The sequence below is a fragment of the Corapipo altera genome, unplaced genomic scaffold (assembly GCF_003945725.1).
Source record: "Corapipo altera isolate COAL_440 unplaced genomic scaffold, ASM394572v1 0, whole genome shotgun sequence".
NCBI lineage: Eukaryota > Metazoa > Chordata > Aves > Passeriformes > Pipridae > Corapipo > Corapipo altera.
The window spans coordinates 28,557,246-28,629,334 of NW_020884872.1; the positions used below are offsets into that span (position 1 = coordinate 28,557,246).

The 72,089-nt window shown below is 37.6% G+C and overlaps 1 long non-coding RNA gene across 1 annotated transcript; it reads right to left on the reverse strand.

Annotated features, from left to right (window-relative positions):
* Positions 1-9,775: 9,775 nt before the first annotated feature.
* LOC113948482 lies at positions 9,776-40,990 on the reverse strand. Its single transcript, XR_003528167.1, has 3 exons — positions 40,835-40,990; positions 11,648-11,777; positions 9,776-10,009 (listed from the first exon to the last, which is right to left on the reverse strand). It is a non-coding gene; the product is annotated as an uncharacterized LOC113948482 (long non-coding RNA).
* Positions 40,991-72,089: the final 31,099 nt, after the last annotated feature.

Consider the following 72,089-nt stretch of genomic DNA (forward strand, 5'->3'; position numbering starts at 1 on the left):
CTGTAAAGGTCAGACGGAAAATAATTTTGGTGTTTCTTATCTTTTAAAATAATGTCACTTTTTATCATTACGGTAACATTTTTGGACAACAAAGAAAAGAGAAAACAGTAGATGTGATGTCCCAGAACACCAGGTACACTATTTCTTAAAAGACATTAGGTTAAAAAAACTGTTAGCCAATTATACCAAAGACTGGAAATGTCACAAAAGCCAATGAAATCTCCCTGGTAACATTCAGAAATAATATGCTTTGGATCATACTGTATATTAAATGACAACTGTCAATTTAAAAAAGAAGTCCTCTAAAATCTTTGATGTATGACAATTCAGAAGTTGAAACACAATGTTCTTACCATTTAATATCTTTGAGATAAAAAGCTTTTGACATGTTAACTAATGTGAAGGAATAAGTGCTCCTCTCATTTCCCTAGTACAGTACTGGACTGCACTGAGTAGCTTTTTGTGATAAATGTCATAAGAAGAAAGGTGGTATATAACAATTTTATTTAGTTAGGTATATGCATTTATGGCTATTACATTACATAAGGATAGAGACAAGTGAGATTTTCTATACTAAATATTGTTCTTTGGTACATGTAGCATTTATTTCAGTTGAAATGGGCATTTAAATAGACACTGATTGTCAATATTATCTAATCCACTTTTCTGTCTGGGGCTGTAGTACAGCATAATTCAGAGGAAGATGTCAGTGTCTGAATATGCAGCCATTCCAGGATAAAAAGTCTTTGAACTCTATGTTAGTTCTCTATTTATTGTTTTGTTTATTAGTTTCCCCCACAAAACAGAAACCATTCACAATCTCTACCTTCAGGGACCTGGGCTGGGTGGCTCCCAGGTAGCTGAGAAAATCTCCACTGGGCAGTGCTCGGTGGTGGTGCAGGGCTCATCACTTCAGCTGGGCTCCCAGAGTCACTGACTATGGAGGATGCTTCCTCCTACTCTGGGAGAGCATCTCAGCAGTTAATGCAGTGGCTCAAATCTGTGCACCTTCAACTGGGGTCCAGCTGGAAGCCTCCCATTTTAAGGATAATCTGAAGCTGAATCCCATCAGGTTTCTCTGTATTAAGACTTCTCCTGCCACTGAAATGGAGCTCAGTAATGACATTGAGACAAAAGCCTTACCGTAGGTAAAAGGGAATGTTAAAGAATCCAAGTCATAGGTCATCAAATAATATGAAGGTGGTTCAGTAGAGGCATTTAAGGTATGAATTTTGAGTTGCCTAAATTAACACCCTGTAAAAAAGGAGGTTAGATAGCTAAATAAATAGTAAGCTTTTAGTTATTGTATGTGTGTGCTAATAGTTAGGTCCAGTGTGGATGGGGTTTTGTGGTCAAGAAAATGTCATACTGAAGGTCTACACTGCTCAGTTGTTGGTAGAATATGTATGAAGGTGATTCAAAGAAAAATCTGTCCCCCCAGAAAAGCAAAAGTCATAAACAGCGTAGACCTCACCAACTGGTACCATTAGACTCTGGGAAAAAGAATGGTTCCTGAACCTCTTCTAATTAATGGTATAGACATAGGCTAGAAACAGTGCTGTATATTGCCTCAGATCAGCTGCAGACATTTTGCAGCTATTTTGCTGAAGAGCAAACCACAAGTTAACCATACCAAGACTGGGGAGCTTTATGAACTCAATTAGTAAATCTTTAAACTTATGCTGCATTCACTAGACTAAAATTAAGTAGCAGGTGAAATTATGGTAAAATGGTTGTGAAGAAGGTAACAAATATGACCTTCTGGGAAATCTTTATGATCCCAAAAGCAAGAGCAAGAGATAGAAAACACTCTTCTTGAAACCTTGGTTGCACAACATATTTGAAGATGAAAGTTTTACTGTTATGGAACAACACTGAGGGTGCACTGGAACCTTATTCTATTAGACCAATGAGCTGCAGAAACAGACAGGGCTCTGTCTCATGGGTAGGATAGGTACTGTCTTTGGTTGAAGAGTAGATGGATCATTCAAAATGACATTACTAATTAAAGACTTTGTGTTGTAATGTAATGTAATATGGACCTAAGCTATATCTATCTCAGTGGAACCTATAAAGTGCTGAAAATTAATATAAGCAGCTGGAGGAAACAAGCAAAAACATATGACAAACAGTGATAAACAGGATAGTATTTCTTAATTTCTACACAAAGAAAATAATCTACATATACTTTCAGAAAATTGAGGTGGCAAAACTGTTCACTATGATGTTGAAAATATAAACTTCTTAATAAATATTTCTGGTTTGAATCTGAAAAATTTAAATTATGTATTTAGGTGTGTGTTGTATGATTGATTTTTTTTTTTGTTCTTTATTAAATGATATATTTCATTTCAGGTAAATATGAACAAATTTCTTTTTCTTTATATTTTCAGCACATAGAAAAATAACATTTTAAAAAGCATTTAGATTTCATCTTAATAGCCAAATACATATTTAGGTTCTTAGAAAATGTGGTGGAACTTCAGAAGTTATTCTGTTCAGGATTCATTTATCTCAGTGCTTACACCATTTTCTGTGAGACAAGACAACAGGACTCTTATTCCAAGAGAAGAGAGATATTTGAACTTTCCCACTTCATGGGTGACTGATATATATGAAAGTAAAGTGTAAGAAAGCATACTCCTTTCTGGTTTTGGCATGATATTTAATTCCTGCCATACCCCTTTGCCTTACAACTGTTGATCCAGTTCATCCTGAATTCTGCAATACTTTTAGATGCATCAAAACTAATGTCGTCAGATGACTTAGCCATTCCAAGGTGAATAAAGTTCAACCCTACCGGTATTGCATAAGGATAGTGAAGAGGATTCCCCATTAGTAATCAAAGAGGGTGCTGAACAATAAAAACTAGTGATTAACATTCTGAAATCAGCAGTACTGGATAACCAGCATGTAAGAATTCTTAAGAGCAGCTGGAGAAATGCACAGTACATTGATGATAATTCTGAACAAGTCCTGACATATAAGGAATGCCATAGAAGATAATCAGACAGTGTTACTTGTCAGACCCCTTCCCCTGCTGCTACTCTTATGCAAAACAACGCAAAGCTGAAATGGGACGTTTCTCCTCTGATTTCACAAAAACTGGTAGTAGAGGAATAATTGCAAGTGTTTTGTTAACAGTCCAGGAGTCAGGATAACATTACTCCTTGAAGAATTTGTGGATAATTCAGTGGTAAAACAACAAAGAGAACACTGTGGAAGTGGAAAAGATTGCTTAATAAACTAGACTATTAGAAACAGGATGCTTTAATAACAGCCCAATCCTTACTTACCTTTCTAGAAATGAGGATGAAAACCACAGAACTGAATAACCGAAAAGAGTGCCTTAAAATACAGAGAATTCATACTAGATAAGCAATCAAGCAATAGCTCAGAATGGGATGATATAGAAAAACCCTGACATGGTTGCTGAAAGGTCACTGAGGGAGCAGAAGAGCTGATCTTCTGCTGGACAGTGGAGGACAATGCTGGAACATTGCATCAACTCTGCAGTCCTCATTTTCAGAAAGACCCAGTGAAGCTACTGGAAAGAGTAGAGAACAAATACAGAAATGTTTTAAAAATGGGAAAAAATGCCTTCTGGTGAGAGATTTGGATCTTTCTGTTTATGAGGCAGAAGATTGAGAGGTGACTTGCTTATGGCATATATACCTTCTCAGGCAGAAAATAACGGATATGAAAGGACTCTGTAATCTAGTGGAGGAAGGTATAATAAGAACCAAAGGCTGGAGCCTGAAGCCAGATGAATTCAAATTGGAAATAAGGCACACACTTTTAATGCTGATAGCTATTAGCTATCAGAACACATTATAGAGGGAAGTGGTGGATTTTCCATCTCCTGAGATCTTCAAATCAAGATTAGATGACTCTCAGGAAGATATACTTTAGCTGCAGAGAAAATATTTGGCTCAAGGTAGGGATAACTGTGTGAAAGATAAGTGCCTGTGATCAAGAAGAAAGTAGATTGGATGATCTAAGAGTTCCTCTTTGCTTCTTACACTATGAAAATTTGAAAACCTGCAGTATGTAACTGGGAGTTAATCTGAGTCTTCCACCCCAGATTTAGCTCAATCAGATTACTGGTGCATTGAAGTGAAATTCATACCCCATCCCTAACTCTTTGTATCCCTTTGCAGGATTTATCCGGAGGGAAGTCAGATTTATTGCTGTTTGCTTTCTTTGAGGATGTTGTTAAGGCAATGCTCCATGTTGGAGAAATAAATGGAAATGGTCTGCAACCACTGTTTAGACTTTCTTTCACACCTCATTTCTAGAAGAGTTTGAAAGAGATATCACTGTCCCTGGCATGTACTTTTAGCACTGTGGCACAGCAAAATGCAGAAAGATTGTGTTGACTGTACCACCTACTAGCTTCATTATTTATATGAGTTTGTATTTGCAGTCTTCACTCTCAAGCCACTGCAATTACTTAAAAATCCTTGGTTCATATGTGAGCAAAGGCGTCAAAGAGAACAGTTTTGTAATTCATGGCATCCACAGATATGTACAGAGAAATTGGACATTTTTTATTATTGTAAATGACATCCTTTATTAAAGGGTGATGTGTAGTCCACATAGGGAAAAAAACCACGAGAATATATTTTATCTGATCCTGGCCTCCCATATTAGACAACTGGTATAATTTGGTTACAGGGCTTGTATTTCAGAAGACCACAGATTAGTGGTGAGACTAACAAGAAATGTAGGCACTACTGCAGAATCTCAGTTTTGGTGATATGGCATGCATTTATTTATCTCAGATACTGGCTTAAAATTGCTGTTTTAAAGCCTGATTTTATGATGATGAGAGGAATAGAAAAAGGATATGCAAGGTAATGTAGGTTGGAAAAAATAAAAGTTAGAAAGATTGCTTTAACAGGAAGGAAAAGAAAAACTCATTGCATGTTTGGAAACAAATAAAATGAACAGGTGAAATTATGGAGCAAAAGGACAAGTCTATGCACAACAATTCTATGGACTCTTAAGACATAAGTAATTTTATTTAACTTGAGCTGTCGGTGTCTGAAGTTGTCACCATAGATTCCCTCTAATGCCAATGGAGAATAAGAGGTGCTTTTAAAACATGATTCAGCTGACCTGTTTTAGCCATCTACTTCAGGATAAGATGAATCGCACCCTGAAGTGCCTATTTTTCTCCATTGATTATGAAAAGAGTCCAGAGTGACAACCTCAGATGTAGATGTCTCGGTTATAGATTTTTGTAGTTTGTGGATGAATCCCACTATTAGAGCCTATAGATTCTGACACATCTTCACTTTTTTCCATAATTTCTCATTGAAAAAAACAGCTAGTATGGAGAAATAGAGATACACATACATTTGTATCTGGTCCAATTTACTGTAGAATGGCTGGAAAATTGACATTATACGTGTCAAATGTTGACGTTTTGATTAAAAGAAATCAACCCTCAAAATACTTCAGTTGAGAAAGAAAATAATTCCCTGTAGAAATACTGACATAAGGCTTCATGGTAATGACAGGTCAGTACTTCAGGCTTGCAATCTTCACTGTAGGATAGTCTCTGCCTGGACTACATACTCCAGGATTCATTCTTGTCCCTGCCATTGGTGATCCTGGTGGTGCTGCTTGGGATCCTTATGGTAATGACAAATCATAAGAGATGAACCCAGTTAAGCAGCCAGAACCAGTCAGGGGAGATTGGGAGCATGAAGTAGTGAAATTACATGTTCTGCAAGGTGTCAAAGTGGCACAATTTTAACAGAAGTATATACAGTTTACATGCAATGATAGCAAGTTAATGTTTCAAAAAAGCACATGACATTTTTAAAAATAAAGTTAGTTTGGAATCAATAACCTGACATCTCGACATCCAGACTGATTACACGGTCTTCAAGGAAAGCTGAATTATGGTGTATGCTTATTCTTTATTTTGCTACTGTATTTTACAGCTCTTTGTAATCTAAGACCCCACACACTTTCATAGGCTTATGATCATATTTTCATCCCTTCCCTTCCCTTCCCTTCCCTTCCCTTCCCTTCCCTTCCCTTTCCTTCCCTTCCCTTCCCTTCCCTTCCCTTCCCTTCCCTTCCCTTCCCTTCCCTTCCCTTCCCTTCCCTTCCCTTCCCTTCCCTTCCCTTCCCTTCCCTTCCCTTCCCTTCCCTTCCCTTCCCTTCCCTTTCCCTTTCCCTTTCCCTTTCCCTTTCCCTTTCCCTTTCCCTCCCCTCCCCTTCCCTTCCCAAACCTTCCCAAACCTTCCCAAATCTTCCCTTCCCAAACCTCCCCAAACTATCCCTTCCCTTTCTTTTCTCTTACTTCCTCTCTCAGCCTTTTGTTTTCTCTCTTGTCACAGAACTGTGGATGGTGCTAATAAACTTAATACTCGTTTTACCAATGTCAAGTTAGTAAAAAGTACTTCCCAATATGAAGAAGAGAACAGAAAAACACAAACAAATTGGATATGTTTGACAAGTTATCAAATCAAATTTAAGTGCAAAGATATGCATAAGTTAAGTTCAGACACATCTTTGAAGATAAATCTTATGCATAACATTTCTAGACATAACATCACATTCAACTTACAGAGGTTGCATTACTCATGTGCATAAAATAGTAACCTTTGTGAATGGTCTAAACAAATTTTGCTCTTCAAGAAGCCGGAGCATATGACTCCTGATTCCAGGAGGAGGGAATTGAAAGGTAAGAAACTTAATTTCCTTCAAAAGAAAATCTCAGTTTTAAAAAGAAGGCCAAAGGCTGAACAGCCTTTGAGATTTTGAGTTTCCGTCAGAGAGCTCTGCTGATATTGCATTATTTTTCAATAAAACTAAGGTGAAGAAATAGGCTACTCTTAGTATTATTTGGAATTTAAAATCATCCACTTAGTATATGATAAGATGCAAATAAAAAATGGACTTTAATGATACACATTAGGCACAACCAAAAGCTGTAATGACATAGCCAAGAACTCAGAAAAAATTGCCTATTAAATATGAATAATGTTTTGTATTTGATTATGTATTCACATATTATTTGTTTTTATGGATGTCACCTGGCATTTTCCCATACCTTTATCCCCTCTCTCTCTAACTTCCAAGCTGCCATAGCCTTCTCAGTTCAATGTCTTCCTCACAAGTGGTCCTTTAACTTGACTCCATTTTCACTCAGTTACGAAATCCTCTGTCAATTCCCTGTTCACAGTAACAATCTCAGAATTTTTATTTGGGCTTAGACACCCTTAAACTGTCCTGATCTCTCTTCTGCCCATGAAGATCTCCATCTGATTGATTTGTGTGCCTTTTCTGTGCTGGTTTTACTGGCTATGCCCTTTGCCTGGCTCCCTATCTCAGAGGGTAAAGGCTTCCTGCTTGCTTCCTAAATACCCACCCCAGTTCACTGTTCAGTGGGATAGGTGTGCATGTGTGTGTGTGGGCTAACTCCCTGCAGGTTTGGGACTGACTGTCTGGAGAGCAGTTTTTTTAAGGATCTGGGCGGAAGTAGCCTAAACATGAACCAACAGTTCATGTGCCCTGGTAGTTATGAAACCTAATGGTGTTTTGGGCTCTTTAACAAAATGAAAGGTTGGACCCTTCCAGACAGGGTTCTTCTGTGGTTCTGTATTAATTGTGTTAGTGGTATTTTGAGGCAATGATTATTCTCCTATACTTGGTCAGATCCAGATATTGTGTTTGACTTTGGGAATCCAATGCACGCAAGACAAAAATAAGTATAATCCAGGGGCTACAGCACATTTCCTGTAAAGAATATCTTTAGCAGTTGGGTTTCTTTCAGTCTGAAGAGGTTACTGCAGGGGGACCTCAGAGCCACTTATGAATAGGCTACTAAGATGGCAGAGGTAAGTCTATCACAGAGGTGCATGGCAAGAGATCAAGAGATAATAGATTTAACCAGAATGGTGGAGATTCTGACTCTATATAAGGAAAAACTTTTTAAGTGTGAGGAAAATAAAGCACTAGCGTAGGTTGCCCAGAGACGCTGTGGAATCTGCCCCTGGAGGTTTTCAAGACCTGACAACCTGGCTTGTGAATTCAATGTTGACCTTGTTCTTAGCAGAAGGTTGGACTAGACACACGTCCTGAAGACCCTTTCAACCTACATGAGTCTGTGATACTGTGAAACCTCTGTTGAAAATGTTTTCCCAAAAGTTCCTTACTTGTCCAAGTTAAAATGGGTTTGGATTTATATCAATGTTATGAGTCCTTTTAAAATTTCAAGCCTTTGCTCTCAGGCACAGAAGACTTGGAGCGCTTCAAAGGAAAGACTGCCAGAATTTTTTCAGTGTATACAAAACAAGATTATCTCCCTGGAATCATTGTTGGATACTACTGAGTAGATTTGTCTGAAGTGTTTGAAGAAAGTAAAATGAAGTCCAAGGTAAAGTGAATGTAAAAAAATAGTCTGATTCTCAGACTCTTGGTGGTCTACCACTAGTGCTACCAAAGTTGCTGCTAATCCTTCACAACAACAGTGAAAGCTCAGCTCCCCATACCACCAGCTAGACATCACACGTTGATAACCAGGCAATTTGCCAGACATTAGTCCGTTTTTAGTGGGAAGTCTTGGTTTGGCAAATAAAGAGGTAAACCAGAATATAGCCTGTTTTATCATCTGCTCTTATTGGTTTTAAGAGGCTTTGCATGGGATTAATAATTCAATGTACTGACCAGTTGTAAAAATTATGCCTGGTATCAGCTGTAATCTTATAACTGTATTTCTCCTCTCTCTCCATGTCCCTCACACATCTAAAAAATTTATTGCTGACCAGCTGTAAGATTTTCCTCTGAGATTCCTATAGTATTTTCAAATATGTATGACTATCTAAGAGATGAGTGCTAACATCTAGCAAAGTTAATAAAAAATGAAAACAAGGCTACATCTATAAGTAAAGACAGAGGATAGCCACCAACAGAAAGAGAAAATAGAGTGCATTTTGTCATTTTTTATGACGCATAAGGTGAAAGATAGAGCAATGTTGATTAGACTTGGAAGCTGGGGGTTTCTTATAGAAAAATGCCTAATTAAAAAAATGAATTGCAGAATAAATTAAACTGTAACATGATGGGAAGTATCTAGAAAATGAAATAAACGAAGAAAAGCTGAAATATAACACCTTCAGAAAGTATTTTCCTAAATGAAATCAGTATAGAAGAGAAAGGGAAAACAGAAAGATACTTGCCTGCATGTGTTTGAATGGTTATCAGAGACAAGAGTGTTGATTAAACTCATAAATGGTGTTATAAGTGAACTTTATATTTGGAATGTCCTTTGGGAGTTAAGGACCTGTATGTACTCTAAACCTTACAGCTGATGTCAACAGTTTCAGTCCATATTTTCTGAAGAAGCCAAGAAAAAGCTAATCAGCTTGTAAGGTGTTCGGAATGGGCAGAATTACAGCAGAAGAACCCAGACAGAGCTACAGATTTATGTGCAAGGAAATGGACTTCCTGGTCTTAGAAGGGGCAAGTGAAAAACACCTTTAAAGTCCTGAAAACAGGAGTGAAAATTCATAAAACTACTTTCAGAAAATCTGCCAGATTTTTCCTAACTTCAAGATGCCACACTGCTTCTGTTGTAAGTATTCACCTGAAAAGCACAAAGACTCCATCAGACAACTCTATGTTCCTTGTGACTTTAGTCCATTTATATAAGTGAGGTGTGTGATGGCCTCTTATTGAATATTGGTTTGAAATTTAACTCAGTAGGGTTCTCCTTATCCATACCAATGCTTTGCACATTTCTGACTCACCTCGCTTGAGTCTGAAGGATTGTTTCAGGGTAGTAGCTTCCACAGTCCTTCCTTACTAGGAATTTCCAGGTGGATATTGACATTAGTTCTTGTAGTCCAGGAGTTTAGGGGCAGATAAGTGATGGCACGCTTTGCCCTGAGTGAATACTGTGCATGTAACTGTCCGCAGCACTGCAGTCACTAGCCAGACCACCGTTTCCTGAGGCCTAGATAAAAATATTTCCTTCACCACAATGACCCTAGGGGAATGAAAAAAAAAATCAAAACCAAAACAAAACTGAACTTTCCATACAGACCTTTTATTTTAAACAGCCAATGTTATATTTCTGCCAAACTTAGAAGGTGTTTTTGATTATGTAGCTTTCAACTACCATGGAATTAATATAGAAAAACTTGTGTTCTTCAGGGAGCCCTGTCATACATCTGCAAAATAAGGTTCTTTTTATGTACCTACACATTAACATTGACATCCACTCTCTCATTTAATTAACAACATTTGAATGTTGTTTCCTTTCATGTAGTAATTGTATTTTTTTCCTAAAATGATCTCTCGTTTTGTACAGATATACAATTGGAAAATGTCAAGATTTGTCCAGAAAAAAAACTATAAGGGGTTCCTTTTTGCCTCATGGTTTTTGAATCTGGCCTTTCCTAGAGAGTTTTGAGAAAAAATCTGATGTACGAAATGAACCTCTAGATTTTGACATGAGGGGAGAACTTTCTAAATTTTTTTGTTTCTTTCTTTCCGTGAGTGCAAAGCTAACATGCTGGGTCTGGAAACTTTCATGTCTTTAGGACCCTGGTAGCAACTATAAATAGTTGTGGTTGTTAATGTAGGTACACATGCTGGAGAATCTAGAGCATGTATTACATGTTTACCAAGAAGTTCAATTCCAAAGAAGGAGCAGCTAAAACTGCATTAGTAATGCTTCACTTTAGCAAGCAGATAAAGGATATATCGTGGAGGAATGCAATCCAGTGTTCACTACCTACTTGAATTTCTTTAATAAAGCCAGCGACCTCATGAATATTAAAATGAGTCCTGGGTTATGTGTCCTTATGTAAGGTATTCCTCTTGTATCTGATAAATGGTGTCCCTGTAGTTATTAAAAAGAAGAAAAGAGAGAAAAGTAAGGTTAGATCACAGGGGAAAGGTCAACCTGTTGGGAGGGTTCTTAGTACTTTTTGTTCAGTACTTTATCTAAAGAACAAGGAGATAATGTGTAAATAGTTTGTGTTTTTTAAATTAGAATTTAAGTATATGAAAGGTAATCCTTCCATTTATGAAAGATATATGTGTGTACAGTAAGAGAACACTGTAGTGATTTTTGTGGTTTTTTACTTAACTGAAAAATTTCTTCAAATTAAATACTTTTACAGATAGGTGATAATTATTCTCTTATGATAAGCCTAGGCTTTTCTAGTAATTTGTCTGGTGATTAAAATATGTATATAATTATCATAGTAAGAGAGTAGACGAACTTTACAGCTGGAACAAAAATAAACTTTTTGAGTAGCTCTGGGATAAGATATCTGGACATTTCTCCAAAATTCCTTAATAAAAAAAATAATTTATTCTGAACATTTTTCTATTGAATTTGTGAAATTATTTAATTAATAACCTTATTTTTGTGTGAGGTTTCCTAGAAGTGGAAATTTCTAAAGTTCAATCATAGACAATTTTGAAGAATATCCTTTCCAAGAAATTCGGAAAACAAATAGGAAGAAAAGACTTGTAACAGACATTTTTAACTAGCTGTATGCATCCAAATGAAGAAATAAAAGCTCTGAATGATTGTATGAGCAATATCAAAAAGTATGTTATGCTGAAGGTTTATTTCCAGCTCAAATTCTGGCACTTTTTTAGCATATATTACCTTTCTTTGTCTCTCTCACTAGTCCCCACAGTCATTTGCCTTGAAAAGAAGACATTTTGCACTGTTTCCAGAAGAAAAGCATTTTTGATCAATTAGGTCAGAAACAGCTTCTGTATTTTTGAAACAAGACCTGTGAAAAAAAATTAAAAGCATCTTACAGGTAGTAGTTTATCCCCTTTAATACCTCCATTAATATTAAATAAATCCTGCAAATATGATGTCTTGGTTTTGGAAAATATATTAATTGGGTGTGTGTCAGGAATAAAATCCAGGAACTCACTTTTAATATTTCCTAAATCAAAAGCTTCTTGTTCTTAACAGCTAGCCCATTTAGATTTTCCTTCCAATTGCCTCTTCCAAAAATCAGCTCCTTCAGCTGACTGCTGCACTCCAGTGCTGTCTGTATAGGTTACAAGCAGTGAAATACATTACAGCCATCCTCATTTATACTTGTCCTGGTGTCAATGTTACTTCCATAGATGGTTGAAAAAATACACAATTTTTCTTAATGCTCAGAGTCAAATTTACTACCAAGCAGCTCGGTAAACTGCAATGAAGGGCTGAGGTTTTTTTGGGAGTCAGACCCAAAGTACCTTTCAAAAGCAAAAGAAGACTCTGAACATGTTAGTCTTTTTCTGATTTCATATATTTCAATTTAAATCACACACATGTATTTGAAAATAATTATATAAATGCATGCAAAGTTGGTTAATTTTATTAAAGATTTTTATTATCGATAACTCTTAGGTCCTTTGATTAGTAGTCTATGTTTTGGACATTGCTAGGCAATATTTACTGATAAAGTAGGAATCACGTAACACTAGAAGACAAATCTCTTAAAAGCCCACAACTTCAAATAACTTTTCTTAAATGGATAGACCCATTAAAATCAATGAAATTACTCATGTGCATAAATTTAAGCATATGCAAAAGTACTTGAAGACAGGAGATTTAGCTCTTAATTATTTTAGGTCACTGAAGGAAATGGAGGCCACCGTGTCTCCCAGAACAGGTGACAAATCTGCTTAGAAAGGTAATATGGAAGTGGCATAAGGAAACGGTGTCTAAAGCAGTCTCATCCAGGAATACATAAGCACACTGATGCTGCCATAGAGGATCCAGCTGGGGAATGGCTGATCTAGGTAATTATATCACAAAATCGCTAGAGGAGACATCCCATACAAATTTTAGAAAATACGGATTAGGGACTCAGGTAGCTGCCGGATGCATAATTCATTCCAAATAATTTGTTAGACAAATCTCATCTCCTTTTTCTATTTGTGATTTGTACAAGAGCAGTTTATGATTTTCTTAGATTTATTATTCAGGATTATTCCCTGAATGAAGGTGTATCATTTATGAACACTTCACTGTGAGTGTTTGATATTCAAAATTTGGCATTCAATATTGTTACGTCAGTTGGTGCAGAACACATCACATGTTGTGTTTCTCTGAGTGGAAGTAACCCAAAGTCAGGTTTTCTGTTGTAAACCATCATATTTCAGAATTCAAAAATCATCTTCTATTCCCATTTTTCAGTAATCACAAGGCATCTCACAAACATTCTGGCTAAAGGCATATTTGTTCAAAATTAAAACATTATTTTCATGGAATTATTTTGTCCTATTATGTCTCTATTTATGTCCTATAATGTCTCTACTACTCAGCTATAACAAGAAGGTTTATCAAAATATATATCATAATTTAAACCCCCAAAATAACAAGGATAATTTTGTCCAGCTGTATAATCCCCCGTCTGGGATATTGTGGAAGGTACCATGCCTTATTCATCAGTCCTAATGCGTTAAGAACAAAACTTCCAAAAGTGACACCAATAATGACTTAAACTTTTAGCTGTCTAAAATCAGTCAGAGGAAGTGTTTGAGAATGAAGAGGTTCGTATACGTCTTTAGAGTATTTTCTCATATGTTCATAAAATGAGAGAGATTTCTATCTTGGTCCTGTTTCCCATATCATGGAACAAAACTTTTTTGTGGTTCTCCTGCTGCTGGAAAATTCTATGATAAATAGAAGATTGTAAAAACATGGGTAAAAAAAAGGGGGGGGGGGGGGGAGGAAACATCTTGAAATAGTTCCTGGCTCCTATTTTTTTTTGAGGAGGAATAAAATGGCTAAAGAATCAGAAGTAATATATATAGAGAAAACATAGTGCTCTTAACACCAGCAATATTTAGTAATTTCTTAGCCCTGGCTTGCAGTCAGTCATCCTAATCATCTACTCAGAACTGAACTTCTTCTTCAGTGTAGTTGAACTATATCAACAGAAACAATTTTTTCAGGGAGAGTAAATGTACCGCTATGAACAGTTTGATGAAAGACTGAATCTTTGTATTCCTGGAAAGTAAGTCTTCCTGTAACAAGCAGCTAATGTTTGAACATGTCAAAGCAAGCCTTTTAGAACAGGAGATAAGAGCGCTTGAATGATTATTGCACAGTAGTAACTGGCTAACTGACCCAAAAGAAAATGTGTACAGAAATTTATTCTAGGAGTTACATTTTCCTCAGACTTGAAAAGATCTTTATGGTGAGTCAGTACACTGGGTTTCAGTCCCACTCTCATTTGGGAGAATCGGGTCTGAAATACCCACTGTACACAGAAATATTTTATTCCTACAGGCAATGTTATTGGCATAGGCAGTGGTAAGATAATGGTTAGATCCTTATTAGGAATGGCTCATAACATAATGTCAATCTGAGGTGGGGTGTTTATTCATGGTTTTAATTTTAACTATGCTGTTAAACGCTACGCTGCAGAAGCTTTAATGTTTAAGCAACTATATTAATCTAAAAGTACTGTTATTGATAAAAATTCTTTTTCTTTTGAATTGGGGAATAACACACCATCAGAAATCTTTTATTGCTGGCATAAGTTACAGCTGTGCTAGAGGGGATAGCTACACTAACCTAGTGTCACTGTCTCAGCATGTGGCCTGTTCAAAGTCATTGTTTACGTGGACTTTCTACCATATGGAGTTATCAACATTTTCTTGCAGAAACCTCAGTGCTGTTTTGTACTTCCAGAATGACAATACAGCAAGAGAGACTTTGTTTTCTCTTTTTCTCCTTTGAAAAAGTAAAAAAAGAGAAGGAAATATGGGAAAAGAAAGAAAAAGAAAGAAGAAAGTAAAGGAAAAGAAAAATGAAAAAGAAAGAAGAAAGTAAAGGAAAAGAAAAATGAAAAAGAAAGAGTTCTCTCTTCTCTTAGTAATCCTGTCCCATTAGAAATGTATATCATAAATTAACATGTATAAGTATATACATATATTAATATATTGTAAAATCTCATATTTTGGGTATCTCACTCCTCGCTCTAAAACGCCTGAATCTGACAATGGTGGCAATTTCACCTCTCTGAAAAGGAGTAACTCTTTCTCTGAGAGGTGCCCCGTGATTGTCCTGTGGGCTGGACCAGCCTCTGCACCCAGCAATGTTTGGGCAGAAAACATACTTCTTTAGCACATGTGACATCCTGTGAGCCCCAACACACGGGGCTTTCTTAGGTGGTATTAATATGTAAGTAGGTGGTTAGGACCCTGCCAGGCATTTTTGGGCATACTGCCCAAGGCCCTGGTGTGGGTTGTGTGCAGGCACAGTGTGCTCTTGTCTGGTCCTGGGAATGTGTTCTGAGCAAGTGAGGTAGACAAACCTCTGGAAACCTGAGTAAGAGAAACTGTTCCGATTCATGTTAAAAGGGTAAAGCAAATGAATAAACATTATAAATATTTGTTAGTCCAGCAAAAGCAAAGAGCATTATTTCATGCACAATAAAGAGTAAGAGAAATAAAAGCTAAGTAAGAGAAAAGGCAAATTTTGAGCCCTCCTCTGCATCAAGAATATCATAAAAACAGCTAGAAAGATTCAGATGTGTGTAGATAAATGAATGTACTTCAAGAGTCTTTGTGAGCGTGTGCACAGAGCTCCTAATGAAATGATGTATGTTGAAAAAAGTATCACTTTGATGAATCTGAATGTTTTCCCAAAATTTGACAAATGTTGCTCTATTAAAAATCTGATTTGAAGAATATTTCCTTGGTCCACTCTGGGGCTATGAAGTCTTCTATATTTACTGCTGAAGAAAGAGAAGCCTCTAAACCTTGAGCTGCAGCTCCTCAAATCTGGGCTTCAGAAGAGTAATAATGTAGCAGTTCCAACACAAAATAGTCTCTCAAGGCTTTTATGCCAGCTAGTCCTACAAAGTCACTGGGTGGGAATTCAGTAGTGGCTGCATTCTCTTCTGTCTGCCTTCCATGTGTGTTGCAGATACATGCATATTCTGGTTCTGGAACATCACCTGTCCAGGTTTCTGAAATGGGGTTTTGAAACTCCAGTTGGTGAAAGATTGCTGAATATTTGATTTTATAATTAAGATGAAAGGAGATACCACATCAAAATACTGTAAGAAAAATTGTGTTTTACATAATTATACTCTAGCCTCCTTGGTGTTTTCATAGATCATTGATTAACTACGTACAAGGAAACCTTCCTTTTCCAAGGAAATTACATGTATATATATATAATTTTTTAATCCCTGCAAACACAGTAGCAATAGTTGAGATGGTGTGGAGATAAGCTTCTCATAGGGCTTTGGTATTGCTGGTGGAAGTATTCAGTTACTGGAACAAGTCCATCCTACAGATAATATGGCAAAATTACTCCAATGGCTAACATTGGTGGCACTAGGACAACGATTCAGATAACACAAAGCCACATACAAATAAGTATGAAGATGGGAAGCATATGTGGCTGTATGGAAACTCAAAGCAGATGGTGGAACAACTTAAGAGTAGAAAGATCAAAGTTACAGATATAACCAGTTAGATCAGAAAACTCCAGCAAAAGGACTAGTAGTAATAATGGACAATATACTGAACAAGGAAAAAAGACCATGCTGTCACAGAAAAGACAAATGCTATGCTGGGTTGTGTTAATTGGAGCATCATGTATAATACAAGAAAGACAGTTTTTCCACTGTTTGATTCGGCTGAGCTCCATCCAGAGAGCCGCTTTTAGTTTGGGCTAACACATTTTTCAAAGGATACAGACAAATAAAACGGACTTAAGAGAAGGACATAAAAAATGATAAGAGATGTTGAAAATAAGGCTGAGGAGGAAAGCTTAAGAGGTTCTGATATGTCCAGGCTAGAGAAGAAAAACCAAAAGGGAGGCACAACAACTCTCGATAATTGTATAAAAGGGTGTTACCCAGAGGAAAGGGACCAATTGTTCTCATTAGTCGCTGGGGACAAAACAAGAAGGAATGGGCTTTAAATGCAACATAGTTAACAGGGTTAAGTATTAAGAAAAACTTTACACTGCAGGAACAGTTAGGACATGAAGCAAAACCATCTAGAAGTTTTCCAGAATCACCTCCACTGCAGGATTTGAAGGCCAGACTCAGTCGATCTATCAGCAAGGGTTTAAGTTTAATGAAATCAATCCTGACAAAATGAGGGAAGGAGAAAAAAAGACCGGGCTGAATGACCTGCATGGGGTATGTTTACTGGTAATTAGCACTCTGATTCTCTGCACCCTGTGCAGTACAATGAGAGGTTTATTTGCTATTGTGATTTTTTTTCCCCTATCTGTAATCCCTGTCTTCATCTGAAAGAGAAAATGCAGACGTGTTTTCTAGGCTTAAATTAATACTGATATGTATCTGCCTAATACATTTAGAGGGGTGACCATGTTTCCAATCCTCAGAGCAGCCAGTGACTGGTGCGCGTTCAGGTGTCAGCTGGGAACAGAAGTTTTCAAATCTTCCAGACACAGGGTGACTCTTGGGTCTAAATAGTGTCTGGTTGTGCCTGACACCTTTCCACAGCATGCTTCAGGCAAGGGCAGGATTTGTCTTTAAAACCCTGTATTGCATTTGCATGGCCAGGTTTTGGCAGAAGGGTTGGGAGGTGGCTACAAGGGTGGCTTCTGTGAGAAGTTGACAGAAGCTTACTCCATGTCCTGCAGAACCAATGCCAGCCAGCTCCAGGATGGATCCACTGTTGGCCAAGGCTGAGCCAATCAGGAATAAGAGTAACACCTCTGTTATAACATATTTAGGAATGAGAAAAGAACAGTTATTAGGCAGATGAAATTGCAGCCAGAGAATAGCTGAGTGAGAACATGTGAACAACTCTGCAGACACCAAGGTCAGTGGACAAGGAGAAGGAGGAGGTGCTCCAGGCACCAGAGCTGAGGTTCCCCGTGCCCCTGCCACCCATGGAGGACCACGGGGATGCAGAGACACACCTGCAGCCTGTGGAGGAGACCCACGTCAGAGCAGGTGGATGCCTGAAGGAGGCTGTGACCCTATGGGGTGCCCAAGATGGAGCAGGGTCCTGCTGGGGACCTGCTGACATGTGAAGAGAGGAGCCCATGCCAGAGTAGGTTTTTCTGGTAGGACTTGTGGCACTCTGGGAGATCCATGCTGGAGCAGCCTGTGCCTAAAGGACTGCACCCCGTGGAAAAGTGACCCATATTACGGCAGTTCACAAAGAGCTGTTGCCTGTGAGGTGGACTTACATTGGAGTAGTTCATGAAGGACTGTCTCCCATGGGAGGGACCCCATGCTGGATAAAGGGAAGGACTCCTCTCTCTGAGCAGCAACAGAAACAACCTGCCATTGAACTGACCGTAACCCCATTCCCCATCCCTCTGTGCCACTGGTGGGGGGAGGAGGTAGGACCTGGGAAGGAGGGACAGGTGGGGGGAAGGTGTTTTTTTAAGATTTATTTTACTTCTCATTCTCCTGTTCTGATTCTTTTAGTAATAAAATTAATATTCTCACTTTGTGTGTGTTTGGCCCATGATGGAGATCAGAGAGTGATCTCCCCTGGTCCTTATCTCAGCTCATGAACCCTATGTTATATTTTCTCTCCTCTGTCCAGTTGCAGAGGGGAGTGACAGAGTGACTTTGGTGGGTGCCTGGTGTCCAGCAAGGGTCAACCCACTAAAGGCCCTTTTAAGCCTTCACCTCCATACTTTCCATAAACTAGTAAAAGCACAGTTTATACACTAAACACACACTTTCTCTGCTTGGAGCATGGCAAATGCTAAAGTAAATTTCTTTCAGGAACACAGATCCCCTAGCCCTATACTACCTGCCCGATCAGCACCATATATGTAACTTGGGCTGTTAAAACTCAAGATAAAAGCATTGTTCATCAGCATCTGTGAAATGAGCATTAGGACTAGTATCAAAATCCAGGACGCTGGTTGTTTATATTAATGACAAACTTTTTCAATTAAGCAATTCCCATGTATGAATGCAAATCAGATTAGTACTTAAGCCAAAATTCTGAGGTATCAATACACAACTAAATGGAAAGGAAAAGGGGGGGTGTTTTTCTTTTTGTTGCCTACTGCATTGAAATACTAAGTGTCCTCAAACTACTGCTTAATGACATAGACTGGAAATGAAGTAGCTGAACGAACCCCCTATGTGGACATGTTCTGCCAACAACCATTCCAGTGCCAGCAATAAATTCCCAGACTAAACAGTTTAAATTTGGCATTCTCATTTGTGATGCTGTGTTTATGCTACACTCAAGAGATTGATTCTCTAAATTCGAAGTATTCTAGCAAATGAATTATTAGAAATATGAAATTCTGGATGACAAACATATGCCTACAGTGAATTAATCTGATATTTGAATACTGTTCTTATGAAGAGAAATTTGTGGTTGTTTGAACAATAATACCTACATTCAAGGTCAGTCAGGTTTCCATTCTAATTCCTACTTTCAGGAGACTAAATACAAAGCTGACTGGAGCCTGACAACCAGCTCTCAGATGAGACAAGATGCTTTTTTTAGTAACCAATAGAAATAATTTTTTTTGGAACCAAATCTTCGTGATTTTTTTTTTTCTAAATTTCCCCTGATTAAAAAAAAGGAAAATATTTCTCTTGTATAACTAAAAGTGTTTTCAATTTAAATTGGAATTTGTCAAAGGTCTAGCTCAGAGTAGTTTAGTTATTCCAACAAGGAAAAAGGAAGAACTATGCTTGAGAATGGACTGCAAAACAAAACAAACAGAAAAAGCTTCATAAGCACTTTTAAATGTGGACTTAATATCCATGTGTAGCAGCTGGATTGACACAATGGACCCTAACGGCTCCTTCAGGTTCCTTTCATACTGTATTATTCACTCTGCAGTCAGAGTACCAAAGACAACATTTTTAGGAAAAAGCCTACATTTTTGCAAACAGCTGCACGTAGACAATGACACAGACAATGTTATCATATGACTGTCACAGTAGAAAAGTGCTCTTGTTTAATGGAAATATTTAGTGTCCGGATATAAGGTCGTCCATGGGTAACATGGGATGCAAGTCAGAGCACTCTTTGGTCCAGGGCTGTGCAACCTTTAACTGACAGATTCCATAACCAAAAATAACGTAGCCTTGCCCTTTATTTTCTCACTTGCCAGTTTCCAAAGACCATTCAAATTTAAAAAATGTTGCTTACATAACTAAGCTCATTTTCTATTAGAAATGATGAAAGATGTTTAGGATTTATTGAGCAGTTTTATCTGATTTATGAAAATCACTTTCGTCCACTCTTCTATTACAGGTGAGTGTTCTGTACTGGGAATACTGAGCTAATGCCCTTGAGGAAGACCATGTGACTGCAATTATGTATGAATTAACATGTCACAAATTTGAAGCTTTGAGAGAAACACATTTCCCAGCTGCACATTTGTGACTTCTGAGTTTGTAAATGAAACACATGAAATAATGACTTGCTCTTCCTCTCTGTTCCTCTTACATACTGGTTAGTTTACTTGCTAGATAAGTAAAGACAGGCACAAATACTTACGTAGATATTTGTCATTCACAAGGAGTGTAAATTAAACATGCCATTACTTTATCAGCTATGATAATAAATGCTTGACACCAGACTGGATTTCTCTACAAGTGATGTTATCATTGTTTTTAATACATTGTTAGCCTTTAGAGATATAGAAATAATTTCTGAATGCTAATGCTGCTAAAAGACAACACAGTGCGGGAGTAAAACGCTGCAAATAAAGACTGAACTGCTTTATAAAGCACAGGAATATGTGCTTAGTCAATGCTTTAACTTAATTTGTGCTCTGGGAGCTAAACAATAATTTGACTGATGTTATTAGATACATACTTGTTTGGTTTGTCCTGAAAACTTAAAAGTCAAGCTGAAATCAAACTCAGATGTCTTAATCGATAGCACAAACATAAAGGTAAGAAATAAATGTAGAATACACATGGTTTTGCTGTCAAATATAAACAAGTGTAGCAGATACACATACATATATATTTGTTAGTTGACTATGTAAATTGAGATGAAAGCCCATTTTCAAGCATGACCTGTGATAAACAAATGCATATAAATAAACAATAAACCAAGATAACACTAGAATAACATCAATTAAAACAATTACAACAACTTCTAGTCATCATGAAGTATTGTTTCAGTTCCATCTTAAAACATGAAAAGCTCTCGATTGTTGTTAAATCAACTGGTAACTGATTCCACATTTGTGGAGCCTTGAAACAAAAAGCTTTTTATCCCTATTTTGTATTCATTCTAGGGCATGGTAGTTCCACAGCATGAATAGAGTGTAATGTATAAGCTGCTCTAAGGGAAAGCAGCAGGTTGAAATAGTGGTCACTGATTGACACAGTACTCTAATTGTTAATTTATATCCATATTTTAAAAGTAAGACTTTGTAGGAGAAAAAAAATTATATCTAAAGTTGACACAACTGGTAAGTTGAAGTGAAATTCAGATCTATGGAATTTTACATAGCATTTGATATTATGCCAGATATACGTTTGTAAGTACAGAAAAAAACCACACAAACTCCCATAACTGAATATAATGTAGGAAAAAGGGCTTGGAATTCTGATAATCAGTCTGTGCTATTACCTACAATACTTAAACTCCCTCTTCATGCCCATTTGAAGACAGTGGGGTATAAAGGAATTTAAAAGTCTTATACATGTGTGTCTGTCTATGTATAAAATGTGCTTATTAGCTGTCTTTTCTTTAAACATATAAATAAACCAGAAAAAATTCTTTTCTGTCCTCCAAACCCATTTGTTTTTCAGGTATTGATTTCCATGTTTTCCCTAGATAAGTCTCCAGGAGTCTGGAGAACTGCTAGGATTATGACAACAAAAGGGACAAAAGATTGGAAGCCATTTAATGACAGGAGGATGGGACATTTAAATCATACTCTTTAATTTTATTTTTTCCCCCCATACACACTTACAGGACTTAAATTCTTGACAAACACATAGAAAAAGGCTCAATCAGCCCTTTGAGAAAGAGCTCTGAATACTGCCAGTTGCACAGTTCCCTAAAAAGTCTTCATGAAAAGGAGGGGGGTATCAAGATTTGATACTGTTAAAAATAAAACAAAGATAAGAGTGAGAAAGTTCAGTGGCTGTTGTTTTTTATAAATCATGAAGGCATTGTAAAGGATAGAGTAAAAAGAAGTATTTTTTACCCTTTTCCATACTTTTATAAAGGTCAGATTAAGGGGATTGCTGCGCTTCCACTGAACCCCCAAAAAAGAATACTCTGAGAATAGAAAAAAGAAGGGTGGCATGCCTAGAAAGACAAGATGCCTGTGTGAGAAAGGCGTTTTAGAAAAGAGCCTGTCGCCCACAAAGTACTGCAGCTTAAAGTACTGCAGCTTAAAGTACTCAAAGTTGCATCTGAGGCAAGCCATGGCTCCTGCAAACAGGCAGAAGGGGAGGCCTGTGTTGTACCCTCCAGTGTCCGTGTTGTTGGTACCCATCCCTGGGGAGGGCAGGATATCACCTGCTCACCCTTTCACGAGCTTGTGAATGAATCATGCCTTGGCCACAGCACTGCCACAATTTGTTACCACTCAGCATCAGCCGCTTCCCTTGTATGAACAGAGGAACAGTGCAGAAATGGTACTTTTACAGAGAGGAAACTGATGGGATGGAGGAAAAATGTCTATGTGTGTGGATTTATGACCCTGGAGACTGCAAGTCTGCTGGACCACAGCCTTGAAAATGGAGTAAGAGGACAGTAGGTCACACTTAATACTTTTGCAGAGATAGCTCACTTTCCAGTCACTCTGAGCCCTACCTCCCGTGCTGCTGTCTGCCACAATGCCCTTTTATTCTAGTTTCTTACTAAGGATGAGGATTTTGAAATCTAACGCCATGTCTGTCCAAGAGGTGAACCATGCTATTTTTAACTTCCCAGCACCTGCAAAGGCACAGAATGAAGCTGCCCTGGAAAGCAAGCAGTTTGGTCAGCCAAGCTGCCTGCAGTAGCTAACAGAGTCCTGTTTTATCCTCACAGTTACACACTTACATAAAAATCTTGTGTTTTGGTCTGTGAATTGAAAAATTTTTCCAGAGGGAAAACCAAAACACCAAGATCAAAAACTTGGACCCAGTGAAAGTAAAGGAACCAGTCTGTATCCTGATTCTCACCCTAAATATCAGGGAAGGTTTTTATAGTGGATCTACCTATCATTAGTAGTCTGATATTTAAATCTTGCGGAAGATGAAGGACTTAAAGAAAAAAAAGAGATATATTTTGTTTTGTTCATTCTTCTGGAGCAAACAAATATGAAATATGTATGCATTGAATTATGCAGTGAAATAATAATTGTAGTAATAAAAACAATGGTTGGGTTTAAGTTCAGACACATCATGATGAGAATATAGTGCTGAGTTAGATTCTGACTAGTGAGAACCTCTGATCAGAACTGAGTCTTTCTCAGAATCACTGTAGGGAGTGTAGAAAAATAAAAATTATCTGAGTTTAGAAAGGACAGATGGAAAAGTAAAAGATTAATATTACAGCCTCATGGAAATAGAAGGGTGTCTGTGAGTGAAATAATGATATTCAGTCTGCAAGTTCTTTAAATTGACAACACCAAAGCATTGCAAGGGAGAATTCTGTTTATTGGAACGTACGCTTAATCTGATTATATTATCCCCTAGTATTTGGATAGTCCTGGAGTCCTAACGTCCAACAAACCAAAATAAATGAAATTAGAAGCAAACAATCATTTGGAGAAAAGTTACATGGTAGGAGAAAATCGGCAAAAAATAGGTCAACTTTTGAGCTTGGCATACATAACCACAGTTATTTACCTTTCAGTTTTGCACCTTCATGAAGATCCATTTTTCTGAAATCAGGATTCAGAGAAATGGTCTGACTCAGTACCAGTACATCACCTAATGGGTTACCAATTACAAGAGACTCTTTTACTGTAACATGATAACCGTATGTTAACTCCACTGGAAACTAGGATAGTGTTGCAGAAAGCTTGAGCTACTGCTGAGGCATTATAACTTTATAACATGGTTGGTCAATAACTTATCTCCAATGGGTCTCAGAAATGGCAGCTGTAACTGTCTCTGGTTCTGTAACTTTAGTGTCTTTATTGTTCACACAGTTCCTTCCCTAGCATAATCCTATGATTGCTGATAGGAACCAAATACTCTTATCTGAGTATATCTAGTAGTTTTGTCCTTAGTTAAACACAGTGTATCTTCACAATGGAAGAAGGTAAAAAAGTAAGAAGAATTCTCCAAACTTTAAATTGTTTCTTTCTACTCATACAATAGGAAACAAGAATATGTCTTTTTTTTGTTGAAAAACTCTGCATTTGGTTTTGGTTTTTTTTAAAAGAAGCTGCTTCTGATACAGCAATCACATTTTACATTAATTAACCTAGAAATCACTACAAGAGAAATCTTTTTTTCAGTAACTGCACTCCAACCTTGAAATTTCAGCCAAATTCTTTAGTTAAGATATTCCAAAGACAAATAATAAGTCTTTTTTAAATCTCACAGCAGGAAAGGTTATGTTCAGAAGCAAATGAAATTTTAAGAGAGGGCACTTGGGCACTTGTAGACATGAAACTAAGCCAAGAATAGTCCTTATGTGACTGTCATGGTCAGACAAAAAAGGCTGAATTCCTGTCTCAGATGAAATCATGATTTTCTCTATGAAGTGCCTAGTTTCTGTGAAAGAAGAGAGTGAAAGTTACCTACTTCCCAAAACAAGAAGGGACTAGTGACTGAACAGCAGCCAGGAAAATCTGGGACCAGAAACCCAGGCAAAGTAAGAGCTAGAAGCAGTTGTGAGAGAACCTCTGAAACCCATAGATAATCTGAAAGGGTATAAAGGATACCTATACTGAAGATGCAGGAGGGAGGAGAGGACTATAGAGTCTTGATATCTTCTAGCAACATGGCATTCAGGTAGAAAGAATCAGCTTAATGTAAGACAGCTGAGGTGGAAATAGGGTCAAAGCTGTTCACCTAGTGCAGTCAGGTGTTTGCTGGGTAATCTCAGTTAGGCTGAGTGATCTGAAACATGGAATAGGGTCCCAAGCATTTTAAGGATTCCCCAAAGTCACAGAACATCCACTTCTCTGCCTAATTTTAAGTACTTGAAAGACAAGTATAGGTTAGGAGAACAATTATTCAAAACTGCCTATAGAAGAGAAACACATTTCCTAAGAGTAAATTCTATACTAGATAGGTTAGCCTTATTTCAAGAGAAATTAATATCTCTGCTATTGGTTATAGAGGAAGTTGAGGGAAACTAAGAGTCAGCACATCTGTGATATGCATGGATATTATATTTTGGCTTTTGTAAAGAAGAGAAACTGGCGTTGCAAGTTTCTAAGAGGAAAAAGTTGATAATTCTAAATTTTGGAAGAAGAAGGTGTTTCTGCAACTGCTTTATGGAATGAAAGTGGTGATACTTTGTTGAACCTCAGGAAAGATGCTAGATGGAAAGAGAATGAGTTAGCAAGGGAAGTGGAGCAAAAGAGCCTTTGGTCAATGATTCCATCAGGGTAGAAACCAGTGAGTGAAGAATATAAGGAGGACTAGGATTCAGGCACTCCAGGTATCTCCTTATCTTGCTTTAATGCTGACAATCAAATCATGAGGGCAGAGGGGCAGAAGAATTTGACATAACAACAACAACAAAAATCTGGTAAAGGAACTAACTCTTCTTGTTCGTCCTCTTTCAGGTTAAGGCTTTTTTCTTATTTTATTTTTTTGTTCTTTATGTTTGTTGTTGTTGTTTTGGTTTGGTTTTCTTTGTTTATTTCTTTTTTTTTTTTTAATGTTTGCTACCATTCATAGTGCATACGGAGAGATCAGGCTTAAACAGATTATTTGACTGATATTTTTCAATTTAACTGCCAAATAACTTGCTATGGAAGATAATGGTCTGCTTGAAAAACTGCTTTTTCAGGCCTCCAACAGGAGCTCCAGTGAAATTGAGAGAGGTCAAAAGAAGTCAGCTGCCATTTTCACTCCTATTTTTTATGGAAATGGGCAACAGATTGGTGAAGACATTGCAAAGGCTCTAAAGCAATCACTCTTTCAATTTGTCCAATATTAGTTTCAATAAGAACTGAGAACAGAAACAATTGCCAGCAGCCCCTACTCGATTTGTTAAGACTCACTCTTGTCCACTTCAAATCACCTTTGACATTTACGAGCTCAACTTTGCAAACATCATTTGAGTATTATTATTTTATCTGATGTCTCTATTATGCCAGTGTCTAGGATACCATCATGCTAAAAGCTATAGATAGATATCAAGAACACCATTGTTTCTTACGTCTCCACTTTGTGAAAAACAAGGAAGTTTTTGTTATTGTATATAGACCCAATACCGTCAGTGTTACCCATGCAATACATAGTAGTTTGTAAAAATTTATGTGTATATATTCAATTTAGAAAAAAGGAGGTCTAATTGGCAGACATTTATACTAACACTAGCATACTGATAGCAAATTAGCTTTTCCCTGCACCTACATTCTCCTATGCGGAAAACATCTTTGTAGAACTCATAAGGTATAACAAGCAAATAAATGGTAATAGAGATAATAATATTTAAATAAATGTAAGTTTTTACTCTTTGCAGCAGTCAACACGTTGCATGCACTCACCTCTGCAGTCACAGGAACAGGAAGAAAAATAAACCCATGTCAAACAAGATAGTGATGGCATTGACAAACATTCCTAAGACACAAATGCTCAGTGTGATTTACTCGGTATGAATCTGGTGCATGGAATTTAGGCATTGGAATAAAATGTCTGTCTGGGTCAGACTTTGAGATAGTGTCCAAGAAAGAGAGAGAGAAAATAATATCAATGTGGGATGGGTGGTGTTTTGTAACTTGTGCAGATTCTTACAGAAAAGATGCCACTTTGTCTGAAGCCAAAATTCTACATTCCATTCTGCCTACGATATCCTGTAAGGCTGAAATTCTGAGATTGTCAAAGAAAAGTGAAATTCTTTGGAACACAAATGATAGAAGAGCGGAATGGGCAGTGCTGAGGACTACATTTATATAGACCTGAATGGCTATGTGGGTTTAGTAACATACGCTGTGTCTGCAATGAATTCTTTGTAGGAATACAGAGAGAGCCAGGATGGATTTTACCATGTGGGACCCTATGTAGATTATGGCACTTCTTGTCCTAAATAAAATTGAAGAAGAAAAAAATAAATGCAAGGAAGGAAAGATAGTATATGCTTGAGAATTTGCACATAACTATTGAAGAATAATAATGTTTTTGGGAATGCTCCTCTCTGAGGGAAAAACTTGATGATAAGGAAGTTAAGGTGGGCTGAGAAAAATTTCTATAGTATTTAAAAGGAAATTCTGTTTGTAGCTCCTTTTTTTATATCTTACCTGACCTATAAGTATCTAGTAACAATAAGCTTCAGGCATTCTGGAAATGCATACTTGGAATTATTCTAACATAAGTTCTTTCTTGTGTGTTCGAAAAAATATTTAATATATTATTAAAATACTGCCATGTAAAGAGTAAAAACATATGAAATCTGCAGAATTAATAGTACAAAAAGAGGTGAAGAACTTTCCCCCCTTTTTGACTCAGGTAAAGAATAATACATTCTCTAAAGAATAAACCATCAAATATTCTTTATATGTAAACCTTCTCTCATAGGTTGCAAGTAAGCTACAAAAATTTCTATTGACTGCACTGTGGATGGATCAGTGCCACTGAAACCTTGATATTTGCTCCCACTTTCCATTTACTTTTCACTTGTGACTTTAAAATATAAGTGACAATGAAGCATTGTCTCTCTGGTATATAAATGGGAGCTTATTTCCTGCATTTACTCTGTTTTTCTTAGGGGAAAGGGGATTTACAGTTAATAACAAACGCCGTTCCACATTTGGATTATTCCTGTGTACAGTAAAAACTCCTTGAATTTCAAATAATGCCAATTTCCATCTCAGCTGGAGAGGCAGTGGGGACTCTGGTGTGTGCTTTTTATCTCTGAACTGTAAGTGCTGTGGTAAAGGACTTGACCACAAATAATCCCACGTGTCACCAAGGTCAGTGATAAGCAGATGCTTGCGGAAAGGCCCTTGCCCCCTAATCTTCACAGACCTGCCACTCCGCACTGAGACAGGCTCCATGGCAGGTGAGTTGCAGGGATCGCTTCAAGGCACAGTGGGTGCAGCTGCCCTGGTCTTTGCTCCCTTGGCAGTTCTGTGCACAAATAGAATGGAAATGTCCACCACCCTCGCTCGATTGCTACCACTAACAGGTAGGCATATGGAGAACGATTTAACTGATTACCACGTCTGTCTCTAACGGTATTTTGTCAGTTGGCAGCAACTTGCAAAAGAAGGAGCCCAACAGACAATATTAAACCCACATCCCAACATTACATAACTAAAATCTTCATAAGAAGGGAGAGACAAATAAACAGAAACAAAAATTTTGTATTTTTTTAAAGAATATATTTCTTATAAAAGCTTTTTTTTTTAATACAGGAAAATGAACAAGAAGCTTATATTGAAATTCCAGCAAAAAAATCTGTTTAAAACTATGACAAACTCAGACAGCAGCAGAGGTATTGTTTAGTTTATCTGCTATTATATTCCCTCTATTTAATGGTTTTGCCATTTTTTTTCTGGGACATCCGTTATTAGAGCATACTAATATACGTTTAATCCTAGGACAATTAGTTATATATTCCTTTAAACCAGTATCTTATTCTCTGCCAACAGAATTAAACCTAATGAAATATATCAATATTGAAGACTCAAATGATGGAAGTAACTTTTCCTACAAAATAATTACAGCCAGTAAAGATCACACGGTTAATATTACAGTGGCAATATGTTAGAGTGGGAACAGCACGGTAGTGATGTTCAAACAGGAGCCCAGCACCCCTCAACACTGGAAGCACTAATAATTTCAGCTGGAACAATTGACAATGGGGAAATGAATCATTCCCTTTGACAAGAACAAAACCATATTAAAATGTAATAGTTTATTAAACAACTGACTTCAGAAGTTAAATTACTAAATTGTATCTCCATGGGTTTTAAGAAGTACTGTCTGATCACAATAATGGATTGCCTACAAACTTTTATCTTAGCCATCGCCTCCAGAGTTTCTGTATTTAATTATTTAAACATTGTATTAATGAAACATGTTATACTGGTAAGAAAACTACTTTTATCACAGCACATGAAAGAAAAAAAATATAATGTGTGGTTTACACTGTACAACTGCATTTGCATCCCCACTGCAAATAGCAAAAAACATCCTTTCCCTGATCCTCTCTTTCCAGCTGCTCTGCAGAACTAATTTAATGGCTGCCATTGTTCTTGATTCTGACTTGATTAAAAAAAGAAAGAAAAAGGAAAAAAAGAATAGAAACCATTTAAAACCATTTTGGTGCACCTGTTGTGCTGCGTTATGACCCACTGTGATTTCAATTTATGTCACATGAGAACATACCACTGGAGCACCAGCTTGCATCATGTGCAAAAACCCTAGCAGTGCTGGAAATTGATGTCATATCACATTTTACAATGCACATCTATGTATATAATGCATAGAAGCAAGAGGCCTAAATTAAGATAAAGAAAAAGAAAAAAAGAAAATAGGCATGGTACAAATGAGGTTAGACAGAACCATTCTGATTTGTACTTTTGTCCTTTAGAGGCTGGAAACCTCTGCTGTAGAATGAAGATCTCTTGAACTATTAAGAACCCAACAGCAATAGCAGATTGTCAACTTTTTTTGATGGATCAGCTACAAGAGGGAAGCAAGACACATACTTAATTGGGTTTCGAGTGTTTGCTGACATTAGAGAGATACTGTAAATCAAGAAAACTTGGAAAGTTCTATGTTCTAGATAGGAGTAGAATCTAGAGATGGATGTCTCTGCTTATCTCTGCTCGGAGTTGAAGCCTCTCCCTCAGATTCTTTTCTGGTTCTATCTCCTCCAGCTATTATCCTGTCTTCCTCCTTGACCAACTCTCCCAAGAGGGATAAAAGAATTTGGCAAAGTGCTCTGGAGCACACAGAAGACCAAAACTTAGGTACTTAAATGGAAAATGCAGAAATGAACAAAATATTAATCATATGAGCTTACAGTTAAGCGCCTTTGAGAGCCCTTAAGAGAGATTTGGCTTGGAAATCTGCACTATGAACACACTCATTGAATAATCATGTTTTGTGGAAGGAGAATTCTAACGCACTGCAAAATCCCGTACAATCCAGTAATGCTTTTTCTTCTCACAAGGCACAAGAAAAAACATGCCTTTGCAAAGCACATTTTGCAGACCTGCAGCCTCTTCACTGGCAAAATGATGGCAATAATATTTCTATTCCTTACAGTCGTGTTGCAAATGCTAATGATTACAAAGTTCTGCAAGAACTGCTTGGAGAGCATTTAAAATGCTAAAAATGCTAAAAAGCCATTCCTTAATGGCCTAAACAGTGTGTAAAAAATCTAACTTCTATTAGGTGGCAACCATTTACAGCCAGAAGAGTAGATGCACTGTGGATTAAACCAAAGAAAAGACCCTTTTATTAGGGAAGAAAGAACAAAACCATGATCTGAGTTCTGCTTGTAACCAGTGACACTACCAGTGATGTACCATGTCTACTTTTGACCACTGTCCTTAAAAACAGATGTGGACTATTTGGAGAGTAGAGGTCCAAAGAGAATGAGAATGATCAGAAAACAAGATCTGTGAATGAAGGGTGAGAGTATCATAGTTATTCTGTCTAAAAGTTTGAGAGGGAGTCTGAGAGAAGTCTGAGAGAGAAATGATAGCAGCTGAGAGATATGTAAGAGAAAGAGAATAATCTGTATGACAAGCCCAATGTGGATAGGACAAGAAATAATAGCTTTGAGTCACAGCAAGAGGGATTTGGGTTAGACATTAAGAAAAAAATTGTAACGTTAAGGAAAGTTAAGCACTGGAGAAGAACACTCAGCTCACCTGAGGAGAATGTGGGATCTCCACTGCTGGGCGATTTCAAGAACAAATCATGCAGATATCTTTCAGGCACATTCAAGGTTCTGCCATTTATATGGACTAACTGATGGTGAGAGTTCTGTTTCCTGTGTTTCTAAGTTGTACTGTGTAATACATACAGATAGTGAGAAATGGTTTGTTTGTGTGAGAACTACAGAGACCAGCTGCTTAATGTATAGAAGCCATTAATGAAAAGCAAGCTTAATGGATCTTCCAAAATATTCACCTTCCTTTCAGTGTGGGAAGGTGACAACCTATTGCTAAAGGAATCCTGCTCTATTGACAGGAAGAGGTCTACAACATTAATTCTCCCTGGAAATTTCCTTCTGTGAAGTAGCCAAGCCTACAGGATGACTTTTCCAGGATTGTTCTCCTACTTACAAGCATCTACTGGGAAGTAGCTTACTGCACACTGAATAGGTGGTAGATGGGTTGTAATGCTGGTGAACTTGTGCTCCAGGAGTACAGGAAGGAACTTGAACCCTCAGAAGAAGGGTTCTGTTGTGCTATGACAGACAAGTTATTGAGAGTCTGCACTGAGGTCTACTCTTTGACTTGAAAGACAAATAGCACTTTGAATTCTTCTTCAGAGTGAAGTAGAGACTACAGGGCTGGAAAATGGCCAAGAGAAAGGGACTTTGCAGGGAAAGCATGCCTTATGGAAGACTCGTACTCAGCCAGGATTTCTACTTAGCTTGAGTGCCTTGCACCTGCCACATGGTATGGCCCACATATTTTAGTTTCTCTCTTTCAGTGAATAAGAGTAGGCTAGAAGAACAGTTTCAATTAAGAGTCATCTGCTCCTCATAGGAAAATTGTGGTTTGTCTGGGAGATCAGAGAAGTCAGGTTACCATGACTTTTGGGGGTATGTGATCCGTGTACGGTGTAACCAGTGGGTCTAGGATCACTGGGTTTACAGCTCATGTGCTATACAGATAACCTCTCCATGGGTAGTGGCTATTTATCTAGGATTTCTGGACAGTAGCTCATTGCTCTAACTGAATCGTGAATGCCTGGAAATACTGAACAAATGATTAGTGTCCATGAGATTTGCTTAGAACAGGAAAATAAGACTCAGCAGGGTTTTTTGCAGGTCTGTGGTAGTACTGAATTTGATTTTTTTAAATGGATATTGGCTGTTCACAGAACTACCAAAGGTAACCTTGCCCACCGTGGAAAGAAAACCTAAGCAAAAATGTAGTGTAGCATCAGTGAAAACTAGCATGTATAAATAAATCTAGAGTTGAGAGACTGGTGAAGGCCTGTAGAGAATTAGGAGAGAGCAAGTAATTTGATGATAGTATCATAAGGGATGTTCCTATTGTCTCACCTGAAGGTAGAATACAACTAGAGAGTCAGAGGAACTATGAAGATATGGGAAATCTGCGTCCCTACTCAAGGCAGCAAGTCCTACACCAGGGCTGCACACAAAACTGACAGCCTTTCCAGAATCTTGATTAGGAAGGTGCATTTATTCGAATAATAAATTCAGGAACCCCTCCGTGTTAAGAGCATCTTGCTTTCTGATGTGCTTTTGGAATCTCAGAGAACAAACTGACATGAGATCTGATCTATCCACATGAAGTAACGAGTGTTGTTTCCATGGGCCCAATGCTGCAACCACACCCATGCTCTTAGCAGAACCACACAAGGACTCATCTCTTTCATCTTGCTTCTTTATTGCACACTTCTTAGAGTATGTCAAACGAAGATGAGAAGGACCCACAGAAAATGCATGAGTGATATAGAAAAGAGGTGAAATTCAGACAGGTGTTTACGAAGCTCTGGTTCAAGTGGATCCTCAAATACTCGTGTTTGGTAGAACTGCAGCCCTTAGGCAGTGGCTGGAAAGAAGGTAGTATAACCTTTGGTGCAAAGCTGGTGCAAAGACTCCACAAAATTTTGTCCCCTTGATCATATGAGAAATTGGAGCAAAAAGTTTCCCTTCACTAGCTTTCTTCCTTTTTAACCCACATAATCAATTCTGTATCCCAAGGATTTTGTCTCTGCTTTGTCTTGGGAGCTTTCTCATGACTGTTTCTCTCATTTCCTCCTATTCTCCTGGTCTGTTTCCTCTTTCACTGAAGCAAAAATCAGTTCTAAACAACCTATAACCCCTGATTTTCCCACTAGAAAACCCCACACTACATTTATCATGGGCTGTTGTTGCATACTTGGGGGTAGGGTTTACTTGAATGCTTTTTGACATAACGTATTGGAAGGGCAGGGTTTTGGAAGACTAGAGTCCTGTTTGTCAGTGCACAACAACACTGCTGCTTGAGCCATGACTACAAGGAGTCACCCAGCAATGAGATTTTGAGTCTGGATTATTGACAGTTGCCTATAAAGCATTTTGTTCTTTATGTTCCAGGGAGTACATAGCACTTTGGGTATCTGCTGACGGCCAGTCCTTCATCTGGGAGAGCGGAGGTGTGATATTACACTTCTGCTTTATCCAACTTGTCCTCCAAGTGGTAAACATGTGTGTGGGGGTATGCACATATGCAAAGAAAGCTTAAAATAATTTATGAAGGAATTAAAAAAATCCAGGATACCATAATCTTATTTACTAAAGAAAAAAAAGAAAGAAACCAAAAAGTCCCTCCCACATATGAACACTAAACAGTACTGCACTTCAAAATACACTCGGGAAGAAGGAAACCTTACTGGACTTAAATACACTAACAAACTTACACTGCCATGAAACAGTGTATTTGAGGGCTTCAGTCAGACCAGCTATTCAGTGTTCTCCTGTTTTGCCAACATATTACGATACGAGAAAGCATTTGTAAATCCTGGTATAAGAATGTACCATGAGTTATACTCCACCCAATATATTAAACCTATAACATACAACATCTCTGAGTGTTAGGAAATTAGGTGCAATTTTCTCTCTGTTATTGAAGGTGAGGAAGTATTCATCCTCCTCTTTCCCTACCTTTGTCCTGACCCCTTCAGATCTCCCATGTCTCAGAGGTCCCCACAGCTCTTTCCACTTTCAGTTATCTTTATTCAACCAATTCCAGCAACGCTAACCCAAAACGAAAACACATCAGCCAAATTAGAATGGTGTTAAAATTGAGTGGAATTAGATGGATTTTAAGGTTTAAAACACAGATTTCTCTTTGTGCTAGCATGTAATATTTATGGCCAAGAAAGCTTTAAAATACCTTTCTCAAGATTGTTGATCTACATTTACTGCCTGGACATATGGTTTTGGATTGGAGTAGGGTAAGAGTTGATGTGGGTAAGTTGTGAACCAAAATATTTTTCCTTATTGAAATTATTTGAGAGAGGTAGCTAAAGAGTATTATACTCACACCATAAAAAAGAGGAGTTGACAATATATAGTACTTAAAAGCATTACAGTATGGTATGGATATCACACTGGGAGAAGAATATTTCTTAATGAAGACTTACTGTCGCCTTTGAAACTGGAAGGTAAATTGATGAATTTATCTCATAGTACTCAAATATCGGATACAAAATAATCTTAAAATATCACCATAATGTCATTCTTCCTATATTTTCTAAGAAGGCCTGTTCCCTGAATTGTCTACAAACTGCTCTCTTAACCCTTTAACATAAATATTCCCCCCAAATTCTCAAAGGTGATATGTAGAGAAAAGTACTTATTAAAATAACATTGCAAGCCTGGCTAAAACTGATAAAACCAAGAAATTTTCGCAGCTAAGACTGAAGCTCCATCTTTGAGACACTCCATTGTGCTTTGTTGCATTTTAATAAGTGTTCATCTGACCCTCTGCCAGTTAATTATGGGGATCTTCAGAATTTTGTTCTGGTCCCCTTGCTCTTCAGTACTGATGTGCTCCTTTCACTCCTATTTTTAGGGACCTTAAGGTGAGTTATCATTGTTAACCTGCTAACATCCAGATCTATTATGACCTTTTAGCTAGCCTACTAAGACAGCTTTTAGTCTTTTTGTCTTACCACCCTAAAGTGCAAATTTGGACCTTAATGGAATCTCTTAAGAAAAAAAAAAAAAGAGAGAGTGAGAGAGAAGAATCACAAAAAATCAGATCCCTTTTCTCCCCACCAACCTGCTAAAAAGTAGTTCCAAATTCTCAGTTCCATTAGATGAAAATCTATTTATCATTTACAGTATGGCCAACAGAATTGAGATAGTGGTGGATCTTATTTAGCCATATCCTTTGGGTCTTGGTTTTTGTTTGCTTGTTTGTTATTTGGGTTTTTTATCCCTTTTGAAGTTGCTTATTTTGCTTTACTTTGGATTTCCTATTTGAAATAAGAAGAGGTTGTGAGGATGCTGTAAATCTTCCTGTGGCACTACTTATCTTGTTCCAATTTTAAGGTGCAAGAATCCCCTTTTATCACCTCCACAGAGGTAAGAGCAATACATGTATCTAGGAAAATTTTAATTCAGGGGAGAGAGAAAGAAAAAAACCCAAACCCACCAACCAAAAAAACCTGTGGAAGAAAATGTTTCCCAGTACCTCCTGAGTTCCTGTAGCTGCTCTCTGCATCAAGATTGTGTGGGTTACTCCTGAAAGAAACATGGATTGGAGAATGAATTAATTTCCTCCAAAATGTAGCCTGTCACCAATGAGGAAACATTACTCTACTTGGTAAAGCAAAGGAACCTCTTAAGGGGACAGAAGTAAACCTAGAAATCATTAAAGAATAACAAAAAATTCTGATTATTTGGAGGTTCCTGGATACAATGATCATAGAGACAGAATTTTGAAATGCTGTAGACAAACACTGATATTATCATTCTTGTTTGAAACAGTCCTCTGAATCTTCTGAGATTCATCCATCACTGGAAAAATTTAATGCACACTATTTTACTAGTGGAATTTTCCTATTGAATGTAAATTATTCCAAAAGTTTATTTTCAGAATGTTTCATTCTTGCCTTTGTCAGACAGCTGGTAGAGGAAAAGGGTTTCAAATATAAAGAAAATTGTATGCAATGAATAACCAATTGCAGTAGACGCTAGGACATTAAATGTATTTTTATTGTGAGGACATAATGCTGCTATAACCTAACCTTCTCCACCCCCATAGGGTAAAGAACACTTAATGAGAGAGAGGATGCTTTTATTAATCTGTAGTCCATTTCTGTGTTATATAAGACTCATTAGACATTCACTAGTAATTTCTTCTCTCTACCCCTTATTTCAAAGACAAAAATACTTTTCCAACCTTTGATAAGAAAAGACTGATAAACAGTTAACTAATACACATTGTCTGGGTTTTTTCATATAATCAATAAGATCTTGACACAGTTACATTCCCTGTTATGTGGGAAGCCAACATGCTTTTTTTTTTTTAGAAAATCTTTAAAGATGTGCATTACCAGTACTTCAAACTTCTTCTGTTTTTTTGAGGATCTGTCAAACTGTATTTCTCAGAAGCAGTTTTCCTGGGTGTAGTTTTTTTCTGATAAAGTCAACCCTATGGCAGAAATCGCACTGGATGATTAGAGAGACCCTGAGATTAGCTCAGTTGATTAGAGCCTGATGCTAATAATGCCAACCTTGTGGGTTCAATCCCTGTTATGGGCCATTCATTTAAGAGTTGTACTTCATGATCCTTGTGGCTGCCTTCTAACTCAGAATATTCTGTGATACAAATAATATGATTTTCTGTTCATTTTTTTCCCTACAGTTTCCGAAGTGCCTTCTTTCCCTACTCAGGAAGTATTAGATTTCCTAGTAGCTGCTGGGCTGAGCTCTTTGGTTTTACCTCTACTCCTAAACAAAGTTAATGCTAGCTTGTTGTCTCTGCTCTTTTAGCTTTGGTCCAAAGCTCATTTTCTGATTACATTCAGACATTTGATCAACTACTTAGATGGTTCTATTAAATTTTTATTTAAAACAATAATTACAGGAAGAATACCTTCTCATAGCAGAGAATATCTCCTTGAAGCTAAGAAAGTCCCTGCTTTGTTTTTTTTTGTGAACAAGAAAGGCAACTTTCTGAAATCCTAAAACATTATCAAATGAAGGGTTAAGTGATGGCATTGATTTTTATAACATACTGTTGCTTCAGTGAACTTGAACAGTAAGCCTACGATTAACTTTTCTCTTAAATAAAATTCTAACTTTGATTTTTTACTTTTTTATTTCTAAAGAGATTGGGTAAAAATATCCCAAACCAAAGTAATTCTACTCCTCACCCCTTTAGGGCTGTGAACACAATGGGTTCCTATGCTCATACTTGCTGACAGGATGTTACTGCTTTCCTTTGATATATAATTTTATAGTATCTGCTGCTAGTCAATTGCCCTTTGATACTTAATTTTATAGTATCTTCTACCAGTTTTTTAGACCTTTTTTATTGGTGTTGGTCAAATCAGGTGTATAAAGCAAGAACATCAGCATGAGAAGTTTGAGCTGAATGAGAATGAGTTGTCCACTAATTCTGATGGTATGTTCCAAGTCCAGTGTTATGACAGATTTCTGACACCTTTTTCCATAGGTTTGTTAGCTAGTTTGTCCTGGCTTGCCCAAAGGGATACTGTGAAATCTTTAGACCCTAATCCTGCAGTCAAATCTTCGCGTTTGGGATCCTTCTGAACTCAGCAAGTTTTTAAGCAGATTTTAACTTCAGACGAACATGAATTTGTTCCAGGAGAAAATCAGCTGTGTAGCTGCTGAGAAATTCAGATAGCTACAGATCAGGAAATGCACTGATCATGCAGGTTTTTGTCTTCTATATGGTCACAGTAGCAGCATCTTCTCTTGTGATGTTGGTGGGCCACAGGGACCCTGGTGTCTGTGTCCTCCATCTCTCTCTCTCTCTCTGGATCTGTACATACACACTTATACATGCATACGTATATATAGTATACGTATATATACGTATATATATAGTAGCATCATGTGACTAATTTACATGCATACATACTTGTCTCCTGAGTGTGTTTATCTAGTTTCCAATTTGCTATATATTCTACATTTGAGATGATCTGTTTTCTCCATAGGATTCTGGGCATGGATATGACTTATCTCAATCACACCACCTCATTCAGGTAAAGTAAAAAAAGTGAGAGGAAAAAGTGAAAGAATAGAGAATTATTAAATCCTTTGCATTAAAACATAAACAGATGAGTAAATATGCTACGTGCCAAAGTATCTTGGGGGTTTTTTTTGTACATTTTTGGTTGGTTGGTTTGTTTTTTTGTTTTGGTTTTGGTTTTCCTTTTTTTTTTTTTGTTTTTGTTTTCAGTTACAGTGTGCTGGAGGTATCTGAGTTGGGATTTTGGATCTGATTAATTTCTTAAATACACAAATATAAATAAGGAAGAACACTGAGGAGTCCACTGAGGAAAGCCTTATAAGTCAATCAAAGAATGAAGTCTTTGTTTCTGGACTTTGGGCTAATATTTTTATAGTTTTCTTTCTGTGGAAGTGACAAATGCAAAACTGACTTCCAAGACTCGCTCACTTCTTTTACTTATCCAGAATATGACTCTAAGATACAGCTCTAATAAACCTATCTAAAAAAGGAACTCTGATCTCCTAAGAGCACCAGAATAAAGCCTGCAGTAATTCCTGGTTACATACAAGAGTTGTGTAATTAATAAAAAAGTATCCAGAGCAGTTAGCACATTCTGGAGCCAAGATTATTTTACTTTACCATAATGAGCATTATTCTGTTAAAAGATAGTTCATCCTTGTAAATAAAGGCACAATACTTCTGTTAATTTCCTTGAGTATTTCATATTAAAAATATGGTGTATTTCCAAGCGATATATGTGTCCCATTTATTTAATCTATTTTTTTCAATGCAACTATCCACTTAATACAAAATACTCTTTATGCAACAAAAAACTTGCCAAGACTGAGTTCAGATATAAACAAAATATACTGTCACAAAATACTCAGTTTTGTTTCTCTTAAAACAAGTGTTTAATTGTTAAAGTGAAATGATGGTAAATGTAAAATTGGAACTCAATTTTATAAACTCTGTTTAAAATGCAGAGTTGGGAACTTGGACAACATCTCAATGACACGTAAGGGGTGAAGCAGGAGAATTAGAGATACTGAGCAAAACCCCATAGAACTGATAATTTTCCCCACTGTATCATTTTAAAAAGCTGCAGTTCTCGTTTCTTATAAATTTAACCTCTTTATAATTTTCTTACTGCCTCAAATTTCTTAAAGAAAATGTGACATAACTACAGATAGCTTCTTTAAAGTGTTCTTAAACTACATTTTACTTTGTAAATATCTTTGAATAACAGAAATGCAAGACTAGATCCTACCACGAGCAGGAAATCCTGCTGGAGTTTACCAAGGTGAAACTAAAATTTGGCCTACCTTCCTTTATAGGGAGAGCAATGAGCCATCTTATTTTTACCTCTCTTTTTCTCCAAACTTTGGTTGGATGAGCCTTCGCTCCCCAAACAACTTTTTTTTTTTTTAAATTAAGGAAGATGAAGAGAAAGTGAATTTTCAGGTCACAGAACTCTGCTATGCAAAGATCTACATAGTTATGCCAAGGACCTTCACCCCTGGCCATCTCAGAGAGTCAGAAACTGATGAAAGTTGTGGAGTTGAAGTAATATATAAAAGCTGGGAACAGAACTTGCTAAATTGAGCAGAGTGTTATAATTGACCACCTACATTCCATCAGACTTTGCTGAATAACCTGCTGTTATTAATATCACCTACCACAAAGGCATGCTGCACACAATGATTATAATTTTGTGTTTATAAATCACCATGAAAATATACATTTCCATATGACATCAGAGCTCTATAAAATTTGCTACTTTCATTTGTGTGTTTTGTTTAGTTTTAAGAATTGAATTTTTCTTTGGAGTTACAATTGTAGTCTACCTTCCTGGGAAAACAGGACATTGTCCATATTAAAACACGCATCAAACAAAATTAAAATTTGCTCTTTGTCTGAGATAAATTTTATGCTAACTTTATTTCATATAAAAGCTCTTTTTCCCTAAAAGAATATTCGCAGACAAGGGATATCACAGCTTTATCAGATAAATACACTTTTAAGGAGTAAGTTTGCATCATAAGGACTCTTTCAGAGGTCCTGCTGCCCTGTACAAAAGATGCTCCAGAGGCTAAAAGTGAGGTCATTCCCCACTGTCAACACCTCCTCCAAAAGATGGGACAGCAGCAGCAAGGAGAATGCTGTACACCCTCTCCTGTAATGCAAACTGGCTTTAAGATCAATATTAATATTTAGAGAAAGAAATATTTACTGATATTCCCCATGTCAAACACTGCAGCTGTAACTATAAAGCATGTGAAGATGTCAAAGCAGCTAGACCCCTTCCTAAAAGTGTGTTTATTTATTTATTTATTTTTTTTCACATGTGACTGCTTTTCTGCCTAAACAGCTCTAAAGGGCTATGAAAACTGAAGTCCTTCAAAGCTGTTTAATGTTTCCTCAGATTCACAAGAAAATTCTGCATTACAGATCTCCTAGCAAAATCTCTGAAGCATTGCAAGCGATACCCACATAATTTTCCATTAAGTCAGTATTTGTGTATTCAACACCTAGAAATTAAGGAAAGTGAATGTGGACAGGGAAGGGAAAAAACAAAGGCGAAGGGGGAAGGGGCAGGGGGGGAAGGGGAAAAAAATAGAGAAACCCTACCCTGAAACAGCCATGCAGCTATTAAACATACACCAAAGTAAACAATAGTGTGAGGGTCTGCCATAGCTTTGCCCTGCAGGTAGACGGCAGGCGGCACAGAAGGAAAGCAAATGGCAAGGAAAAGAGAAAGATGGTACAGGATGTGGATGAGATGCCGAGCCCTGAGAGCATGAACGGCCTGATTGTGATCCTCAAGTCACACTATCAGCCATGCAAAACAGGACATACCTTTCTGGCTTCTGGTTCTGTCGGCTGAAACAAAGCAGTCCCATTCTCAGCAGGAGGCCAAATCAAAATGAAATTTTATTTAGTCTGCACTATCCCCAGATTGGGTTTCAGAATGACTGCTTTAGGAGATAGCATGGATGTGGCTGATGCATGCTTTGCATATGAAACTGCAATAGAGGGGGAAAAAAAAATCTACATAATCAAAAAAATCTGTGCCGTGTGGATGGCAAAAACCCCTGGACGTTAGTGAAGCAGCTACAATGGATGTTTTAAAAAATGACCTTCCTGAAAAAAACGCACATTTGTGCTCTGCAATGCTATTTTCAATAAATATATATTAGATCATTTTGCATGTAATTATTCAGAAGCTGCCCTGAGAGACTGAAATATCAAATAATTTTTCTTATTATTTTTTTAAACACGGAGCAGAATTACTGTTTGGAAATAAATGCAGAGAAAATGTATATCTAAAGAGAATTTCTGTGTCTTGCACTGGCTGGGTGTGATTGCGCCTCAAAATTGTCTTCAATTTAGTGTTTTGTTTAAGTCCTGTTTCCTAGAGTACCCAATGAAAGGCCTATTGCAGTAAAAAATATCTGTTTTTTGTGCCACTGATCTAATGCATTCCACCTTGCACTTTTAAGAAAGGATACATTCTTTGATTAGACACAGTTAATTTTACAGACTATTAATAAATAAAAAATATCATCAACTGATCAGACAGTATTTTCATTAGAAGTTAGAAATAACTTACAAAGGCAAGGAATAGTCTGCTGAATATGCAGGGCATATACCATGTAATGCCTTTGTTGTCAGTTATGCTGCAAATGAGATTTTCAAATAGGATTTGCAGAGGCAGGGTAGTGATCAACACAGTGCAACATCCAGGAAAGGGAAGTTGAGCACAGTATTCTGTGAAACAAGGGGGCAGAAGGGAGCCTGTTTGTAGATACATATTATTATCCATAGAAAACACTTATCACGGCTTGATTTTGCTACACCAGCTACTTGGAACTAGGTGATACCAATAGTTTTGTAAGTGCACATCTGTGTGGGCACATGTGTTTATATTTATCTGTGTGCAGATAAATATACAGGCATGTAAGCCTGTAGTTTGTGCACATGTGCACACTTGGTTCTTAAACTGTAAAAGACAAGCAAAAAGCAACACAAACGATACACATTTTCAACTGACAGATATTTCTGTGCTGAAACGAGCAGTGCTAATACCATGCTCTATATGTCTATAGCATAGGGACAGCCAAAGAATGGGAAAGAAAAAACCCCCAGAAAGCCAACACCACAAAATCTTTCAGAATGCAAAAATGCAAGATCTCAAATAAAAAATATAGATAAAAACTTGCAGCAATAAGGAGATACAGTGCAAATCATTCACAAAATGTGCTTTCACACAGCAATGACGGAAGTCACTGATAACAATGCAGCCATGTGCAGATACTCCTAGGAGAAACAGTCAAGCAAATTTTGTAATTCTATCTCCTGTGCTTTGCAGGCTGAGTTTGAGACTTGCCTTAACAAAATACATGAGAATATTGGTGTTTTAAAATTAAGTGTTAGACATTATGGAAGGTAACTTCATAATGAGCTCTTCTATTGCTATTTAAAGCTAGAAATCCATAAAGACCACTGTGAAAAATATAACATTTGTTTTCCTGATGTCTTGGAACAACTGTTTTTATATTTGTAGTCATCCTAACTGTTCCAAACAAGATATTCAGATAGTCCCTAGCCTCATGCTGTATCATGTTTATACTGATGCATATCTTATAGTGAAGCTTCAACTGTATTGAATTAATTTGATTTTTTTGGGGTGTTATTATTTTTATAAATGCTGCTTTTTCTTTCTTTTTTTTTCTTGCAGAACTTCCCACTTTAGCAAAAAAGAAAGATTGGATTGCTTTAAAAACAGAAGACCAAATACAAAGCTAGTATTCCCAAAATTCAATGCACCTGGCATTCACTTTATACCTAATAAGCATCCGTGAATATGCAAATGTTCAATGTCTCTAGTAACCTCATTAATTTATTCCTCAGGCAATCAAAGAATGTGAACCAGTCCTCTGCTACTAATACTGGAAGTGGTAAGCCGCTCAGCATTGCTACAATCATCTGAATGCACATTCTACACATTGAAAAACTATTTCATCTTTCTTCCTTCCTTTGCCACTGTAATTCAAACAAAGACTTCCTACCTCAGTTTACATAGCTGACAGCAAAAGTTGAAAAATGCCAAAAAATAATTAAGACATATATAATATATATCTATATCTCCATGTGCACACATGCATGCTGGGAAGATAAATAGTTTAAAGAGATCTCAACAGAATTTCAGTTTGAAAACCATCTGAGTTTTCTTATTTATTTATTTGGAAAGGGGGGAGCCTGGGTAGGATGGGGGAGGTGGAGGAGAAATGACCTGCCTCCTACTCAGCAAAGCAGCTGAATAATCTTTTCCTTTGCCCACATTAAAAGCCCTGAATAATGTTTATAAAATGTTAGGGAATCCCGGTAGGTTTCCTATTTAACAAGCCATGTATGACAAATCACAGTGTAATGTACTACGTTCTTAATCTTTAATTAGAATGTGAATATCTGCGCGAGAACGCAGTTAACTTTGACACATTAAATCTTCTGGTTAAAGTGCCTTACAGGAAGTGCAAAGATGAAACACTGCAACAATCTACTGCCTCTCTCCATTCACCCAGACAGTTGGGGAAGGATGATAACATCTTGTAATACCTGCTCTGTAGTAATTAATCGCTGTGGTATTTAGGACCATTCAAGTAGACAAATATGACAGAGACAGGGACAATTAGGAACCTTGTTCAAGCTACATTAACTTTTCCAGCTATTACAACACAGCAGCTCAAGTTTGCTTGTAAAAGCTGCAGAGGGATTGTTATGCATTAGCCGTGCGATTATTAATGAAAGAAAGGGAGAATTGTGTTTATTGTAGTTTGAAAATTGCAAATAAATTTCAATTATCTGCTATGTCATTTTGTTAAACATGCATTCTGGAAATGCCTTTGTACTCTAAATCATGAGCTACTTAGAGCAAACTAATACTAGAAAGCCTTTGGGAGATACAAAGTCAATATTTTTGTTGAAATGGCCTTCTTTCCTGTTCAAACCAGAGACAGACTGAGCTACCTGAAGATATTTCAGATAGTTAGTGAACCCCATAGACACTGGCATTCACCCTAACTCCATGTACCAACAGGCAGTCAGATCAGACTTTGACATATCACTGATGGAAGGTGCGCTCTGGTCCACAAGAATAAAAAAGGTCAACTCCCTTAAACTTCCTTACTCATGGCATGCATGAAGTGCACACAGAAAAATAAATAAACAACCAGGGGGAAAGCCCCTCAAAATCCCTTTGCCTCTTTCCCATTATTGCCACAGTCATCACCAGAGCAGACCGAATGAAATGTGGGGAGAACATTTGGGATTATATACCATAAAGGTTATAGACAGTACTTTACCATTAATAAACAACAGAAAATGTGCTGCAGATTATAAAGTTTATACTTTAACTATACATTTGAGGCAGCATAATTTGCCATGGCTTTTGGTACCACACCAACATGTATTGGTTCTCAGTGTTAAAGGAGGATGGCCAGAAAACAACAGAACTGGACAAACATTGCAAAGACTTTGGCATGAATATTCACTTGGTGTCTGTTTTCTTTAAAGAAAAGAAGAAATCACCTAAACCTGTGGCCCCTTTATGTTCACTTTCTATGAATATTTGAACTAGAGTTTCTTAGCAGCATGAATGCTTGAAGAAAGCTAATTTGAAAGTCATACGTGTGAGTGTTTGTGGAAAACGAATTCTAAATTTGCATGTGCAAATATTTGCAGTGGGTATGCTGTCGTTTTCCCCCAGTCAGGGAGTAGCAGCGCTGCCACGTGTCTCACCCCACCAATCCTGCCTGAGGAACCCAGCTTGAGTTTCAAATATTGTGTCAAATTTGCCTAGTGAACTTGTTTACAATTGAGCCCTAAAGTAGAAAAAAAGAGAAGTGTTAAAAGTGTATGAAATGTACTTTAACAACAAATGTTTGCAGAGATGGGAGATGCATAGCCGGGCATTTTGAAAGCAGAAACAGAGGCATGCTGGCACAAAATAGAGTATGTTAGTAAGGGTTTGCTCAGCTCTGGTAAGACTGTTTTTACCTCCTCTCCCCTTCCAGAGGGTGTAAAAGAAAACTAAAGCGTAAAAATACCACTCAGGACAGGAAAACACTTTCTTTCCATCTGTCCACTTCATGGTCAATCTATTGAAATACTACCCTTCAAATTCAAAATATTTGTGAGGCTTGACATGCTTTCTGAATGTGTAGGACAGAACTCCACCATTTATTTGCAGGTGAGGCCTTTCATGTTTTTATTGTGGTATTTTTTCTTTTCAGTATTGGTAGTTGCAAAGTACATTGCTTCATGCATGCCATTTGCTTCAACCTACTTCATTGTAGTCTAGAAATAAAAAGAAAAGCCAGCTTAGCCCGGCAGAAATCTGCATCCCCACCCCAGAATCTGTTGTCACAAAAAGAAGGAGGGAGGGGGCTGGGCTGGGAAGGGTGGAAAGGGAGGAAAGGAGCTCAGTGCACAGCAACAATTCCCCCTCTCAGCTGAGCTGCAATGATGTCAGCTTTCTGATTACAAACTGCTTATTTATGCTTCAACAGCTGCCAAGAGCAGCAAATAAGTGGCTAAAAGAGTGTCTAGACCAGGCATTCAGGCCCCTATTGTTTGCTGGTTGTTACCTGGTTGACAGCGATGGGTACAGCTGCCTGGTGTGAAAGAGAGCAAGGGATGGGGAGGCAGTGATTGACAGAAGGGCCCTCGGGGTCAGGCACAGCCAGCCCCGATGGCCCCATGGCTTTATGTTCCCAGATCTAAAGGGAAAGCGATGGCTCTGCCTAGAGGTTGGAGGTGAAAGGAAATGTTTGAGGGTAATGAAAAAAATCCTTTAGCCAAATTTGTGATCATGAACAGTTACTCTGGGGAATTTAAGCCCAAGTGTTAGGAGTTTTCTCCATATGCAGAGATGGTTATTGGTAGCCACCACAGGAATAATAATGTGTTACATGTACATGGGCAAAAATGTATCTTTGTGCAGTCCTTCACACAGGCACTTAAAACTACTGGTGGTTTTATTTTTTATTTAAACTAAAAACTGATTACATTGCTAAAACCTGGTACTATGCACTATGTAGAAATTCATTCTGCTTCGGGGCTGGCTTTAAAAACATTCCTAAGCTTTTCTGAAAAATATTCAGGTATTTGGGAGGGAAAAATAGATATTCAGATTAGAAAATCATCTATTAAAACCTCCCAAATACTCCGAGTGAACTTTGCTCTCTTCATTTAGATTTTGGAGAGGCAGTGTTTCTGAAAATAACTCAGTGGACATGACTTGCCAGTGAACAGGCTGACCAAAAGCCATAAAACACATTTTTTAATTGCTATAGAGATGTCCTCAGTCTGGTTTTGATCTCACAGATGCTAGTGTGGTCCAGCATAATCGTACTGAAGTCAAAGGAGTGACATTGATTCAAGCCAACTGCAATCACTGGCAGTTTGACTGAATTTCTCACCTCCTACCCTAGCCTACCCCCATGGTGGAATACTGTTCAGCAAAGAGACAAATGTCTCAGAAGTTCTAAAAGGATGAAGCCAATGAAATGTTTTTAATAGAACAACAAAACCAGATTGAAAAGTCTATGAACAACAGGTAAAACTATGAAGATACAATGTACCCTGGGAAAAATGAAAGCTTTATTCTCCCTAGCAGGTCCACTGCTATCTTCAGCCAAACACATGAAGATTAAGTTGCTGGGGCATCCATGAGTAGAATTAATCTTACTTTCCTATTTGGCTTTTTCTGACACGATGTGAAGTTCTATGCCAAGAAAAAGTTGATTTTTCAGAACTTGTTACATATGACAGAATTATTAAATGTTTTATGACCATATGGTGTAATTTTTTCACTGTAGTATTTGAAATAGATTGTAATTAACAAATGAGTAACCTTTCCCCAATAAAGGATAAGAAAACACTAAAAAATAATCTGGGCATCAGTAGCAGCTAGAGAGGTAAAAGTACAGTAGAGCACCTGAGTAGCACAAGCTTAATTTGGGTACACAGTGGGCTTTCTACATATCTGATGCAAAAGCTGTAGCTGAAATGAAATCATGTTAAATTATCTGTAAAAAATAAGTTGATTTAATTAAGCACAGAAAGACTTATTAGATATAATAAAATGTTAAAAAGTCAAATGATGTGCAGTTACATTTCAGCTAACACTGCTCAACAAATCCACTAAATTTATTCCTTTCAATAATGATCTGTTTTGAGCATTTAATTAGATAAATAATATTTAATCACTTCAGCAAATTTGAACTAGAAAAATTCCTTGTCATCGGTGGTGACTCATTCTTGCTAATACCTACCATCTAGTAAAACTAGATGATCTTCTGGAGCAGAAAAGAGTATGAGACTAGTACAAATGTGTCTCTGGGCCTCATTAAAAACAAGGTTTGCTAAACAAACTATTATTTACAGTGAGGAGTGTGCATATTTTACTGGGAAGGAGCATTCACATGTTTGCCTCTTTTCAGCATCAGGCACTATAAGTAGATGACAAGAAAAGATATTCAATAGATGTCCTATAATTCATCATAATACTGTTTCATTTAATAACTACTTTGCTGAAGTGATTGGCATGATTACAGGAAAATTACTTCAAATTATCCATCTCTTATCTAGCATCTAAGATGTCCTAAACTTGCATGAGAGTTAGTATAATGGGACCTATTAATTACTAATGCTGCAAGTCCTTCACTGCTTAAATATCCTTTCTACCAGGTGTGCTGTAATGCAAAAAAAGGAACAGAAGCCAAAATGATCACTTTCCAAGAGAGTGTCACCTAAAGTTTAATAAATGAAATACCAAGTGCAAAAGTCTGTTTCACACATCAGTTCAAAATATCTAGATGTTAATATATTTTTTTTTATGTTTCTCTGTATTTCTGTCTTTCTCATACGTATGTACACTTGCAGGGGTGTGTACCTGTGTAAAAATAACTGTATGGACAGTATATGGTATACATATATGTATTTATTTTCTACTCAGAGGTATTGATGTGCAGGGTTGCTATAAAAGACAGGCTAAGTACCTAGCCTATGCCCTAAAAAGCACTTTTTAATCTCAAAACCCTATCCATCAAATGCTATCTGCTCAACAAAATTTATTCCTATGAGTAAACACTTCGAAGCAAAGAAGTATTATTATCTGTTAAGGGTGGAGAAGCTAGAGCAAAGATGGCCAGAAGCCATATTTGTTCCCTCTGCAGTCTGGATTTAAAAGCTGATGTAAATTAGAACAGCCTTACACTTACACCCTTGGCTTTCTAAGAGCCCTGATGTAAAAAATCATGGCAGAAACGAGGGATAGGTCCGTCCTATCTTTCATTCCAGCCCACCTGTGACATGTCCATAATTCAAAGGGTGGCTATGCTGCTTTTTAAAGCCATCTAAGATGTTGAATGTTCCCTGAGGGCCAGATTCTTCAGTGTCTTACACCTCAGAAACACAAACTGTGCAAAGGAGACACATGCAGTTACAAGCTCGTGTTGGTGCTGCTCTAAACTCCCATTGCAGAGGCCATGAAAAATCTTGCTTTATTTTATTTACAGAATCCAACCTCTAGTTCATGATCAACTGTCTCCCTCTCTCTTCTTTGCTAGTTTTTTTTATTATGATAGTACCTTAAGTTCTATTAATTATATTTGCAGTGTTGAAGTAAAGATACAGGAAATGTGGGACAGAAAAAAAATAAAAACAAAGAAAAAACTTCAAACTAAATGGTAAAAAGTATATTGAGACTCCAGAAAAAAAATCATTGTTACTGACATATGGCAAGTGACCAAGCCGAAAGGCTGTGGGCTTTCTGACAAAATGTAGCTTGAGGCGCAGCTTCTGAAAGGAAGGTGACTTGCCCAAGTGAATTTGAGGTAGGAAATTACACACTAGACTTCTAATACCCTCTTTACTAGAAAATGTAGAACAAAACAACCACATCTACCATATACAGAAAATCTAAAAGAGAAAGACATTCTTGAACCACACCTGAATAACAACTGGGGGGCTTTTTATTATATTCTGTACAAGAAATGCATGTAATTGTTTCTAAATGTGCAAATGGTCTCAATGAACAAGGAAACCCATCATGTGGAAGCATTTCTGGGAGAATATTACCTTTAAATAGGTTGTTATTTATTAAGGGTAGGGACTGATAGTGAATTGTATGCTTTTGTTCTGAGTGACCACAACCAACCGGTGGAATGCTACAACTATAATGTCTGAATATATGACAAAGCAGCTTAATACTCAATCCCCTTGCTTTTTACAAGTGAAAACTTTCAAAACTCTCTACTCTTGACTTTTTTACTTTAAAGGTGACAAAGCCTTTTCAAGATTCACAGTAAGTTTTATTAGGTTGTCACTACTGAAATGGTACAAAGCCTTCCGTGACTGGTAAGCTTCCACTGTGGTTTTCCTGTTACAACATAAACAAAATACTACCAAGGGATGCTAGAGTGGGCAAGGGACTTCATCAAAACTCTACTATTTTATGCATTCATGGTTATTTACTTTATGGACTAAATTCATTTATAATTCTGCAACTACTAATAAGGACTCTGGTATTAGTAAACTATATGTTCCTCCATTCCAAAAGTTAGAATTCTGTAGTAAACAAAGCGTTTGTAAGAAATTCCCCTGCATGGCCAGGTGCAATTTTATCTGGCTTTTCATACATGACATTCCAGAAACCTATTAGCTGGCCAGTAGATCTCTTTTTCAGTGCTGGTTGTCAACTATATTGTAAAATAAAGACTCAAGCAGTTGTTGAACATTACGAGCACCATGGTCATTGCAGGTTTGGCTGAGCTCCCATGAGCAGAAACCCTTTCCTCCCCCAGCATGTTCCACATGGGCAAAGGTGCCTTAAAAACTAGTCTGGGCATCATGTGAAGCAATCTTTTAGGTTACCTGTTGAAAATACATCTTGTCCTCCACCTCAGCTCACTGAAACCGGAGATCTATCATATTTGTACATTGTGAAGTGATAGCTTCCAAATAATCACCTCAGCTTTTGACTAACATAATAAGGTACAGTATTTCCCAGTCAGATAGCTTGAACAGCATTATATCATCCTTGGCTTTCTAGGAACTTGAAATTTTGCCAACACAATAGTGATTCAGGCTTGGGATATTTTTGGTTGTTGTTTTTCCCCTCTTCAGTGCATCTCCACCATTTAGTAGACCCTGCGTGTAACAAAACCACAGAAATTATTTGCTTCATGTAGTTCCTTTACTACCTTACCTTAAAAAGGCTTGCAAAAACCAACGCATATGGGATGCAGCAGGATGGAAACAGAATTTAAAACGTCATAATTAAAACTAGCATCATTTCACATTGTTAAATAATAATAAGGATTATGCCTGAGAATGCAAACTGATTCAGAAAAAATTACTCAGATTTCTAATTTTTGGATCTGTCTGCTTCTTTCTCTCTGGCAGCCTGTAATTCCCATATTCTGAGGGCTTTAAATTTAATCTAATATTCAACAATATATACAATCTCTGCGCTGAAAGTGGTCTGCAATTTGACCTGTGTACCACAACCCAGAATGAAGTGTTCACTGGAATGGAATAGCTCCAGGAAATACCTTCAGCTAACTGTGTCTAAATGGAAAGCAGTTTCAAAAAGTCTTCTTTGGTTTACAGTCTTCTCTAATGGACTAGAGAGTCTTGTCCAATGGATCAATTAGAGGACTGGGACAACAGCAGGAGGAAATGTCAGGAAGCCATCAAGACCACTGACTGGCTAAAACAAATTGTTATGCTTAGTGCTAGTCCTTATAGAAACATAACTAAGGGGCCAAATTTACTGGGCATCTGTATCAGCTTCTGCTGATGTTTGAAGTAAATCCTACCAGGAAAAGAGTGTCTTGGTGGTTCTCAATGCTTACCATATCAGCTGGGGTACAGCCTCTCAAGGAATAAAAACATTAATTTCTTTACAGCTTGAGCTAAATGGCCTGGGTTTTTAGATTAAATATCTGGGTGGTAAGTCTTTTGTAAGTCAGTTTGGGGGAGGATACTCAAGACATACAAAGAGTAGATGGCAGCAAGTAGTCAGTAACTCCTATGGTCTTGAGGAACTCAGGCTTTCAGGCAGTTCTGCCTGCTGCAGGAACTTAAGGACTTTGTGATGCCCTTGAAATCTCTTTCTTTCTATTCAGTTTGTAATTGCAACTTTTGGTCTCTTTACTTACAGTGTAAAGCTCAGTACAGGATACTGGGAGGCCTGTGATAAATGAGGGGGTTGCTTTGCTAGACACATTGAATGTATGGTGTCCTGTGCTTGAAGAGATTGGACTTTATGATCCTCAAAGCCCATTGGCCTATAAGAGGGCATCAGCAAGAAGCATGGTGGAATCAGAATACCACCAGATGCCTCTCTAAGAAAAAGCAACAGTGTTCTCTGCTGCAGGTACTGGAGGTGTATCCATCCCTCCTAACAATTTGAGCTCATATTGCATGCCTGGAGGACAGAGACCCCCCAAAACAATGGGGGTCTGTTATGGGACCCGGGGACACATCCTCATGCAAAGATCTGCACTTATGCTTATTTATGCTAGGAGACTTCTGCACAAGATTTATCGGGTGAGCAGAACTCTTCCTTGCTCTGTGGTTTCCATGTAAGGTGTGTGAACTCCCACTTGGGGTGTACAATGGAGTGCTCCCTTCTGTAGGAAAGGAACAGCTTCTTGCTGTTGTTTCCAGACACACTGTAATTACCCCCTTGTAAGACCAATCTAAGTGGAAGAACAACTGTCTTAGTGGAGACATACTGACCTAGAAACTTTTTTTGCCTCTGATTCAAAACATTTTAAGTCTTGCTATTTCACTGAGAAATGCTGCTTCCAGGTGATTCTAGGTGGCACACTGAGTAGGATGTACTGCTGTCAGAGTCCTGTGGACCTGAAAGTGAAGCCCTGTAAATAGTGCTTCATCATGCAAACAGGGATGTCACCTCTGTGCAGGCAGATGGTGGTATGAGTGGGCTCTAAGCTTCACTACCAAGATGAAGTGAGACAGCACTTGTGACAACTTAATGCTGACTGAGTAACATCAACACAAGTCTTCTTTTCTGTTGTAGCTGTCTTAGGATGTCAGAAGATATGGATCTGAGATTGAAAAGACACTTTTGACAGGATAATGGCTGAAACAGTTTTGAAACATTTAAAGCAACAATAAAACGCGAAAGGGGAAAAAAGGATGAGGATAATGGGGTGCGACTTCTCAAAGGACATGAGGTTTCATTTCTCTTTGAATAATTTTGTGTCTTCAGAACTACTTCTTTTTTGAAAGTGTAAGTCACAATTTTCCAGAAAAAGTCTGCCACACACCTAGGCATCTTCTCTAGGCAGCACTCCATCTTCATAACTTTTTCACTGTAACTCTCACCTGTTCTAGCTAAGTTGATTTCATTTGCACAGGCATAAGTATGTAGAAAGATTTTTTTTCAGGATGCTCATAGTTAGGTGCACTGTTCAGCTTCCTAAAATCATGACTGACTTCAAAAGCAATAGTAAAATGAAACAATAGACTTACGACAGCACATATTCATGCAAAGAAAACAGAAGAGGCGCACAGGTCTTTAAACACAGCATCCAGCAATCCGTTTTCTTGGAAGCCTGAGTGGTTTTACCATGACTTTGGCTTTTAGAAAACAGAGAAACAAACCAAACTCTGAAATAAAATCTTCTGATTTTCACACCTGAGCTCCCTATAGAGGACCTCTCAATATTCTGGAGGAGTAATCCTCTGAAAAGAACAAATACATATAAAAATGTGATTAATGATTTAGAAAATGATGGTTATATCAAAATATAAACAGTGATTAGCATTTTGGCAGACTCCATGTTTAACCTGTGACTTTGTAACTGAACATTTTCAAACTGTTTGGGGTTCTTCTGCTTTTAATTTTTTGGTTTTATTTTGTAAAATCAATACATTCATCTCCCCTCCACCTCCTTTCAAGAAAGTATTTCTTTTTATGTCAAGTCTTAAAAAATGCAGAAAAAAATCAGAAAGAATATAAGGAAAAGGCTTTAAAATTTACATTTAAAATTCATTCCAGAATTGTTGTATTCATTACTTTGATGTGGAGTTCAGAGGCTGTATTAGTACTGTACTTCCACTGCAATGTGACTGGACTTTCAGAACACTATTCCACACAAATTAAAGGGAGAGTTTTTTTTTAAAAAAAGGGTTTCATTCTGTGGGAAGTAGAGTAATTAAAACAAATTTTAAATCATTAAAAGAAATTGATAAATCTAGCTAATGTTTTCTTCCTCAAAAAACTTAAGCTTTCTTTTCTATTTAGCACATTAATACATTTTTCCCCTGTTGAAAATAAAAGCTATAGGCCCAGTTCTGTCATGGCGGTGAGCAGGCAGTTGGATACGGTAATGCATGCCTGAAGCCTTCACCAAGGATGATAAGCCTGCATGAATTTTACGAGTCTCAGTATCAAGGTTGCCCTCGCCCAAGGGATTTAAGAATAAGGGGGGAAAAAAGAGAAGGCAGATGTATGAATAACTGGCATTGTAAATCTTCACCGTGGCAACCTAGAGCTAGAAAAAGTCTGTGATGGGTTCATGACTTGAGAAGAAAGCGACACAGCAGAATGTGAATGGATTTTCTTCAGCTACTTAATACACTGCTTAGAGCAGCTTAAGGGTGTGCATGTGAGAGAGAGTATGTGTGTGAGCGAGAGAGAGAGAGAGAGAGTGTGCATGTGTGTAAGGAGGGGGGGATCTGTGGAAATTTGTTAGAAGGAATTACTAGTGTTATACAGCTTGCTAGGGTTTTATTTTTTTTTTCTTTTTGGGGGAGGCTGTAGGGAGGAGGAATACCATTTATTCTCAGAATATAAATGACTGGATTTTGCTTGAGAAAAAAAAAAAGATGATGGGGGAGGTGCATAGAATTATGCAGGCAAGTAACAATGAGCAAATTGGACCCTTAACAATACAGCACAAGGTCATAGCGAAAGTCACCAGAGTGGGGTGGTGGGGGTGGCTGGTGGTAGAAAACAGATCATGACAAATAGCTTCCCATTTTGCAAAATCTGGTAGTTAATGAAAATAAGATGCATTTGAGTTGTCTGTGAACACCTGATTTTTTTTTTCCCTCTCTCTCTCTCTCTCTCTCTCTGGTCCTGCTGATGTATGAAAGCAAAGCACTGACTCTAATTGTGCAATTATAAAACGGAAATGATGCAGGTTTGGTAACACAGAGAAAGAAGGCAGCTCAATAACATTGTTTAATAACAAGCAAATAAAGCTCAAAGGGGAAAGAGGTGACTATTTCTGCTTTAGACTCATTAAGGAACCTGAAACATATTGTAAAAGAGTGATATTTAATTATGGGCTGGACTGATAACATGGAGCAGGGCCTCACTGGGAGAAAGAGACCCTATGCTCCTAGGAGTGAGCAGCTCCAAACATCAATTACTGTGATTATCTACCCAGTGCTTAGAAAATGCACCCGTCTCCATGTTTCGGCAGCGACCCGTAAACAGTCATTGCATAGGCAAATTTATGGGCACAGTCAGCTGGGGCCAGGTGGGAAAGCAAGCTTTCCATTGGAGGTTTCTGTGCATAAGGAGGAAAGAAGCAAAAGAAAGAAAAATCTGTCTTCTGCACTACTGAAAGAGCAATTTATTACAGAGCATTTGCAGGAGAGAGCATTTGTTGCCCTGCTGCCTTTTTTGCCTCTGTTGGCTGTCTGAATGAGAAATGGGAGTATATTAACCAACTCATGGGTTACAGGAGACGGCTTGGCATGGGCCCATCAAACTTCACCATGCTAAGGCAAGTCAAAGGTCAAGAGAGTGTTAGCAGCTGAGATTTAGAACCGAGTGTATCTCTTTAACCTTAACTGCTGAGAATGGATGGAGTCACTTTATTTCTTTAGTCAGAAACTTGGTTGCAGTGCAAGATGTCATGAGTAGCAGGGTACCATCCAGCTTGGAGCAGATGGGAAACTATCTAATGCAGTGAGATGTCATATGCTTTAGAGGTCACACAGATAAACTTAAGGATTCTGCAGCTGGAATAGGGCAACCCTGGGTGTATGTACAGACTGGGGAATGAGGTGATGGAAAGCAGTGCCACGGAAAGGGACCTGAGAGTCCTGGTCAACGGCAAGTTGAATATGAGTCAGCAGTGCCCTGGCAGCCAGGAGGGCCAACTGCGTCTGGGAGGGCATCAGTCACAGCATAGCCAGCCAGTCAAAGGAGGGGATTGTCCCACTCTGCTCTGCGCTGCTGTTGCCTCACCTTGAATATTGTGGCAGTTTTGGGTGCCACAATATAAGAAAGATATTAAGCTATTAGAGAGTGTCCAAAGGAGGGCAACGACGGTGGTGAAGGGCCTTGAGGGGAAGCCATATGAGAAGTGACTTGGTCTGTTCATCCTGGTGAAGAGGAGACTGAGGGGAGATCTCATTGCAGTTACAACTTCCTTATGAGGGGAAGAGGATGGGCAGGCACTGATCTCTTCTCCATGGTGACCAGTGACAATCATGGCCAGTCTTTGCGAACGAAGATTTGGGAAAGGTCATTACCCTTCGAGCCTGCGCAGTGGATTTTTTAGGTGAGACAGAGTGTGCGCTGAACTGAGCCCACCCCTTAATCCTAAGGTTTGTCTGCCGGGGCTGAGCAAGCTTGGACAGTGGCAGCGAGGTCCTCAGGACATAGGTTTGTCCTGTTAGAGTGACCTTCTCTTAGATAGATGGCCTTACAGGGCTGACGAGCTCCATCTGCCCGGAGGAGTTCCCTGACCGGGAATCGAACCTGGGCCACGGCGGTGAGAGTGCTGCATCCTAACCACTAGAGCACCAGGGTCCTCTGATCACAGACAGGACCTAAAGAAATGGTCTGAAGTTGTGTCAGAGGAGGTTTAGGTTGGATATTAGAAAAACGTTCTTCACCCAGAGGGTGGTTGGGTGCTGGAACAGGGTCCCCAGAGAAGTGGTCACAGCGCCAAACCTGACAGAGTTCAAGAAGTGTATCATCAAGAAGATGATACAGTCAGGCACATGGTGTGACTCTTTGCAGCTGGTCCTGTGCACGGGTAGGAGTTAGACTTGATGATCCTTGTGGGTCCCTTCCAACTCAGAATATTCTGTGATTCTGTGAAGAATCATCATTGCTGTGCTGCAGATCTCTGTTTTCCTTTAGGCCTAGAGGCTGGATGTTTGTGCATCTTTGTTAATATATCACAGACAAAAGAAACAGAGACTAACAAAGGAAAGTAAGTGTCAAATCAATTTGAAGCCATTTAGTCTTTCCTTCTATTTGCGAAGAGATTTCTCTGCCTGGAAAGGCAATTTTTGAGGCACAGGTTGCCGTGACCTGGTCCATAGCATTCCTGGCTGCCTGGACCTGACACAGGGCCGCTGCATGGCCTTGAACTAATCACCTCAACTATGTGTCTTCCTCCCTTACCAGTCCTTCTGCACCTGTAAGCTCCTTGAAATAACAAGGTCTGTTTCTGTGACATTTGCCACGTGTCCTGTTTCGCCTGTGGGCTGCAGGAATCACCAGGGAATGGTCTGGCTCCATGCCTAGTTCAGGCACTCATTTTGGGTGTGAGTTCTATTAAGACATCATGGTACACTGTGCATTGAAGCATGAAGGCTTCTGTGCAGAAAACCATTTCTCAAATTATTGCAAAGAGGTATGTCACTTGCTGCTTAAAAGTAGCCTGACGTATACATGTACCCGAATGCCCCAGAATAAGAGAACATTTTTGCTCAGAATTTATGATGAAGATTTGAAATTCCCTGAGACACTCTGAAATGCAGAGCTTAAGGGGGAAATTTAGCTCTAAGTGAGGTCAAGATTTCATGCAAAGTGTATTGAAGGAGAGGTGTTATTTGCTGAATGGGATAACAGCCTTGAGAAAAGACCTGTTCTTTCGATCCTCCTAAATCCAAGTTGAGTTATTTTAGACATCTTTAGGTATTCAGTGTCCATGGCCCTCTACTGTGGCTTGTCCAGTCTCAAACCAGTCAGGTCAACAGTGAGGAAAAGGGGATGAAGATACTTAAAAATAAGTACTAAATTCCTAGGATTTGGGGGGAACCACAGTATTTAGGGTAAGAATATTTTCGTTTTTTTTCTTTTTTTACTCTTCCAGCTTTTGGGTCTATACAGCCCTTAACACAACGGGTGCTTGTGACAGAGAATAAGCAAAGAATTAAAAAATTAGTGAAGCTTTTTGTATGCTTAATAAGACTATGATCTCCACCTGCTGACTGTGAGACATCTGTAGTGTCAAAGTACTGGTTGTCCCTCCGTTAGCAGCTGAGCAGCTAAGAGTTTATTGTTCTGACCTGAAATTATATATATAGGAGAGATCAGGATAGAGGAGCTATGACATACACAAATGCAAGAATGCAACAAGGTACACAGTAACATTAGGACAGATGCATTTCCAAATCAGAAGTGATCTAGCATTAGTCTCAATAGCATGCGAAGGAAAACTGCAGGAGTAATTAAACCCACTTTATTGTTAATTATTCATGGGCAACATACCTTTGGCTCCCCAAATAAGTGGGAAGATTGAAAGGATCATACCACATCCCTACGTCAGCAGCAGCCCATTGACCGCATAATTCAAATCAAAAGTAAACAGGTTGGGAAGTGAATAAACAGGAAGCAAAGGAGTTAGAGAAGGTGATGGAGAAATAATTAGAAAGAGGGATTCCATACTACTCTCCCAGCTCTGAATTATAAATACCTCCTTTATATCCCTCCTCCACATGTAGTGGTACATAGACAATTTCAAAGAGCTTGCAAATGGTTTGGTCAGACACTGGACCACTAAAGATAAAGAGAACAATTAAGAATATTGCATAAAAATGAAGTAATTTTTTTGCATCTGCATTCACTATGGAGATGCCTTTCTCTAAGCCAATTATTTGCAGATAATAAACATAAGGTAGTATCAGAGATCAAGTTGTCAAAAGAAAAGAAATTTAAAGAAACTGACAAAGAACAATAAAAAATAAATTGCTAGGATCATCCATTGTAAAAGTTCCAAATAAACATTGAAATGGTCAATTTGGAGAAGCATGCTCTTCCATAAAACTGTCCATAATGTCTCACAAAGTCTTCAAAATACACATGCATTGTAAAGAACTATAGATCAATTGACCTACTTCAATGTAAGATAAATCATCTGAAAAAATAAAGAAAAATGAAATATTTTAACAGAATATGGCATAAGAAAGCCAGATTTCATGGTTTCTTAGAAGGTAAATTGTTTCTCTCTAATCTGTTGAAATTCTTTGACAACTAAGGAGAAGGCTAGAACTTTTCCAATCAGCTACCAGGATTTGCAGAAAAACTTGCCCTAACCAGTAGGCTTAAGGAAGTTTAAGATTCCCATCTCTCCCCTCTCCCACCTTTTCACACACTAACTAACAAGGTGTGATACAGTCCTGGAGCACAGGACAGGAGGGCATTTGAGTAGCGTCTATCCAGCTGAAATCTATGCTTTTGCATAAGAGAGGTTCCAGAGAGGACAGAAGACTTCCGCTCTGAATTGCCTTTTGAGTCAATGGAAGAGACTCTAAATAACAGCATTGTTCGCTATTTTAAACATCAAGTTTTAAAGTTTCTCTTTCATACACAACCACCCAAAGCAGAAAGGCCTGGCCAGATTTCCAACCTTAATGGTGCTATGATTCCATGGGTTTACTTCTTTTTTTTCAATCTTGCATTTTTTATTTTGAATGTCTCCACTGTAAATTGTTATTTACTGGTCAAATAGTACTGGGATAATAGAGAAGATGTAAAGGATGACCTCAGAGTATTCTGGCAATACAAATGGTGAAGGGGGTAGCACTCTGCAGCCCACTAGTGCTCTCCCAAAATCTCTGAGCACACAGCCTGTGCTCATATTTATGCCTAACCTACTTTCCAGTCATTTTTTGTGCCATCACAGAGCTTTTGTAGATGCACCACTGGGGGCAGGGAAAATGGAGGAAAAAAGTGTGTTCCAATTCTGTAGCTATTCACCTGATTCTTTTGCAAATTTGGCCCCATACTCCCTGTAATTCACCAGTTGATAGACACTCCGGAGACTCTTGCTAGCTAACATTCCTGTCAGCCGTGTCCCAAAGAACAAAGGCAAGCTGAAGTATTTTTTAATTCTACCCTCTCAGCTCATCAACGCTGAGTTTACATAAAAATGTAAGAACATTACACTACACACACTGCTAATAATCAGAAACTGAAGCTTTGAAGTTTCCCTATTTCACAGCTACTGCCATGACAGATGCTTGCCAGAGAAAACTCAGGGGGCATTTGTTTGCAAGCATTTTGGCTAAGCATAGTGCCCATTGTGCCACTTAATATTTCAGCTATCTCTAGTGTAATCAGGGAACAGCAGTTACTTATTTATCTCACGTCTTGCTCCTTGCTAGCTACCTACTATCGCCAGCATGACCTCTGAAGCACACACATTAATTTTACCTCAGTATTTCTATAGCATCAATTAATAAAAACTGACTATGTTTTCAACAAATGCACATGTACTGATGAATGAGGGTCCTGACTTAATTGCTCTGTAAATTAAGAGCTCACAGTAGTGACAATAGAGAATAGTTTTAATATTTAAAAACTCATTATATTTGTGTACATTTTGAATAATTAAATCACATGGCCATTTTAAAGAGCTAATTTAAATTTAATTCTTAAATGTATATCACAGAAGAACTTGATCTGCTGAAAATTATTGGTTAATTTTCAGAACAACTTAATTCCGTTCCATTCTTTCCCTGAAATCCTGTATTTATTTATATACTTATCTGTCCTTTCTGCCTGACAGAAATTCCTTTCAACATCAATTCTGCAATGGTGATACCAACCTGTACTTTTGTTAGTGTCCATAGAAAACAGTGTAAACCTAATGTTAGTAATGTGTTTTTCTCTTTTCTGTGGTGGATTATAACTCCATATTTTAATCCATCAGATCTCTATAAGATCCATTGTTTAGATTTAAATAGTGGCCATTTTGGAGAAAAAACTTGCTTTTTTTTTATGACTTGCAGCTCTGTGGAGATGCAGTCCAAATACCCAAGTATATGTTGTTTTGACAGAATTTGCAAGGGTTCATGGAAACCCCATGTCCTTATAATTATGTAAACTTAAAGGCAGTCAAGGTTAAACCTTACAGCTGTGGATAAGTATAATTTCCTTTCTGTTCAGAACTATGATCTTTAATTTGTGGTGGTATTTTGAAGGACAATATCTGATTTTCTGGCTGTAAGCAGAGCTACTGCTGACAAAAAAAATGGTTTGCCCTCCTCACTTAATCAGTTTTGGGGAGTTTAAGGGGACAATTCAAAAAAGACAGCTGGTTTCCTTGATGAAGCTCATCCTGTCGATAGGACAGAAACAATTTTCAGTCAGAGTAATTCACCTTTGTGCAGTTAACTTCTCTTTCTCCTGTGGCTCATACGTCAATCTTCATATTGTTACTAGTATTTAATCAGTGATTAAGCTGCCATAGAGTAAATACAGACAGATAGTGCTGCAACATTTCTATGTTCTTTCAATATTATGAAGTGTAATACTCAGATAGGTGCTTAGTTATCAAAGTGATAGACACTTAACACCTGAAATAAATTCTTGCTGAATCATTGCAAAGCAACTTAAGTGTCTAGCTGTAGATGAGGAGACGAAGTGTTGCTCACTAACTTTTAAATCAAAAAGGGAAAATAGTACAACTGTTATGTGACTATCCGTATGCTTTTGAAAAATTAAATCCCTTCTGGTTTTATCTTCCTTATGCACTGATTATCTAAGAAGATGCTGGGAGAACAAGTTCTGGAGGAGAAGAGGGACAGGCATGGTCTTCAGAACAGCACATTTAAACCTGTATTGGTGAATTTTCACAGAGTGCACTCCAAACTCCTAGTCCTGAGTAGTCCCATAGGAAAACTTTATTTCTGATGACACTCATGTGGATAGAAACATGTCATATCGCTTGTGACTACTCAAAACAGCTCAGATTTTTGGCTACAGAGGACTTAAACTGCTCACAGATCTTTCAAAAGCCACTTGCGGTGATCTTGTCTTTAATGCCAAATAGAGGTGGTGTAGCCTCTGCTTCTCTAAATTCCTTGTTTAATTATTCAGATTTCATGTTTTACTCTTGGTAACCATAGTGCTTCATGGGACAGTTACAGTCTGGTGATTCCCCACTGTAGCCTGAAGTCTTTTTCAGGATCACTGTTTCTCAGAACAGATTTCCCCATCCTAAAAGCACACTCAATCTTATTTCCTCACAGAGTTATGCAGCAGTGAAGTGTATTTTGTTTGAACTGGAGTCTAGTTTCCCAAGGGGTTCTAATCTCTCTAAGGAATAATGCTGTACTCTTATCATCATTTGCCTCTCCTACAATCTTTGTGTCATCTGCAAACTTTGTCAATCACCAGTCCATATTTTCTCCCTGGTAGTTGACAGGATGTTAAATAGTAAATGGTCACAGCTTATCTTTGTGAGACTTTGATAGAAACACACCATTTACAGCAATATTTGTGAGATCAGTTAAGTACTTTGAATCTACACTTTCTATTGCTCAACTTCACTAAATCTATTATGTTCAAGACTAATTGATAAACTTAATCTATATATGTCTACCATGTTACTATGATTACCTATAACAACCAAACTTGTCATCCTCCTGTATTACGATGTTCAGAGGTTGTGAGTGTTCTGATTAGCAGATCTGCCATTTGACAGAGCCATATGTCAGCTTTTTGTCTATGGTACAAAAGAAACAAAGACTACAAAGGGTACTTGGAAACCTCTGTTTGCTGCTGGCTGGTTTTAGGTATTGGGAGCTATTTCCTAGCTGTGATAATTCCTGGTTTTTCTGTTTATGCATGTTCAGCTGTCTAACAAATGGACTTCTGAGTTTTCTTCTAGGGCAGAACTGTATTTGATCTTGACAATCTTTTTCTAATGGGCTTCCAACATCAAGTGGCTTTCCCAAGACACTGTATTTTCTTAATTTATTTTTCTTGCTCTCCTTTTCACAAATGAAAAAGAAGAAGAAAGTAGCAATTGTTAGCTAGCATTTGTAGTGATATTCCATTTCAATCAGGGAAATATGGAAATCTGGGAGCAGAAACGACAAACTGAGAGTAATCCAGAAATGCAACAACACCATGAGTTCTAAACATACGTATTGTACTCAGATACTCACTATTTTTCTTCCTCTTTCAAAACCTGACAATATTCCTTAGCTTAACTTGAGAACAAACCATGCTTTATGTTCTTAAGAACAAGGTTTTAGGGTCCATAACACCTAAGTGTGTTATATTATTCCATGTAAAAGACTGAATTTTCCAACTCAAGTCCTTAAAATATTTACAAAATGTTATAGTCCTTCATCTGATGACAGGGGAGAGAATCAGAAAAGTGACGTTCTTTGCAGTAATGCACAATAGTTGTGTTTAAACCATGTGAATCACAGTGAAAGCAATGTGATAAATTGTGAGGCTTCACAATATCTGGCAGCTTTCAGCAGCACAAGCTGGAGGATAAAAAAGAGAGAAGAGCACATTAGAGAGCTGAAGCTACAGGGGAAGTTAAGCAGGCAGACTATAATTACCCAAGGAGGGTCTTAACCAGGAGAAAAGAATTAACACCCATAGTCTTGTGAAAATTGCTTCTGATCTGTAATGACACAAATTGGCATATTAGCTTGCGCTTCATTGCTGAGACAGCATTAGCCAGTGGAAGGTGCCTCTTAAAATAACCATGAGATCTACTTCTGGTATCTGGTTTGGCCTAATTCTACAGCTTCTTGAAAGACTGCAAAACCTGTACAGAGATGCAATGCTCGTACACAAATCCCTTCACACTGTTGTCTGGGGCCTTACACAGGAAAGGAGCATCTTTATGTTTTCTGGTAACACTTTGTACAGCACCTGGATTTTCTGAGTGATGTCCTAAACACTTAACTCTTTGTTGTGTTGTTCTTAACTAATGAACTGTGTCAAAATCAAACGTAAGGTAAAGCGGCTATATAGTATTATCTAATGTGTTTATGATGTGTTTATTATGCGCAATTAGTACCAAAAGAGTGCGTTCATAATAACAGCCTGAAAACATGTTTAATATATGTAGTAAATAGTGTGAAATCAGTATACAAAATTCTACCACACAGAAAAGATGCAAAGACAAAATAAAATAGAATTTGTAAGGATGATAGAACATTTTATTTTAGTGGTGTTTTGTATGATTCTGCGGAAAAAGTGTGATTTTCTGCTAAATATTAGTATTCTAATTCTACAGTCATGGCTACCAGTGTAAGAATCTTGACAGATGGATGGTAGATGCATTATTATATTATACTCAGTAGGAAGTCTCCATAAGGGGCATTAAAAGAAAAGAGAAGTGAGATATTTGCTAATATATATATATATATATATGTTAGGAAGCAGAACCTTTGAATCAACCATCCATGTTCCTTTTTGAACATATTTTGTTTGATACTTTCTTTGCCATGTTTTACTTTTTATTTTCACAAAGCTAATGTCCTACATTGACCTCCTTCAGCAGTTCCCCCATTCTCATACATCCAGACCAATCTCTTAGAAGCTCATCAAAATCTTCACAGTTTATAATAGATCATTTACATATTCACAGATGATATCATAACATTGTCGGGGAAAAATACCCAGGGCATAAAATTCACTGACTGAGGTAAATTAACATGTACCTTAAAAAATAATGCACACAGTATTTTGAGAATCTATATATGTGTGTGTGTATATGTGTATAAACATATTATGGACACACAAGTATTCATAGGTGTTGTATACACGTAAATGTACACACACACACACACACAAATCTATTTGTATTTGACATTTCTTGTTCCACCTTCATACTGGCCATTACCTTTCCAGTAATGGATCCTGTTGTGCATTGAAATTCCCATTGTGGTCCATTACCACTTACTTCGTTGACAGCTCTATTGCTTCACAAACTATTGTGCTGTGTATGACATTGATTTGAGACACTGGATACACATTAACAACATTACAACATGCATAATAAACAAGGTGTTGCTCTGCATTGTGTATTAAGAATGGGCACAACGCTGCATAGTCCACTGCAGACTCCACACTGGGGAACCCCCTCCTCCTGGGGGTTTGTTCTTCAAGGTCAGTGTCAGTTCAGAGCTGGCAAGACCAAAGGTGAGACTGTTCCTGGCTGCGGGGTAATGCCCTCGCATGCTCCCCTAGTAAACCCCCAGACCTGGGGACATGCTACCTTTCCAGCACCTTGGCTGGTTAACAACTGGAAGTTTTTTAATATTTTTTTCTCCTGCTTGTAATTCACATGTCTTAGTAGAAAAGGAGATGATATCAGGTGCTCTGAAACAGGTAGCTAACTTGTGGCAGCCTCCTCTGCCCATATTTGCTCCATGCCAGCATGGGCTTCTTTGGTGATGGTTCTCTCTGGGGTCTGATCAAAGACCATTAAAATGAAAGGAAATTTTCTTTTAACATTAATGAACTTTGACTCAGACCTTTAAAATCAGGAAGGAAGAGAATGACAACTGCAATGCTAGAAATAGATGGAAATCTTTGAAGTCCTGTGGTCCAAAATGCACTAATCTTTACTTGAGAGTGTGCAAGTCTGAGCAGCATGAGGAATATTGATCCCCTTCAGTTACAGTGAGCAGAGAAGCAACAGCACTCCCCAGCCAGAAGTATTGTGTCAGCAATCTAATTCAGCAATGTGTACTTTTGAGACGCCATTAACACAAGCAAAAATAAGAATTCTCAAAGTATTTTCTTAACTCTGTAGCTCCAAAAGGAATGTTTCTCAGAGAAGACCTGTATAAATTAGCAAATTAGGAAAAAAAAAGTCAACCAGAGGCAAGGATTCATACAGTGCAAAAGTGATAGTAGTGTTCCCAATTAATATCTGTTTCTTGATTGAAATATTACAGAGAGAATCCACACCAACTCTGTTTAAACACTCACAACCTTGGCAACTTCAAATACTGACAGGCTGTTCCAGTTGGGTAATATTTTCCTCTCACTGAGTTTACCTTCATCAGAGATGTTGGTGAATGCTGCAAATTCCTGTTCAGTGTATATCCCAAGTATCTTCCTGCCTTGTCTCTCCAGTTGTTTGTTCTTGTTCATTCCAGCTTTCACAGTCCACCCACCCAGGTCAACTGACTCAGCTGAGGACATTGAAAGCCTTGTAGTTCTCATTCCTAACTAAATTACTTCACTCTCTCATAATTACAGAGTGTTCATCCTTAGGTATTTGCAGAGCTCCTCCATTTCTCATTTCAACTTTTCTGGACTTTGACAAAACGTGTCCTTATCTTGTCCCTCATTCCCACTGCAATTCAGTGTCTAGAGTGCACAGTACAGCACACTTTTCTCTACAATTTTCCAGAAAAGTCATGGGAAGAAGTTTGTGTTTTTTTCTTTTATTCCAGAAATTATTTAAGCTATTGCCTTTAACCAGTGTCTTACCCTCATATTCTAGTCACTTATTGAAATAGTTTTAAAAGATATGCAAGAAACTGTGTGGAATAAATCCTTCTGTCTCATTTTCAGTAGATTCCTCATATATCTATTGTGCAGTGGATCACTGGGTATTGCAATCTGGTTTTTTTTATTTCTCTGGTTAACTCCCAGAAGTTCTGTGCTTGGAATAAAAAAGACCTGGTAGTAGGTAGATGAATGTCTGATTTTTTTATACCAGTTGAAAGATACATTAGATATGTTTCTTGTATGGAAAAATTGCTGTAAAACAAAAAAAGTTTTGTTCTTTTTCTAGCTCTTCATTTTTCCCAAGGACTTTCACTGGTTTAATTGTTAAACCTCATTAAACCTCACCCATTGTGTCCGTGGGATAGGGAGAGCTCAATCTCCATCGCCTTTTAGCCTCTCACTAAAATGCATGCGAATGGTGCTACTCCCAACAAACAGCACTTTTCCACTGTACCACGGATTGCAAACGCGCAGCTTGTTTCACAAAAGCAACCACGCACAGAGCAGCTGGTAACCCCGGGAGTAGCGGAGTGAGTCGGGCTGTGTTTAGGCCAGTGGTAGCTTCCAGCAACCTCTCGGTTCCCAGCCCTGGAAGCCAGCCTCCACCACCTGATTCACTGCTGCTTGTTCACTGCCCCCCTCTTCCCCATCAGGGTCACAAGTAACTTACTTTTTCCAAATGCCATTCTGCTGTGTGCTTTTACCTTAAATCACCTGGGAGACTGATCAAATAATAATGTATTAGCTGTCATTAAGGAACTGCCTTGCAAACTGTGTGTGTATTGCGCTACATCTTTTAATATTGTGGCATACAACTACTTACACTTGGAGTTTCTAAATATTGATTGTTTTTAATAAAAACCAGATTTTATCTGTTAAGGAAATTTTTTCAATTGAATACTGAGAAAGAGTCAAAGGACTTATTTCTTAATCTAACAAATTTCATGTGTGTTGTCATTGCTTTAACATTCTCCCTGGGGACTGGAGGACTTAAAAAACCCCCTCCAATAATGAATGAAAGAATGAACAAAGGAAATAAAAAAGTTTTGAAAGTTTTTCTTTTTTTAAGGTATAATTGTTGTCAGTCAAGTAATACTCAAGCTGTTGGAATTTCTGTTCTTAAAATCATTCAAATTATATAATTGTGAAGCCCACTATAATGTTTGAAGCAGTGCACAACTGGCATAAAATTTACAGCTGTAGTACAGAGTACTTTCTAGAGGTTCATTCTATGAAAATAATAACGATAAATTAATACAAATATAATTTTTCTGACAGTGCCATGGTAAATTATATAGCATCATCATTCAAACTGAATGAAAAAGCAGGTTTGCTCATAGATTTGAAATGGTAAACCTAATTAATTTTAAAATAGATGGTATTTCAACAAATGAAGTATTTAGAATTTAAAAAGTAGTAGTAGAAATATTTAACTAAGAGGACAAGGGCTATTATTGAAATGATGTCATACAATCTGGGAGGCATTGTCATGTTCAGTAAATTAGCATGGTCTAACCACAGCAGAAAATTTCCTTGAGCTGCAATAAAGACTAAATGCTTTCAGACTCCCATGATCCTTTGTAGTCATCATTTTAAAGCGCTGCCTTAGTGAGCTAAACCTGTAAAGTTTTCTTTTGAGCGGCTGTGAGTTGATTAGATCTATTTCAGCCTAGTGGTGGTAATAGGCTCCTCTCTGTGAAACTGCTTAGCCTCTGCTCCCCTGGCAGCTGGAGAAACTGGAATTAATCAGGTCTGCTGGGGACTTCTTCAGCATCTCCGCAGGCCAGCGACTCTGGAATCATTTACTACAGAATCTTACTGTCAACTCTTTGTCATTTAGGCTTTTGATTATGCTTGCTTTCTTCAGAAAAAATGGAAATGGGTGACAGATTATCTTAATGCAGAATTTCACTAGTTACTTTTATAGGCATCTATTATCCTCCTTTGTAATGTCCATAAAAAGAATGTAGGTGTGTGCAAAGATTTTTGGGGGCACAGATACGAAGCATACACTATTGAAATTAACATATTTCTTCTAATTAAAGTATATTTCTTTCTAATAAAGGGACCCTCCCACTTCAAATGACTGCATATTGTTTTGCCACTAGCACAATATAGATTTCCTTCCTTTTTTCTTAAAAACTGATAGCTGAGGAAAAAATTCTTGAATATCATTACTTACATTGCTGCTGTCCAATAACACTACTTTCTATTAAATATACTGTACAGATTGTTTTTTCAACTGTATTAAATATGAGCCTTAGAATAAATGCATATTTACATAGACTGCTAACTACTCCGAGCTTCAATGAGCAGAAAGTAAACAGTCAACACCGGAAAAAAAAAGACAATTAAATCCGCCTTCTTTTCAGCATTTCATCCCGCAGATACAGGGTTCTATAGACTTGTTTTCTGTAAATAGTCAATGGGCAGTCTGCTGCAGTCTTAATGAAATCATCACCCCTTTTGACATTCAAAAATTTGGAGCTTTATATTACAAACAGTTATGACAAACCCCACTTTATTTGTATAACAAGAAATACTGCTTGACATTCTGGGATACAGGCTTTTCATAGGTAGTATAGGAAAACATTTTTTATTAAATAGTTGAAAATTTGATCACAAGTGATGATTTATAAGAATCTTTTGTTTGGTACATATATGCACTTAATAACATAACATTTTATAACTTTTTAAAAATAATTTTTTTTTCCATCTTTTTTTCCTGTTGTTTTGTTCAATTTCATTCTAGAGAGCAGATTTAAATAGGAGTTATGTTAACAGGTTAAATATATTAAAATTTTAAACCTATGTTTAAACTCTTTTAAAAACCACATTAAAAAAAAGGTTATATATTGAATGATTCCAAAATGCCCAAATTGTTCCACTATTAGTATTTTGAACTATTCTGTGAATTACAGAAACAGGCAACATCATCTGAGTTTGCCTCCAAACAGAAAAAGCCTCTCTCTGTATGTTCCTTAATAGATTTGGTGATTGCAGCAAGCTTGAACTCTATACCTATGAGATCTGAAACACACCTACATCCCATATACCACCTAGACTTTTCATTTGTCCTTGTTTGCCTACATATGGTTGACAAGTGAACTGGCATCAAAAGCAGAGGTTTAATTTTCTTCTACTGACAAATAAACACTGTTGTTCATACAGACTGGGCTCAAATGATGAGCTGTAAGGTTATATCAGCTAATTTAAATGAACTAGGTTTCTTCATCTAGTTTTCCACCAGGTTGAAGGGCACTGGCTAGAAGTTACTAAAAAAACTGAATCGCATTTTTAGGCTACTAGGGTTTTTTTTTTTAGGGACTGGCACCATTGTCACTTTGTGTTACCCTGTCTTGTTTAATACCTCACAACCATGGCTGTTTGGTAGCCCTTTCCTTCCAGCTAAACAGGTGAGTTCTCTGGAGATCACCTCTGCTTCTCTTCCAACAGTCTCTTGTAATATGGCTCTTGTGCCCACTCTGAGCCTCTCAGTGTCAGGCGGTGATGAAAAACGCAGTCTTCTTCCCCTCATATTTATGTGTCTTGGCTCTCTATGCAATGCAGCAGGGGCCATGAGACTGACACAGTTTCTCATTGTCCCTTCCGCAATTAAGTGCATGATTGACAAACCTTATGTAACTGATGGGACTCACTAATTGAGCCATCTACCAGGGAGCAGTGTGCTACCAAGAAAACATCCAATCCTAATACTGCGTCCTAATGTGCACAGTCTTCCTCACCCTTTCAGAGGCAAAAAACCCTAACCTAACCCACAAATAACTAAAAAACCCACATGAGGTTAAATTGCTGCTTTTTTGTGTCTAAATTGTGAGTTTTACTTGCTAATAAATAACCCAAGTCTGAAAAATCACAGAGAGTTAAACACACTACATAGGTCAGGTTTATTCTGTTAATGTTCATGTTCATGTTCTCTTTATTTATTGAATACTTGCCCTTCTTTTATCCTTAGACTATTGTGGTCATTTGTCAATGACAATGTGTTGAGTTTGGATGTGTTCCTCTTCTCAAGAAAAGGACTTCAGATTAGATCTGTACAAATATTGAGGCAGCTAACCTTGGGAAGTGTCCACTGACATCACCATTCTTAGCTAACTGCAGATGTTCAGGACTCAAGTGGTAAATATTTAACAAAGGGGGTTTTCTTTCTTCTCAGCATGACTCCCAGGTACTTGAGACACTGCATTATTTTTAAACAAGATGAAATATATTTTAACCAAAATCTGTCAAACTGTGTGCTGCAGATGTTCAAACCAGGTTGCAAATCCTATTGAAGCGTATGTGAAAAACAAGTGCTATAAAGTTGATACTTCAGATTGCAAAGTATACAACAATTCCTAAATTGCTAACAAGCTACCTGCATGTCTTCTTTTCCATGCAGCTTATTTTATAACAAAGCTATACACTGCCATATCAACTGTTTAGGGTAAAACTGTTTTTAAAACCTGATTACTGGAAATAACTCCATCTGTTATGGTAGAATCTGAATGGGCACCTTTCAGAAAGGGGGGAGGGATTTTAAGCTTCAGAAGAAAGGGCTAAGTAAACTTACAGTGGTACACAAAAGTCTTTTTTGGCTCCTGTATCTTCTAATTTGGGGTGTATATCTTTTTCTCTCTTCATCTTTTGCTACTGCTCCAAATTTCATGGAACTGTATGTCTTGCTTCTGTGGTTTGGTCTTTCTAACCCATTTTACATCCAAGTTTCAAAAAATTCCTTTAACTTCTGTTATATTGTTTCTACGGTTTCAGGAAATTTTGTTTCTTTTATTTACTTTATCACCCAGAGCTCCCTCTCCCATTTAATTTTGTCAGGGCCACTCCAGACGATGATCTACTCTGAGAAACCTGGAAAACTCTACCTTGTTCACCTCGACTTGTCCAGTGCAGCCTTTTAGAACCATTGTCTCCAGAAGGACAGAAGAAAACAAGAAGGATATTGTACCTTGAGGAAAGGCCTAAGCATCATCCAGTATTCAAGTTTTCATTACTGAGCTCTATGTAGATTCAAACTCCATCTTTTATCTTCTGAAATCTCACTGTTATCGTGCTGAGAATGTACAATTGCAATAACTCTATCATCACACTTTTAAATAATATAATACAGTAAAAAATGCTTTTCAGTCTTTGGCCTCTTTAGCATCAACAACATTTTGCATTCCTTTTGTGTCAATAGCATGTACATGAACAATCATATAGCTCCTGTAAGTCTGGTGGAATTTTTTTTAATTGGTAATTTTTAATAAGTAGATACAGTAGGGAAATAGAGAGAGACATTGGAGTTTCAAATTAAAAGAGAGTGATTAAGAAGGGTAAGACTTTTGAACTGAATTGCTCTAAATGAACTGGGAGAGGTGCAAATCAGTCATTACAAAAATTATATAATTTTAGGTCTTAGGTTAAGTTCTGTGAACTGTTTAATGTTATAATTAGCTGCTGCCAAAATCGTCAAGTTGAATGAAGCTCTAAGTTTAAAATGTCATAAACTCTCAGCATAAAGATTTATATAACACAGGTATCTGACCTACTACCACATGACAGGAGGTATTTGTTAAGTGTTATTTGACTTTTACAAAACGGAAAAAAAAAGAACTAGAGAAAGAAAACATGCATCTTCTGGACAATATCAAAATGTTATGAATCTAGTCTGATATATGTGTGATGAATTCAAAAAATCGTGATAAACATAGTTGTTTCTTATTAAAAAATAAGATTTGATACTTCTAGTGGAAATTTTTTGTGTTTATTATGACAAATAAAGGTGGTTAATGTCAAATTTCAACAGTTATATTTAGCAAGAGTTTAATGGAACATTTCATAAACTAAGTAAACTCTTTCTGAGGTTTTGCAGGCATTCAATGGCTCTAAACCATACAGATCTTCCTTATAGGAATTTTTTACACTGATGGCCAAAACCAAGGTTGCACTTGATTAATCTGCATATTGAAATATAGGTTCAAATCATGGTGTCACTTACTGACCTAAAGAAAGCACAGTGTTGCACAGGGTGTTGCAGTGAGTTCAGGGGAACAAGGTAAGGACTGGTAAACACCACCTTGCAAAATGAAGCAGGAGGTAACCATCCCTACAAATAAAGCCCTACAGCTTGGTGACTTGGTGATGTATGTAAAAAATGGCAAGCAAATCCATGAAAAATTGTAAGCAACACTCTTTGCTTCTTATTTCATACATGGTTAGCTTGAAAAAAAGGCTGTAACTAGAGTACTTAGAAGATATCCTGTGTATCTAAATATACTCTCTTATTTACATGGGTAAAGAGGAATTTCTCATATCTATAATCGATCTGCATGCTGGTAGCTCCTTTAATAGTGGACCTTGTGTAGGGTAACAAAGAAATGGGGTGAAGAAACATGTATAAAAGATTTGCAGCTTAATGGCCAGTGAAGATGCCTACTCATCATTTACAACCTCATGATACATAATACAGTCACTTTTTTTTGAGGGAAAGAAAAAAACTAAACAGTAAAGTATCTTCAGCTGTTCTAAGTGTGG